This window comes from Arachis hypogaea, chromosome 20 (assembly GCF_003086295.3).
Source record: "Arachis hypogaea cultivar Tifrunner chromosome 20, arahy.Tifrunner.gnm2.J5K5, whole genome shotgun sequence".
Classification (NCBI taxonomy): domain Eukaryota; kingdom Viridiplantae; phylum Streptophyta; class Magnoliopsida; order Fabales; family Fabaceae; genus Arachis; species Arachis hypogaea.
In genome coordinates, this window is record NC_092055.1 from 142307446 (window position 1) to 142376881 (window position 69436).

At 32.7% G+C, this 69436-nt stretch overlaps 9 protein-coding genes across 19 annotated transcripts; 6 read left to right on the plus strand and 3 right to left on the minus strand.

Moving 5' to 3' along the window:
- The first annotated feature begins 3390 nt into the window (after positions 1-3390).
- On the plus strand, positions 3391-15271 carry LOC112782715 (stromal processing peptidase, chloroplastic-like). Of its 7 annotated transcripts, none has more exons than XR_011878282.1 (10): positions 3391-5174; positions 5269-5485; positions 5587-5678; positions 5766-5927; positions 7923-8342; positions 8570-8758; positions 9573-9892; positions 13222-13437; positions 14531-14636; positions 14730-15271. XR_011878282.1 is itself a non-coding variant. In XM_072229418.1 (10 exons), the coding sequence occupies exons 5-7, from the start codon at positions 8093-8095 to the stop codon at positions 9681-9683; spliced, it is 357 nt and encodes a 118-aa protein (XP_072085519.1). In that variant the 5' UTR covers positions 3391-5174; positions 5269-5485; positions 5587-5678; positions 5766-5927; positions 7923-8092; the 3' UTR covers positions 9684-9892; positions 13222-13437; positions 14531-14636; positions 14730-15271. The 7 variants fall into 7 exon arrangements, 4 of the variants coding, with proteins under 4 accessions (XP_072085519.1, XP_072085516.1, XP_072085517.1 ...); XM_072229418.1 differs by having other exon boundaries at positions 7923-8149; XR_011878280.1 differs by having other exon boundaries at positions 4367-5174; positions 5805-5927.
- Positions 15272-15625: 354 nt separating this feature from the next.
- LOC112786581 (probable pectinesterase 55) lies at positions 15626-17597 on the plus strand. The gene is made up of 5 exons (XM_025829951.2): positions 15626-15938; positions 16226-16382; positions 16477-16677; positions 17008-17255; positions 17435-17597. Exons 1-5 carry the CDS (start codon positions 15709-15711, stop codon positions 17595-17597), a joined length of 999 nt encoding a protein of 332 aa, XP_025685736.1. The 5' UTR covers positions 15626-15708.
- A 1725-nt stretch (positions 17598-19322) lies between these two features.
- LOC112782695 (uncharacterized protein At5g39865) lies at positions 19323-21250 on the plus strand. Its single transcript, XM_025825199.2, has 2 exons — positions 19323-19720; positions 19845-21250. Exon 2 carries the CDS (start codon positions 19911-19913, stop codon positions 20688-20690), a length of 780 nt encoding a protein of 259 aa, XP_025680984.1. The 5' UTR covers positions 19323-19720; positions 19845-19910; the 3' UTR covers positions 20691-21250.
- A 1330-nt stretch (positions 21251-22580) lies between these two features.
- LOC112784523 (probable ADP-ribosylation factor GTPase-activating protein AGD11) lies at positions 22581-27051 on the minus strand. 3 transcript variants are annotated; one of them, XM_025827761.3, is made up of 10 exons: positions 26786-27051; positions 26517-26679; positions 25793-25882; positions 24990-25077; positions 24452-24527; positions 23861-24024; positions 23542-23779; positions 23322-23438; positions 23148-23243; positions 22581-23045 (listed from the first exon to the last, which is right to left on the minus strand). In XM_025827761.3, exons 2-10 carry the CDS (start codon positions 26557-26559, stop codon positions 22764-22766), a joined length of 1194 nt encoding a protein of 397 aa, XP_025683546.1. In that variant the 5' UTR covers positions 26560-26679; positions 26786-27051; the 3' UTR covers positions 22581-22763. The 3 variants fall into 3 exon arrangements, with proteins under 3 accessions (XP_025683546.1, XP_025683547.1, XP_025683548.1); XM_025827762.3 differs by having other exon boundaries at positions 26532-26679; positions 26786-27049; XM_025827763.3 differs by having other exon boundaries at positions 26504-26679; positions 26786-27037.
- A 1645-nt stretch (positions 27052-28696) lies between these two features.
- Positions 28697-34459, plus strand: LOC112783607 (uncharacterized). 2 transcript variants are annotated; one of them, XM_025826634.3, is made up of 11 exons: positions 28697-29032; positions 29280-29350; positions 29496-29650; positions 30295-30582; positions 30744-30873; positions 31741-31848; positions 31959-32061; positions 32140-32265; positions 32984-33171; positions 33286-33422; positions 33920-34459. In XM_025826634.3, the coding sequence occupies exons 2-10, from the start codon at positions 29298-29300 to the stop codon at positions 33380-33382; spliced, it is 1248 nt and encodes a 415-aa protein (XP_025682419.1). In that variant the 5' UTR covers positions 28697-29032; positions 29280-29297; the 3' UTR covers positions 33383-33422; positions 33920-34459. The 2 variants fall into 2 exon arrangements, with proteins under 2 accessions (XP_025682419.1, XP_025682420.1); XM_025826635.3 differs by having other exon boundaries at positions 28712-28909.
- A 1345-nt stretch (positions 34460-35804) lies between these two features.
- On the plus strand, positions 35805-38099 carry LOC112786796 (nascent polypeptide-associated complex subunit alpha-like protein 1). The gene is made up of 4 exons (XM_025830169.3): positions 35805-36053; positions 36668-36758; positions 37323-37450; positions 37544-38099. Exons 1-4 carry the CDS (start codon positions 35994-35996, stop codon positions 37874-37876), a joined length of 612 nt encoding a protein of 203 aa, XP_025685954.1. The 5' UTR covers positions 35805-35993; the 3' UTR covers positions 37877-38099.
- A 395-nt stretch (positions 38100-38494) lies between these two features.
- Positions 38495-41810, minus strand: LOC112786795 (F-box protein SKIP5). The gene is made up of 5 exons (XM_025830168.3): positions 41423-41810; positions 40619-40763; positions 40454-40532; positions 39329-39387; positions 38495-39073 (listed from the first exon to the last, which is right to left on the minus strand). The coding sequence occupies exons 1-5, from the start codon at positions 41607-41609 to the stop codon at positions 38725-38727; spliced, it is 819 nt and encodes a 272-aa protein (XP_025685953.1). The 5' UTR covers positions 41610-41810; the 3' UTR covers positions 38495-38724.
- A 5416-nt stretch (positions 41811-47226) lies between these two features.
- LOC112783299 (DNA-directed RNA polymerase V subunit 5C) lies at positions 47227-51044 on the plus strand. Its single transcript, XM_025826191.3, has 4 exons — positions 47227-47499; positions 49449-49631; positions 50451-50564; positions 50699-51044. Exons 1-4 carry the CDS (start codon positions 47251-47253, stop codon positions 50822-50824), a joined length of 672 nt encoding a protein of 223 aa, XP_025681976.2. The 5' UTR covers positions 47227-47250; the 3' UTR covers positions 50825-51044.
- A 368-nt stretch (positions 51045-51412) lies between these two features.
- Positions 51413-59086, minus strand: LOC112783298 (protein LNK2). 2 transcript variants are annotated; one of them, XM_025826188.3, is made up of 8 exons: positions 58584-59086; positions 55324-55666; positions 55022-55151; positions 54471-54777; positions 53465-54175; positions 53208-53365; positions 51875-52248; positions 51413-51776 (listed from the first exon to the last, which is right to left on the minus strand). In XM_025826188.3, the coding sequence occupies exons 1-7, from the start codon at positions 58605-58607 to the stop codon at positions 51900-51902; spliced, it is 2022 nt and encodes a 673-aa protein (XP_025681973.1). In that variant the 5' UTR covers positions 58608-59086; the 3' UTR covers positions 51413-51776; positions 51875-51899. The 2 variants fall into 2 exon arrangements, with proteins under 2 accessions (XP_025681973.1, XP_025681974.1); XM_025826189.3 differs by having other exon boundaries at positions 51413-51796.
- Positions 59087-69436: the final 10350 nt, after the last annotated feature.

Sequence of the window (69436 nt, forward strand, 5' to 3'; positions counted from 1 at the left end):
TAATCATCTTATTAACAACATTATTAATTCCTGTTAAATTCAAAGCAACAATGTCAATGTGACTTAGTTTATAATATTTTAAGAATTATAGTTATGTATTAAATAGTTATATAAACACATTATTTTGATTAGACGATCATATAAAATATTAATTTTTTTTACAGGAATCTGACAATTTTAGACTAGTTTCTGATATCTCCAAACCAGTAAATTAGATTACAAAGTTGAATTTAGAGACGATTAATATAACGACAAGTATGAATTTCATTGATTATGAAGGATGGCTTCATCACAACTCTTCATTTTAGATAGAATATTATCAATAGTTTCAACCCCATTTAAGATATAATATAACTCTTCATTGTTTTATTATTTGATTTGATTATTAGGGAATTAAAGTTAGAAATACTTTCTTGTTGAGAATTGAGATTACTCACTTCTAGAAAATTATTAACTTTAGAAATTAATTTTATAAATATTTATTTATATGTTTTCAGTCTTAATATTATTCTGGCTCCATTTAAACTTTTAGTTACTTTATTTCTTAAATGATTATGCATCTATGTATCTAATTATATTTTTTTATCTTTATATTTTAAATAAATTTAAAAAAATGTGTTATTAATTTATTAATACAAAATATTTAATATGTTTTATATAAATAAAAAGGTATTAAAATATTTAAAAATTAATTTATTTTAAATATTAATAAAATATTAGGATATAATTATAATTTAATGCTAAATTTTGTTTTAAAATCATCTTTGCGACAAAATTACGTTTCTTTCCTCACCTCTCTCATCAACACCATTAAGGTCTTAACTCTTAACCCCAATCCTCCCAATCACTCCCAACCTGTAACTTCTGATTTATTTTAATTAAAAGAACCAAAATCTGTGAAGAGAAAGAGAAAAATCAAAGAGCAAAATTTTTTTGTTTAGTTTTAAATATTGGCACCGTATTGTGTTATTATGTTGATCATTTCACATCTTTTTTGATTTTGTAAGGATAAATTATCTAAAAAAAAAATACAAGTGAAAAAAGGAAGAGGATATTTTTATCCGAAAAATAGGAAAAAAAAAACGATTTTAAAATAAAACCCAACGTTAAAAATAATTTTAAATAAAAAAAATTTTAGGAATAATTTAATTTTCAGTTAAGATTATAGAGATCAAAATTGTAATTCACCCCTTATTTATAACCTTCTTTACATTTTTTAATGTACTTGTATTTTACTTGTCCATGTCAACATCTTTTGAGTCATAAACATACTTAAAATTAGAGGAAAGACATATACCTAAAATTTATAAGTAGCCAACATATTTTAAGTATGTTATATATTATCGAATTTTTTATTTTAATAAATAAAATAAATCTAACATTTACCAAAATAAATAATTTTATGAGTATTTACCGATTTAAATTTCTTTGTCATATCTCGTTAACAGTGTAAACGAGATGACATTGCATATATCTCATTTACAGTGTAAATGAGATATGGCTTGTCTGCGCCTATATATACAAGTCGTTTACAGCTTAGTTCCGGCCCCAGTTTGACTTTGTCAACCTCTTTCTCCCCTTTTTTAACCCTTTCTGACCATACCTTCGACTGAATCGGTGATGGCGCGCCAGGCGGAGAATGACGGAGACATCAACATGCTGAACGAGACGACACATTGTGCAGGGGCAGCCAACTTCAAAGTTAGTTTTGTTATGTTTGTTTAATTTAAGGATGTGGCAATTGTTAGGGTAGTCATGAAGAACTGGAATCTAGTTATATGAATTAGGAGTTAGGTCTGTAGGAAGAATTTAGAACTCTAGTCGCTTGTGCTAATTTAGAACTCTAGTTATATGAATTATTAGTTTGGAACTCTGTTATTCTTGTGCTATGTTGTTAGTATTTATAACGCTGTAGTTAGGATTTGCCTAATATGGAATATGTAATGTAGTGACATGTGTAGGTTAGAAAGTTGAAATATTTTATTATTAAGGCTAATTTTTTTTTTTCATTCTTCAGAGGCCTCGTCTCCTACTGCCTCGACGAGTGAGCCATACTTTACCTCCACTCAATGCCATCGTCCCGTATCTGGCTGAGGTCGGATTCGGCGACACGGTGTCCCTAAGGGATTTTACTTTTGACAACTCTCGAATTTCGGCACTTATGGAGCGATAGCGTCAGAGACGCACACGTTTCATCTCTCGTGGGGTGAGGTCACTATCACCTTGCAGGACGTGGCGTACCACCTAGGCCTACGCACACACGGTAACCCCGTCGGGGGTGCCTCCGTGACTTTGGTAGGTGGTACCAGACGGAGACGTGGGCGTTAGTGGAGCAGCTGCTCGGCGCCAGGCCTCCCGTGACAGCACAGCAGACGGCGTAGAGAAAGGAGTCCTTCACGCTGAAACTTGTGTGGCTGCGAGATCGTGTCCGCCAGATGCCCCCCGATAGACGATCCCGAGACCCTCCGACAGTACGCCAGGTGTTATATCATGTTACTGATCGGAGGGTATCTGATGACCGACAAGTCCAACAATCTGGTGCACCTTCGTTGGCTACCGTTGCTCCAGGACTTTGAGGAGTGTAGGGCGTTCTACTGATCGGTCGTCCTGCAAATAGGTTTCGTGTATGGAACCACCACTACCACCGTGACCCATCTCGGCAGACAGGTCCATTACCTGTTCTACCATGATCCTTCCATGGATGTCGAACATTAGTTGCACATGCTCGTCCCCTTGAAGTTGGAATAGTCGAAACCGGAAGACTCCGTTTCCCATAGGTGCCAGCAACCTATATCCCACCCTTCCTATCTCCCTCGCTTCTGTACCACCGAGCTTGCTCAATATCAATCTCTTCAAATCCGACAACGTCTCCACACGTTGAGTGCAAAACAATATCGAATCGTGACACTCAAATGTCACCCCGTTGTCGCCATTTCTCATACGATAATTGGGATAAACAAACACAACTATGAAAGGATTGTTACTGGCCATTTAGCTTTGTTTTTGTGAGAAAAACAAGACAGAAAAATGATATAAAATGTGTGTAGAGAATACTAAGAATTACACATCTTTTTATAGATGTTGAATATTTATCTTTTTTTTATCTCGTTTACGATGACATTTTCATGGCAAAGAAATTTAAATCGATAAATTTTCATAAAATTATTTATTTTAATAAATATTATATTTATTTTATTTATTAAAATAAAAAATTCATATATTATCACATAAACAAAAGAAACTAAATTTTATATTCTCTATTCAAATTTAAAGTCATAATTGTTTATGAAACAAAATTTAGACAAGAGTAGTTTTTATATTTTCAAAAAATCAATAATTATCCAAATATTTGAAAAGGCAAGCGACAGCCATCCTTCAGGTCCTTGATGGGGGGAGAACATGGCCTGTTAGTTACAGTTTTGGCAAATTCAATTCTGGATGGAAGAGATTTGCAAAAGACAATAGTTTGAATGTAGGGGACATTTGTGTTTTTGAGCTCACCAATCCCAAAGACCTTTATTTTAAGGTATCCATTGGTCGAATTGAAGAAGAGGAACTTCCGCTATCAATAGGTAATTATTCTAGTTGGTATTTCAGTGAAAGAGTCTCTAACAGTTTCTTGTTATAGATGTTGAGCTAGCAGAGTTTGTTAGTCCAAGTCACCAGTCTCTTAACAGTTTCTCTCAACCCAGCTTTCTCTATTTTACAAATCAGATGCACCGATTTGTTTTTGAAAAAATTACAAATTTTATAATGTTAAATCCAGCTATTCGATTCTTTAAATATACTCCTTCTGTCTTTAGATAATTATATTGAAAAGGAAAAAGTACTGATTCATATGTATTGCTTTTCTTTTCTGAATATTAAACAATACTTCTCCAAATATATCTTTTGATATGCTAAATTTTTATCTTGTTAAATTATATATATTAAAAATACAAATTTACCTGTCATAAAAAAAAATCAGTTTTCTAGTTTAGGATAATAATATATATTGGTACCTAGTTTTACTTTATGCAATAGTTTTTAAAGATAATTTTTTTGGCATTTCCAATTGCACAGTTTTAAATAAAAGAAAATTTCACCACCATAATAAGTTTTATATTCCCTGACTACATAATTTTCATCACTCCCCATTGTTTTGGGATGTGGCTGCAAATTGTTGTCAACAAATTTTTCGTATGCAAAATATTATTTTTATCCTAAAATTTTTGGAGACGGAGACTAAAATTTTAATAATATTTTATACTTAAAATATTTTATTTTAATTAATTAATTTTATTTTTATTCTTTATACAAATTAAATTAAAATTTCATTCAATTTGTATCTTTTACTTTATACAAAACATAATACTTATTTCAATCTGTTTCTTAAATGTCTCCGTGTTTCCATTTCTATTTCTCTTTCAAATGCTCCCTAAAGTCACACAATAGCTTTTAAAGATAATTTTGTTTCACGATACGAATGGCAAATTTGCCAAAACTAGGCATGTGTTATGCCAACTTTCATTCATATTGGATTTTTTCCTTTGCTGATTAAAGAAATAGGACCAGAGTTTTCTCTACCTTTATATCAATGTTACAATGAAGAGGCTGAAGGTCATCATAATATGATATCTGCTTGCCCTGACGGTCCAATATATCAAAATGATGCGGCCGGACCCAGCAATATGGTGGAAGGTACGGTGTCCTTCCTTGTTCTGGCTACCATCAAGAGCTTATAGTACAAATTGGTTAAAGAAAGTAGAAGCCAGCATCTTTCCAGCTCATCTTAGCTGGCAAAATTGCTTCCCCATCATAAAGACAAAATAGTACACGCTTTGCAAGAAGAGTTATTTTACCTTTCATCACCTTTTTCATTACCTATTTTTACCTACACCAAACCCTAAACCCTATTTTCACCGCAGCCTCCCACCACTGCCTTCTTTGAAACGCCGTCCACCGTTACCTGTCAAGAAACTGCAGTGCGCCACCTCGCTTAGAACGGAGACAATGTTCCGTCGCTGTTCCACGCCGCACTACTGCCTCTCCTCCATGCCGCACCACTGCCTCTCTTCCACGCCGCACCGCTGCATCTCCATCTCCCCTGAAGCCCGCGAAGTGTCGTCCCTACCTCCGCCCCTGCTCCCCACAGCGACACCGTGCCTCTGTTCCCAACCGCCGCGCGTTCAGTCGTTAGTACCCCCTCCCTAGTTACATCCCAATTCACCTATTACATTTTATCTCAGAAATTAAACCCTAATTCGTGCCTTCTCCATTTCTCCTCAGTTCACTCCACTGCCGCCGCGCCGTCTTCGCTCTACTGCTGCCGCGCCGTCTTCGCTCTACTGCTGCCGCGCCGTCGTCACTCCACTACCGCCGCGTCCGTCGTCTCTCCGTCACACTCGCGTCGCCATCGCACCGTCACACTCGCGTCGCCGTCGCTCCCTCACACTCGCATCGCCGTTGCGCTGTCACACTCGCGTCTCCGTCGCTCTGTCCTTCGGTTACTCTCTCTCTCTCTCTCTCTCTCTTTCTCTTTGCTCAGTTTCATTCTTCAACTCTAAAACCTCCATTGATGATTGACCTAAAACTCATCAATTTCAGAATTCAGTGCCATCTTTCAAACTTCACGGATGAACCACAACTGAGTTCAACTTCTCATTGTTGCATCATGAAGAGGCTCTTCTGCTGATTTGGTATGTGGATTTTTTTCATCGAAGCTTTTTTTGTTGCAAATTGTTCTTTATTTTGTGGTTACTGAAATATATAATGCAACAATTCAGAAGGTCTGTGACTACCATGGACTTTGTTATTTTGTGCAGGCGAGCCAGGAAACAGTTCAGAAGGTCCTTGACATAGTCAAGAAGCAATTGGCACTGCCAGAGGGTTCAAGTGTAACTGGAGAGTCCAAGTTTGCTGCCCTTGCAGCTGATTCTCTTTACACAGTACTTTCACATTTTCTTAAACTTCATCTCTGGATTTATAATAATCGCCATTCTTGATTGTATCTTTCATCTATGCATGTCTTTGTTGAAAATTTTATATGTTATCAGTCCTTTTCATGGTACTCTCTCATTATGGAGGGATGAGAGATTCTTTAAAATGGGTAACCAGTGATGGATTGATTGAGAATAAGAGGGGTTTTTGAGTTCTTTAAAATGAGTGAAGACAGCTTGTTCAAAACAGCATCAACAAAGGAAGAGAGATAAGCTCTACCCCCAAGTTTTGCAGCCATGATTGAGACTCAAGTTCAGGAGATGATGAGATCAGAGCAAAGAAAAGAAAGAAAGAAAAGTTTAGGATTAATATATTTTATAACATAAGCAATAAGCAATACAATCAACAATTCAGCCCCTCGTAAAAAATTATGTGATTCCTTTTGTCTTTTTTAATTTCTGCTTCATTCTATAAGGTTTCAATTTGAGATTGGCAATCTTGAAATAATACAACAACAACAAAGCCTTGTCCCACTAAGTGGGGTCGGCTACATGAATCAAACGACGTCATTGTGCTCTGTCATGTATCATGTCTACAGAGAGACCGTTTACATGTAGGTCTCGTTTGACCACCTCATGGATGGTCTTCTTAGGTCTTCCTTTGCCTTTCGCCCTTTGTTCATCTTCCATCTCATCCACCCTCCTAACTGGATGTTCTATCGATTTTCTTCTCACATGTCCAAACCACCTGAGACGCGATTCAACAATCTTTTCCACAATCACAATTGGTGCAACTCCAACTTTCTCCCTTATATCTTCATTCCTTATTTTATCCAATCGCGTATGACCACTCATCCATATCAACATTTTCATCTCTGCCACACTCAACTTATGTTCGTGCTCCCCTTTAGCCGCCCAACACTCCGTACCATACAGCATAGCCGGTCTTATAGCGGTGCGATAGAATTTACCTTTAAGTTTTAAAGGCACTTTTTTGTCGCATATAAAACCAGATGCACTCCGCCATTTTGACCAACCTGCTTGGATCCTATGATTTACATCCTGTTCAATCTCTCCATTGTCCTGTATGATGCACCCAAGATACTTAAAACTTTTAACTTTTCGTAGGGTGTTTTCTCCAATCTTCACCTCTATATTGGGGTTTTTCCTTCTCAGACTGAACTTACATTCCATATATTCCGTCTTGCTACGGCTTATGCGCAGACCATACACTTCTAAAGCTTCTCTCCATAACTCCAACTTCTTATTTAGGTCTTCCCTTGACTCTCCCATAAGGACGATATCATCGGCAAAAAGCATGCACCATGGCACAGGCTCTTGGATGTGCTCTGTGAGTACTTCCAAGACTAATGTGAAAAGGTATGGACTTAAGGATGATCCCTGGTGTAATCCTATACCAATAGGAAATTCCTCTGTCACACCACCTTGAGTCTTCACATTAGTTGTGGCCCCATCATACATATCTTTAATTGCCCGAATATATGCGATCCTTACTTTCCTCTTTTCTAAGACCTTCCATAAGACATCCCTTGGTACTCTATCGTATGCTTTTTCCAAATCAATAAACACCATATGTAGATCCCTTTTATTACTACGATACCTCTCCATCATCCTTCTTAATAGGTATATCGCTTCTTAATAGGCAATCTTGAAATAATAATAAGGAATTTTTTATTTCAAAGATTTATCATTTTATTGGTCATGAAAAATAATCATAATGTAATATATTAGAACAGTTTAATGTAGATATAATATTAATGATTGACTTATAGAATAAACTAAAAATGTGCTATGTGGCAATTATTTTAATTAGTTAGGAGAAGTACTTTAATTTTTTTATCCATTAAAATTAATATAATGTATAAAAAATATTAAATCAGTTATTCAATTGCTGTTAGTTATGGTGTTAGAAGATCAAGATATTTTATGCAGATCCTTGTCCAGAGATGTTTATGTAAAATGAGTCATTTTTTGTTTTTTCAGGATTGAATTTTTGCAATTGAATATGGCCAATGTGCTTTTGGAGAAAGGGAGGATCAACACAGTGCACGTGCTTTTGGAGAAAGGGATTGATTTGAATGCAGAGGATGAAGAAGGGTATGCTAATATCATGCACAAATACATGAAAAATTCATAGAGAAGCTTTTGTGCTGATGTGGCTGAGGTTTTGGTGGAGAAAGGTGCTGATGTTGAAGCCAGGAGTAAGAAGGGTATCACTGCTTTTGTGCTAATGTGGTTTGTCCATAAGAGTGAACTCGTTTCATTGCCCTTTTTGTACTTCATCTCCTAACTTGATAGTACATCAAACACAATCTTGGTTTGCTGAAGATAGATATTTTGGATCTAAACTTTGCTGTTCAATCAGGCTTTTTTTCACAATTTAGTTCCACTTCTCTATTTCAGGTTCAATCTTTCTTTCCAAGATAAATACCTTTATTTAAAGCATCCTTCTCTTGAGATTGAAGATTTTTGTTCATTCCTGATAATAGAGATTGAAGATTTTTCCCTTAATGATTTGTCGATACCATGCATTCAAAAGATGAGGCATTGGTTTATTTCATGTTAGATTGTTATCTAGTAACTCATATTTTTGGATATGCTTATATAATCATTGATGTGTTCTGGTGCAGGTCAATTCTGTCGGTGCTAAGGTGTTAGAATTTATAGCTCATTTTGGAAAGCCTACTGCACCGCTTCCTGCAGCTATTGTTGGTTGTGTTCCAACAAAAGCAGGCGAAACAGAATTCAAGATTTCTCCAACTGAAATTACAGATGCTATGAAAGCAGGATTGGATCAGCCTATAATGCCAGAGCCTGAGGTATTCAACCCCTCTTCAAATCGACTTCTTGACTTGTTAGTTTATTCTGATTTCACACTTGGTAGTATTTGATTTTCCCCAACTGACTTGTAACTAGTCTACGGTACTGCGTATTTGATATTTGGTTATGCTCAATGTGGTTATGTCACAATAATAGCTTTAACCTAAGAGTGGTGGCTTTATCATAACTTTTTGCATTCCGTATATATTTCTATTTTGACATGACTCACAAGAAAGCTGCATGTGTCCTCGTTAAACAAGCAATTTTATCCTTTGTTATTCTCATCTATCTTGTTGCTTCTTGCGACTCTTGGTAAGTTTGTTAACGTTTTCTTTAACTAATTATTTTGATTCTTTCTTTTGAACTTTGTTGCCAAGGTACAAGGGCTCTAGGACGATGATAGACCATTATTGTTAGCATCTTGGATTTTTTTCATGTTTAACATTTGATTTGGAAGATATCGTGATTATATTTCTCTTTCTGATTATTTTGAATTTAAATTTAAAAGGTTTTATCAATGATCTGATAAAAATGTAGAAATTTCCCATTATTTTATCAATCCTTCTTCAGGTATATATAAAAAGGATAATTTTGACATAATAGATGGTGAAAAGTAGATATGTGTGAACTTCTCAGTATGCTAACTATATTTTGGAAATTAAATTTGAATAATGAATACATCTAACATTTAATAGCAGCTTGCCTGTGTTTTTCCTGCTCATCTCAGTTGTTCATTTCTGTGTTTTTCAATGTTGATATAAGATTGTTGCTTTATTCGTACAAAGTGACACCATGCTTTGGTTAAATAACCAGGATGAAGAACATGAAAACAAAGGAAAAGATGAGAGCTGTGATGTGAAGCTGCTGAAAGCGGTGCATCTGAAAGGGAAGATGCAACTCACTTTTATAATATATTTTGAATGAAAATTAAGAAATATAAACTACGTTAATACCGACTCACTCTTAATCAAAATTAGTTTTTACAAATGCTAATTCAAACACACACTTAGACTTATTTTTGCTGTTTGATTTTTCTCTTTCTCTTCATAGATTTTGATTTTTTTAATTAAAATAAATCAGAGGAGAAGGTTGAGAGAGATTGGGAAGCTGATAAGAGAAGTGAGGAAAGAAAGGTAACCTTGTTCTCAAAGATGATTTTAATATTTTAAAATATTTAAAATAAATTAATTTTTAAATATTTTAATGTCTTTGTTATTTATATAAAGCATTAAATATTTTGTATTAATAAATTAATAACATTTTTTTAAAATTCATTTAAAATATAAAGATAAAAAACATAATTAGATACACAGATACCTAATCATTTAAGAAATAAAGTAACTAAAAGTTTAAATGAAGTTAGAATAATATTAAGACTGAGAACATATGAATAAATATTTATAGAATTAATTTTTAAAGTTAATAATTTTCTAAAAATGAGTAATCTCAATTCTCAACAAGAAAGTATCTCCAACTTTAATTTCCTAATAATTCAATCAAATAATAAAATAATGAAGAGTTATATTCTATCTAAAATGAAGAGTTGTGATGAAGCTATCCTTCATAGTCTATGAAATTTATACTTTTCATCATATTAATCGTCTCTAAATCCAACTTTGTAATCCAATTTACTCGTTCGGAGGTATCAGAACCTGGTCAAAAATTGCCATATTCAGCAAACATAACGTTATCCTGTAAAAAAAATTTAATATTTTATACGATCGTCCAATAAAAAAATGTATTTACATAACTATTTAACACAAAACTGTAATTCTTAAAATATTATCAACTAAGTCTCATTGACATTGTTGCTTTGAATTTAAAATGAATTAATAATGTTGTTAATAAGATTATTAGCATAGGGATAGAATCTTGCTCATGTTGAGAGTAATTCCATGGTTTTTAATTAGCGGGTTGAATAATGTTGGTCATGTTTGTGTTGTAGAAAAGAACTTTAGCATAATATTTCCAAGGTTTTCCCAAAGAAGTAGAATCATTTCCAAAGACATTGCAATTCTTGAACACAAATTCATTTGAATCTATCGAATTTGTTCTCTCTTGTGCTGTTATATATCTTACAAATCTTTTTCCTAATGCCCTTCCAATCACATTTATATTATATCTCTGTTATTACCAACACAACAATAATACATTTTAATTAATCATCAATTCTCATTCAATCTTTTTTTTTTTGTGAAATTTATGATACTTGTAGTTATAATAATTACCATGGTTAAACAATTTTAACATTACTTAAAAACTATTATTAAAATTAAATTCATATATAAATTTTTATATGAATTTCATCTTAAATTTCAAATCAATTTTTATTATATATAATTCTATAAATATTTATGTGACATTTTATAATACTTAAAATAAAATTAAACTAAAACTAAGTATTAGAGATGCTCTTATTACGAAGAAATGTTATTTTAACTTTAATAATAGACACAATAACATGTACCTTTTATATTTTAATGAAATTGAATTACCTCAAACAATGATTGACCAGTACCAAAGATAAAATTAACAGCACCTTGAATAGTACAAAGTTTGTAGTAATGTTTTCCTTGATGGTCCCATAAAGTGTCTTGCAATTCAAAGAATTCAACTATATAAAAATAAAACTTGTCTCTACTTATCATTGCAGCTACTCCAGGAGAACTCTGGAGTTTTTATTTATTGGATTGTTATATGTATTCTGTTTCAAAAAAAAAAAAAAAAGTAAATGCAACAAAATCAATAGATTTTATTTACTTTTTTGTTTTGTTCTGCGAAACAGAATACATACAATAATCCAATAAATAAATACTCTAAAGTTCTGTAGTAGCTCCATTGATAAGTGGAGACACGTCTTATTTTTATAAAATTGAATTCTTTTGGATTACAAGATTTTATGGGACAATCAAGGAAGACATTACTACAAACTTTGTACTATTCAAGGTGCTGTTGATTTTATCTTTGGTGTTGGCCGGTCATTGTCTGAGGTAATTCAATTTCATTGAAATATAAAAGGTACATGTTATTGTATCTATTATTATAGTTAAAATAGCATTTCTTCGTCATAAGAGCATCTCTAATACTTAGTTTTAGTTTAATTTTATTTTAAGTATTATAAAATGTCACATAAATATTTATAGAATTATATATCATAAAAATTGATTTGAAATTTAATGTGAAATTCATATATATATATATATATATATGTGAATTTAATTTTAATAATACTTTTTAAATAATGTTAAAATTGTTTAGCCACGATAACTATTATAACTACAAGTATCAAAAAATCCACAAAAAAATAGATCGAATGGAAATTGCTGATTTTTTAAATGTATTATTGTTGTATTGGCAATGACGGAGATGTAGCATAGATGTGATTGGAAGGGCATTAGAAAAATGGTTTGTAGGATATATAATAGCACAAGGGAGAACAAATTCAACGGATTCAAATAGATTTGTGCTCAAGAATTGCAATGTCTTTTGAAATGGTTCTACTTTCTTGAGATAGACCTTGGAGACCATAACACAAACATGGCCAATATTACTCAATCCGCTGGGTGGGATTGCTCTCAACGTGAGTAAGACTTTATCACTATACTAATTATCTTATTAATTCATGTTTAATTCAATGCAACAATATCAATGACTTACTTGATAATATTTTAAGTAATATAATTATGTATTAAATAGTTATGTAAACAAATGATTTTGATGCTAATGAGTTATAGCTCAAATGGCATAGACTCTCCATACTCAATTAAGAGGGCGCCGGTTTCGAGTCACATATCATTGGTAAAAAAAAAAAACATGATTTTGATTGGATGATCATATAAAATATTAATTTTTTTACAGCGATAATGTGAAGAGAAAGAGAAAAATCAAAGAGCAAAACCAAAATCTGTGAAGAGAATTCTTGTTTAGTTTTGAATATTGGCACCGTGTTGTGTTATCGTGTTGATCACTTCACATCTTTTTTGAATTTTGTAAGCTGGGAAAAAAAAATACAAGTGAAACGAGGAAGAGGATATTTTTATCCGAAAAATAGGAAAAAAACGATTTTAAAATAAAACCCAACGTTAGAAATAATTTTGAATAAAAAAAAATCTTAGGAATAATTTTAATTTTCTGTTAAAATTATAGAGATCAAAATTGTAATTCACCCCTTATTTATAACATTCTTTACATTTTTCAATGTACTTGTATTTTACTTGTCCATGTCAACATCTTTTGAGTCATAAACATACTTAAAATTAGAGGAAGGACATATACCTAAAATATATAAGTAGCCAACATATTTTAAGTATGTTATATATTATCAGTCATATATTATCACATAAACAAAAGAAACTAAATTTATATTCTCTATTCAAAATTAAAGTCATAATTGTTTATAAAAACAATTTAGACGAGTAGATTTTATATTTTCAAAAATCAATAATTATCCAAATATTTGAAGAAGCAAGCGACAGCCATCCTTGAGGTCCATGATGGGGGAGAACATGGTCTGTTACTTACAGTTTTGGCAAATTCAATTCTGGATGGAAGAGATTTGCAAAAGACAATAGTTTGAATGTAGGGGATATTTATGATTTTGAGCTCGCCAATCCCAAAGACCTTTATTTTAAGGTATCCATAGCTCGAATTGAAGAAGAGGAACTTCCGCTATCACAAGGTAATTATTATAGTTGGTATTTCAGTGAAAGAGTCCCAAATTGTTCTGCTTCTGCATTGTAATGGTTGCAAGTGAGTTAGTTACACGTTATTGGTAGTGGTAAGTGGTAACACCGTAACAGTTTCTTGTTATAGATGTTGAGGTAGCAGAGTTTGTTAGTCCAAGTCACCAGTAGTCTCTTAACAGTTTCTCTCAACCCAGCTTTCTCTATTTTATTGTTATGGTCATTTTACAAATCAGATGCACCCATTTGTTTTTGAAAAAATTACAAATTTCATAATGTTAAATCCAGCTATTCGATTCTTTAAATATATTCCTTCTGTCTTTAGATAATTATATTGAAAAGGAAAAAGTATTGATTAATATGTATTGCTTTTCTTTTCTGAATATTAAACAATACTTCTTCAAATATATCTTTTGATATGCTAAACTTTTATCTTGTTAAATTATATATATTAAAAATACAAATTTACCTGTCATAAAAAAAAATCAGTTTTCTAGTTTAGGATAATAATATATATTGGTACCTAGTTTTACTTTATGCAATAGCTTTTAAAGATAATTTTTTTGGCATTTCCAATTGCACAATTTTAAATAAAAGAAAATTTCACCACCATAATAAGTTTCATATTCCCTGACTACATAATTTTCAACATTCTCCATTGTTTTGGGATGTGGCTGCAAATTGTTATCAACAAATTTTTCATATGCAAAATATTATTTTTATCCTAAAATTTTTCGAGACGGAAACTGAACTTTAATATTTTATATCTAAAATGCCTCATTTCAATTAATTAATTCTAACTTTATCCTTTATGCAAATTAAATTAGAGCTTCATTCTTATTTCAGTCTGTGTCTTTTACTTTATACAAAAAATAATACTGAGCCTGTCTCTCAAATGTCAGTGTTTCCATCTCTATCTCTCTTTCAAACGTTACCTAAGTTACACAATAGCTTTTAAAGATAATTTTGTTTCACAATAAGAATGGCAAATTTGCCAAAACTAGGCATGTGTTATCTACTTTCATTCATATTGGATTTTTTCCTTTGCTGATTAAAGAAATAGGACCAGTGTTTTCTCTACCTTTATAGCTATGTTACAGTGAAGAGGCTGAAGGTCATCATAATATGATATCTGCTTGCCCTGACGGTCCAATATATCAAAATGATGCGGCCGGACCCAGCAATATGGGGGAAGGTACGGTATCCTTCCTTGTTCTGGCTACCATCAAGAGCTTATAGTAATGGTAACATGTTTGCTGTTTTCAATTATTATTTTCCAAATAAACAGGTTTGCCACGTTTAAATGAGGCTGTTGTTGGTATCAGTAACAGTGGTCTTGAAACTTGCATTAAAGAAATATATGAAAAGTTTGATGAATTAAGCATATTGGAAGAACTACGTAACGAAGAACGGCAGTGACTAGAGTATTGTGGCAGGAAGAACAAAATGAATGCTTGGTTAAAGAAAGTAGAAGGCCTGAAAGAAGAAGCAGCTCAGATATTGCTGCATCAGGATGCTTTGCAAGACCCTCAAAAGGAAATAGATGATTTGGAAAGCAAATTGACCAATGTACCGTGAAATGCCTCGCTACATGCGAGATTGTCTAAAGGATGACAACGTCATCGGTGTATGTGGAATGGGAGGAGTGGAAAAAACATTAGGAATCAGATAATTCCAGAGGGCACATCACCAGAGTGTCCGCAATTGTCCACCTTGAATTTTAGTGACAATATGATTAGATATATTCCAGAATGTTTTTTCTACCGCCTTGAAGCTCTAACTCTACTTCATTTATCCTACAATAAAGAGTTAACATCCTTGCTGAATTCATTCTTTGGATTGTCCAAAATTGGAGAGATTGTATTGTATGTCTGATCCCCGTTCCTTCTGCCAGCATCTTCAAAATCTTTTAGAGTTATCATATGTTTATGGTTTTAATATTTAAATCAAATCTGATATAATCTAATAAGATTAAATCTGATTTAAATTAATTATCTTATGAGTTAAATTAAGTTATCTTATCTCATCTTTAGAAGAGTTAAATTAAGTTTTCTTATCTTATCTTTTAGTTAGTTTTTTTATGAAGTTATTTAAACACCTTTGGTGAGACAAATTAGACAACTTTGATAAATAAAATTTTCTTTATGCACGTTTTTCTGGTGTGAAAAAGTGAGGTGAGTGACATTTGTTGCATAAAGAAGACTGAAGTATTAAAAAAAACTTCAATTTGATCCCAACTATTAACACAGGTGTTGAATTCGTTGAAGATGTTGCTATTTCTTGTTCGTTGGTGGATTTGTGTGTTTGTGGTGTTAAATTCAGGAGTTGTTAATGGTCAAAATTACCGAACTGTTAGAGATAGAATCCTTCCATTTAGCAAAATTGTTGTCAATTCTTTGGGACATGGCAACTTCTCTACAATTCAATCTGCCATTGATTCTGTCTCTTCCAACAATAAGTATTGGGTTTTAATCAATGTCGAGGCTGGTATTTATAGGTAATAAATTCAATATTCTTTTGCTATGCAAAGAAATAGTAACTTTTTTTAGATAATTATTCACATCAAATGTTTATGTGAAAATAATAATTATAAGTAAAAACTTAGATACAGTTAATTTTACGTAAAGTTGATTGTACCTAAGTTTTCACCTAATTTACTATTATTTTAACATACAATTTTTATGTGAACAGTAATGTTTTCGGAGAGAGTCTTATTTACTATTATTTTGAGTTGTGGCATGTAACTCTTTTATTGAATTTGACTTAAGAAATTTGGTATTACAGGGAGAAAGTGACGATTCCAAGTGATAAACCATATATAATACTGAAGGGAAGTGGAAAGATGAGAACGTGGGTTGAATGGGATGACCATAATACAACTGCTCAGAGCCCCACCTTCCAATCCAATGCTGATAATATCGTTGTCAAATCCATCTCTTTTAGGATAATTAACCATAATTAATTAATCAATTAATTAATTAATTATTATATCATTCTCTGCCTATTTTAATTAATCCATCTATTTTTTTGTGAAACAGAATACATATAACAATCCAATAAATACAAATCCCAGAGTTCCTGCAGTAGCTGCAATGATAAATGGAGACAAATCTTACTTTTATAGAGTTGGATTCTTCGGATTGCAAGATACTTTGTGGGATAATTATGGAAAACATTATTATAAACTTTGCACTATTCAAGGTGCTGTTGATTTTATCGGCCAGTCATTATTTGAGGTAATTGACTTTCATTAAAATATAAAAGGTGCATGCTATCATATTTATTATTATCGTTAAAATAACATTTTTTAGTAGTAAGAGCATTTTAATGCTTAATTTTAGTTTAATTTTATTTTAAGTCTTATAAATGCTACATAAATATTTATAGAATTATATATCATAAAAATTGATTTGAGATTTAATGTGAAATTTATATAATATATATATGAATCTAATTTTAATAATATTTTTTAAATAATGTTAAAATTGTTTAGCCACGGTAACACAAAAATGGATTGAATGGGAATTGATGATTAATTAAATGTATTATTGTGTTGGTAATGGCAGAGGTGTGGCATAAATGTGATTGGAAGGGCATTAGGAGAAGGATTTGTAGGATATATAACAGCACAAGGGAGAGAAAATCCTAAAGATTCAAATGGATTTGTATTCAAAAATTGTAATGTCTTTGGAGATGGTTCTACTTTTTTGGGAAGACCTTGGAGACCTTATGCCAGAGTTCTTTTCTACAATACAAGTATGGCCAACATTATTCAACCCGCTGGTTGGGATCCATGGGATTCCTCTCAACATGAGTAAGACTCTATCATTGTACTAATCATCTTATTAACAACATTATTAATTCATGTTAAATACAAAGCAAAAATATCAATGTGACTTAGTTCATAATATTTTAAGAATTATAGTTATGTATTTAATATTATGTAAATACATGATTTTGATCGGACCATCATATAAAATATATTTTTTGTAGGGATAACATTATGTTTACAGAGTATGACAATTTTGGACCAGGCTCTGATACGTCCAAACGAGTCAATTGGATTACAAAATTGGATTTAGATACCGTTAATATGATGACAAACACCAGTTTCATAGACTCTGAAGGATGGCTTCAAATTAGCTCTTCATTTTAGAGAGAATATTATCAATATTTTCAACTTCATTTTAGATAGAATATAACTCTTTATTATTTTATTATTTGATTGTATTATTAGATAATTAAAGTTAAAAATATTTGTTGAGAATTGAGATTACTTATTTTTAAAAAAATTGTTAACTTTAGAAATTAATTTTATAAATATTTACAATCAATCTATACGTACAAATTTTTTTGTTATACAAGTCGTACAAGTTCTTGATATTCCTTATCCCTAAAACGTACTTTTTATGTCAAGTATGTTTCAGGTGCCTCTTATGTCACCAATCGTTAATAACAAGTATTAGTGCTTGTTTGGACGTCATTATTTTGATAAAAAAAAAAAATCCTTTTTCAATGAAAAAATATCTTTTTTTATTTTTTAGTGTGTTTGGCAAATTTCGAGTAGTAAAAGTAAAAGTACTAGAAAAATCAGAAAAACATCTTTTTTTTTAGAAGCTGTAATTTACATCTTTTTTTAAAAGATTTTTTTTCTTAAAAAAAAGATGTTTTTCATGTAATAAATAAACAAAAAAAGTACTTTTATATTGTTGTATCCAAACATAATTGATAAATAAAAAGATCTTTTTGCATGAAATACTCAAACATAAAATTACTTTTACTTTTCCATAAGATCTTTTAAAAAAAGATAACTCGAAAAAAGATTTTTTTTTAGAAGCTCACCCAAACAAGCCCTTAAATGAATAAATTTTTAATATTTGAAAAACTAGATTGATAAAATTTTTAATGACAATTTAGAGAATAATTAATTTTTTAGGAACGAATTTGTTGACGGTTTTATAATTTTCATGGGTAGTAAGGACTTATGTGCAAATTTTATTGTTGCTGGAAACCGCGTCCTGCATTCAAAAGTGGCAGCCGGTGGTCTGACTTTAGTTGCCTGAGCACCAACCCCATTTGCAATCCAACACATACAACAAATGCCAAGAGCACGTTATGTTGCCACGCTTCTAAAATAACGCATTCAAATAACAACACACACACTGGTCCAAAAAATGAGAGGGAAAACGTTATATATTTTCATTTTCATTCATGTTTGTATTTTCATATCATTTTATCTCTTATCTAAACGACAAACCTACAACACCGCCCCACGGTCTTTTACAACTTTTTATATTTTTTATTTATTTCATTACAATTTATTTTTTATTTATGTTAGCTAAATAATAAACTTTTAAAATAATAAAATTTATTATATTAAAATAATATTTAAAGTAATATAACAAAACTTTTAAAAAATATCAAATACATATTTTGTATATGTTGTAATTAGTTAATGACTGATTTTAAAATATACAATTTGATCGACTTATTAAATATTATAAGACAGTGTAATTCGTTAGTTATATTTTTTGTATAAAATTTATTTTAATTTAATAAATTTAAAAGCTGTCTGAAATATCAAAATATTCAGCTATAGTAAGCTAGATGTTGACAAGAAATAATAAAAAAATATATTTTACGGATTACAATTTTTTAAAATAAAAAATTGATAAAATAATAAAATAAAGAGTTAATCACTTATTTATTCTTAAATTAAGACAATAAAACACATATTTTATAAAAATTATAAAATTAGTGATTAATCTTCACTTTATCTTTTTTTTTTTAACTATATCAAAGCCAACAAAAAGAATTTGTATTTTAGCCTTAGAGGGACTAAAATACCATAAATGAATATCAAGGGAGTAAACTGCAATTTTCCCAAAATTATATTCCCTCTCTAGTGTCTTACTTTCTTTGTGTGTAGAAAATTCTTTCCGTTGTTGATAAGCTTCTCTCTCTTTACATGCCAACTACAAAAAGTAACAGAAAATCCAACTCCTCGTTCCAATCTTTATTCTTCTGCTTCAAAATCTGCAAAACCAAAGGGATAAAAAGAAACAAAGAAACAGAAAAATCATATAACAGCTTAACCATCACCTAACTAACACAACAACCTCACCATTAAATTAGCCTCTATACACAAACAAAAAAGTTTCAAAGCGAAGGAGAAACAACAAAAAGGAACAGGAGAAAGCAAAACCCTAATTTTCACTTACTCCGCCGCGCCGGGGAATCGTCGTCGTCGTTGTTGTCATCGACCTCTCCTTTTGCGTGGTAAGAGATAAGAAACCCTAAAAATGATGTCATTTCTGGTTTTTTTTTTTTTAAATTATTTTTTGGTTTCAATTTGGGGGAATTTTGGAAAGGAGGCTGAAAATTGTTCGTTCTTTGCGATTAGGTTATTGAATTCTCCAATTCTGAGCTTGGAATTTGATTAGACTGCGTTCTTGTTATTCTCTCGAAGATGTCGAGGTTTCCGTATTTCAACCGTTCCAACACGGTTCATACGGCGTACTCAAAACCGCCGCAGATATCCTACGTGCTTGATCGTTCTGGTTCCCTAAGCGATATATCGGATGATTCTGCGAAATCGAAATCCAGTTCCAATTCGAGTTCGATGCGCGGAAGGATGGTTAAGAAGATATGCGGCCTCTTTGAAACGCAATCGAAATCTTCGTCAATTGCAAAATCAGCAACTGAAGAATCAGTCCAATCGTCTAAGGCGAAACAAGGGAATTCGAAATTGATGAAGGTTGACTCGGATTTGGGGACTCCGTTCAGGTTACCGGATGCGGACGACCGAGTGGTGGTGTATTTCACGAGCCTGAGAGGGGTAAGGAGAACATTTGAGGATTGCAGCGCGGTTCGGATGATCCTTAAGGGATTCAGGATATGGATCGACGAAAGGGATGTTTCGATGGACGCGGAATATAGGAAAGAGTTGCAGTGTGCTCTTGGGGAGAAGAATGTGACCCTCCCTCAGGTTTTTGTGAGAGGAAAGTATATTGGAGGAGCTGATGTGATCAGGCACTTGTTTGAGGTTGGCGAGCTAGGGAAGATTCTTGAAGGTTTCCCCAAGACGAAGCCCGGTTTTGTCTGCGAGAGTTGCGCAGATTTGAGATTCGCACCTTGTTGGCATTGCAGTGGGAGCAGGAAGGTGTTTGATGAGGATGAGGGGTTGCTCAAGAGATGCTTGGAGTGTAATGAGAATGGACTCATTAGGTGCCCTAATTGCTGTTCCTGAAGAAAGGAAAACAGGCCAAAACCCTAAGTAACCAAAGTTGTATGAGAATGAGTAGTTTATATTTTGTTTGTTGGATTGATTGCATGCATGCTCTTGATGGTGGTCCCGGTGGGAGGGATGAGATATGAGTTTGGTTGGTTGGTTGTGAAGGGATTCAAAGCACTCTTTGAATTCATTATTGTTAGTTTTTGAGAGTTGTCATTATGGGAGAATGATGAGTCTCTTGCACCTTGAACAGCATTTTGTTTTGTTCTAGGAGTGTGTCTGCTTTCAGGAAAAAAAAAAAAAGAGTAATGTGTATTTAGTGCTTCTCTTCGAGGCAATGTAAATATTTAGTGCAATTATCATCAGGACTTAATTGCAAGTATTGGTCTTTCATAGTTAATAATGAGAATGGGTTATTTTAATCCCTTATCTCTGATCCCAGATTGTGTCTGTATTCTCTCTCTGGTGTGTTTGTCTTTTATTAATAGAACATGTATAAATAGCAGTGAGGCGTGTTGTAATATGAAATACCCTCTTGGTTTGGTATCTTTTAGTGATTCTACAATTCCCAAAAATTACTTTTATTGTTGGATTGGGTTCAGGTTTTATGAGTTCCCAACATTTTCTGCAAAACCCTTTTATAATGTTCAATTTGCTGGTTTTAGCTGAAGGTGATTGTATCCGAATAAGTTGTCATAAAAGGGTGTAGGGAGGATGATTTATGTGCATGTCTCAATTCTACCTGTTGAAAAGAAAAACTTTAGGTGATAAAATTGAGAGGATTGGAAACTGGTATCATTTTCTTTCTGGGTAGAAACAAGAGTGGGGAAGAAAACAATGTTGGGAACTCGTACATTAATAAATAAATAAAAATAAATAAAATTCTAGTATGTTCTTAAAGGTAATCAATCCACAATTTCTTGCTATCTTTTTATTCTTTTCCGATTTTTTCGTTGCCGACAGTGTAAAGTTGAGAGCTCCAAAGTCCCACTCAATTCAATGGCAATTATGTCATGGGCTTCTATCAGAGGATGCCTTAAGATTGTGGCAAAGGCAAACTCATCATCATCATCAAAAGAGGCTAAATTGTCAACATATTCATGGTAGACTATAAAGGCTAATAATGATTTGGTCATACAAGAAAAGAGATACTGATTGTATGTAGCCTTCAGGTTAACCAGAATAAGGATTAATTTACAAAGATTGTTGATACTTAATATAAGTAGTAAAGATTCAAAAAACATATCTCGCATTGATGTATTATTATTCTTTTAATTGTATTTGTAAAACAAGTTACATATAATTTAGGTCAAGCACACATAAACTTTGTAATTGAGTGCTTTTTGTTAGATGATTTTTTTTGTAATAAAATTTAATTTTGATAAACTAAAAGTGTCAAATTTTTATGGAGCTATTCAATTATATACATTCTTTCAGATGAACATTTATGTTTTAAATGTCAAATAATTATTTTTGTAACATGATAGTACATAATGCAAATGTAAACACTAAACAAACATCAAAGAGATTATATTCAATTTGGTCTCTGAACTTGCATGCAAGTTTCAATTTACTTCCTAAAGTTTTAATTGCCTTTATTTAGTCTCCAAACTTTGTGAACATAACTCATATTAGTCCTTGAAACAATTTTTAAGTACAAACGATAACGGAAACCCTAATCTAACAATATATATCACCTGTCTTTTCTTTTTTAACAAAACCCTAATCTATTTAGTTTTTCTCCTTACATATCTTATCATAGGATAGTTGTAGTCTTGTAGTAGAACTTTTTGTTCATCAGAAAGAAACAAAAACGAGCCTAAAAAAAATAGAAAAGATAACCAACTTAATCATCAAATAATCCCAGAGATATAAGCTTAACCGAAAAGGAAAAAAGGTTAAAACTTATCCAAGCTTCCACAAATAAGCTCTTACTGATGATAATTCATATTTGTTCATCTACAGAAGGAAAAGTCAGTCTCAGAAAATTGTACAAAGTAAAGCTGAGACAAGACATTCTACAGAGAGATATACACAGATATATTCCTATCAATGAAGCTGCAAAAAACAAAAACAAAAAAATGCCATCTATTGAGTGAGAGGAAGACATTCAAGCTCAATGTCTAAAACTCCTCGCTCAACTTTCTGTAACCTCAACTGTATCTCTTGTTTGACCTTCCCTTCTTCTAGGGTGATGATACCATCTTTAACAAGAGTGTTTTCGCCGCTTGCTACCCATTTTCCGAGCTGCATTGACTCGTTGATCGAAGATTTCTCGTATGCCTTTGCGGCAGTTACTAGAGGTTGAATGTCTATTTCAGCCTCGCCCATAAAATCATCGGTCGAGAAAGTATCCTTGTCATACACAACCTGCATAGAAGCATGGAGTAAAATGGAATGGTATACAAGTTTCAAATACAGAAAATAGTAAACATGTTTCATATACAGAAAAAATTATACATTTGAGCTTACCACTTTAAGAGGAGGAACATGCTCTGGAATCGAGAGCATTAAGCTTTCATTCCAAACTGGATTCAAGTTGTTCTTTATGACACGAGTCTTCACCGACTGTAAAACAAAATATGTTAATTTTTTCACTTTGACGATGTTATTTTATCCAGAAGAAGTTGAGATGAAGAAGTTTACTTGGTGACCAAGAGAAAGCATGACATAAGGGTCACTAGTCACAACATCCCGGACAGCCAGGTTAGTTCCTTTAACGACATTAACCTTGATCAACCCAACAAATTGAACCATACCTGCCTATAACGGTAAATTGGGAGAAACAGGATTCAGGATTTGATTCTCAGGATGCTTCTTATAGTAAAGCTATAACAGGTTATAAAGAAATCAATTCAAAGGTTACCAATGAAGTACTCTTCTTTGAAATCTTATGCTCAGATTCCTTTCTTCCCCAGCTGTGTCGGAGTGCAGTCCCAATACGAGCTTTAGTTGTTTGCTTTTCGTAATGTCTTTTGTCCATTTGAAACCCACAGGAAGCAGCGTTGCTTGGGGAGCATGTTAAATATCTTTGTGGAGATGGCGGAAAGGAGCATTGCAAATTTTTCTCCGTATCCAAAAACTGTAGAAGCTCGTATTTTCTTCTGAATAATGAATGTAAACTTCTGTTAATCAGAAAGGTGCTTTTAGACAACAGGAATATGAATTGCATGTGTTTGAGTTACCTGATATAATCTGCACGCTCTTCGATGGAAGAATGCGGTTTTGGTTTTTTAATGTTACTTGGGACACAAGCTTCATACCTCTTATTGATTACTGTATTTCCACCCAATTTCACCAATTCATCAACTTGTTCGTCTGTCCAGTCATCTAGTTTCAGCGATAGAACCTATATGAAAATAAAATCATGTGCAAGAATTCCCATTTACGAAAATAAAATTCAAATCATGTTTAGAAACACTATACTATTTCCAAATATCTGTACAGCTTAACTATCAGTGACGAATTACTGATCTTGATTAGAAAAACTACTCAAGAACTTTTAAGCACTCACATTAACTTTCCTTTTTCAAGAAAACATGATCTTATTTATCACAGGTTTTTCATTTCTCACAGGAGGGTAGTCTAAAGGCATGCTGGTAGCAGAGATAGTTTTAGGAAAATAACCATTTTACTTTTCTAAAATAAATTCAAAATTATAAGCAATTTTGAACTTGGGAAAAAAGAAAAAGAGATTCGAACATGCAAATACAGCAGGTTCCAGACACACTAGGCTTCGTTCCTTCAATAAGCAAATAAGCACATAAGAATCGTACCTTCGATATATGGACTCCTAGGCTTCTATGTATGCCAGAACATTGGATGCAAATAAATACTCCAAGACTTGAAGACCTGATATTCAACCAATGCAGTGAATAAAATCAAATGAAGATGATGTTCTGATAAATTTAACACCAACGTGACAACAAATTCTTGATATCATTTGTCATGTCTTAAAAAAACTCTTCCTCAATTCTTCTATTAATACAGAAAAAATAAAATCAAATTCAAATGAAATTAGTAGTAAAAAATTAGTAGAGCAATTACCCAAGATTTTGTTAAAAACATAGATATGTACACAAAATATAAACTTTAAGCTGAATCCAAAAAGTTAATAAAGTATATAAGGGCTATTTCACCCAAGAAGGAAGAACATGTAAACATAAGTTAACTATATGTATTTGTATTTGTTTGGAAGAATACTACAGCGAGTCAGCAACATTTATTCAAGATATATGATAATTTTATTTGAAAGTGATGAGCAACGAACAATAAGTATAGCCCAAATTCCTCAAAAATCAAGATAATACTTACGCCCATTTTGGATCTGATGATCCGCAATCGGCACAGAACCTGTTCCCCGCTTGACGCATCAGATTGTCGAGCCTTTCTTGTGGAGTTACTAATAGGAAATAAGAGAAAATTGTATGTTATAAAGTAAAGAGATATGTGAACTAAGCTTCTTTTGAAGGGGATAATAACACTGATTGATAACATTAGCCAAAGACATTGCAAGACATTTCAACACTGTGCCTAAAGATTATCAAGCATCATTCCGTTAGTTTCCTTGTTTTCTTTAGGCGTTTCTGCCCCGATGTTTATCAAAAAAAAAAAAAAAATCAAGCATCATTGCACAAAACTAAGGTACATGAGGAACTATAATCTCAAACTTCTGAAATCCTCTCATACTTTTAGTTAACACAGTTTGTAAATTTGGCAATGCTCTTTTCTTTGTTCCATCCATGAAGGAATACAAGTTTACATAGTCCATAATGCTATTGCCTGGCACTGTTCTGGTTGACAGGAACTCTCTTGAAATTACAAAAATGTTGAAAATATTCAACAAATTGAATTTTCCATTTCATCTTTAAAATTAAAAGCAGGAAGCATCAACATGTTTTTCTGAGATTTCTCATATATCAAATTATCAGTGGCAAAATCATTAAGTATGGTCTTGGCAAAAACGCCCATCTTAGACATCTAACGCTGTCCCATTGTCAACTGCGTACTCGCAACAAATACATAGCACAAAAGCATATATAGTTATATACTTCACAAACCAAAATAGAGCTATCAATACCAAAATAAGTAAAGAATATAATAGGTATGATAATTACCATGAGGTAGCCATTGGCTTCTTTGACTTTGGGAATTCAAACTTGGTGTTTCAGAGCAGAAGAGATCAAAAAGGCAAGCTCCTGTTGACCCTACAGTAGCGACATTTTATTCAGTAGTAAGCCTCCCATGGTGCCATCACAAATTTGTGAAATTGCAGGAGTTCATCACTTGAGTTTAACTTTAAGTTCCACCATTAGAAAATCACCACATTATAAAAAAATATTAAAAGCTTCTCTGTACCCTTTAATCACATTTTGGGTCTTGCTACAAACTTACAATTAGTGCTGGGGTGAAAAGAAATGTATGGATAAAATTTTATCATTTTTATGTGAAAAACACATATAGAACTCATTCATGAAAAAGTCCACCCTATTCTTATTCACCTTCTTATCCCAAGTTATCATTTTCTTGAAAGCTATGCTTAAGAGAATTACAAATAACACCTTTGTTTAAATCATTTATGCAGGATAGTAGCAGTAACACTAATTACCTAATATTTTAAATTACATACATGATTTTCAAGTTCCCTATAAAAATGGAATTGCATCATCAATTCTCATTCATTAACCAAAAAGGGGGCACATGGAAAAATTGAATAATTAAATGTTCTATCAGATATATGAATGAATTGATTCTAGTCAACATCTATTTTTCATTATATTCCTTTGGGAATGAATTAACTAATAAAAATTGTAAAAAAAAAAAAAAACCTTTTTCTTTCACCTGAGACACCGTTACCTTCAGAATTTCCCTGCCGTACAGCCATCTCCAGCCTCCAAAAATTGAAAACCAAAATCAAGAAATGACTCTACAATCTGAGAATAAAAATTATTTTTTTCCCTCCACTTAAATTTGGTTATTTATCAAAGCCACCCTCCTTAATTCTCTGCAACAAAATCAACAAAAGGGTTTCAAAAATTCAAAGGCCATCGAAAGGAATCATAAAAATTAACAAGTTTTTTTAAGAACAATTGAATTGGAAGAAAACATACAAGGAGATTTTAAAAGCGGTCAACCCTTCATGGTGAAAGCTTGAAACCTAAATTGAAAAGTCGCTTTGAAAGGGAAGAAATTTAAAAAAAAAAAGCAATAATTCGTTTTGAGCTGAAGATGATTGGGTTTATTGTGAAAGTCAACGTATAAGATTTTGGAATGTAGGAAATGAATAAAGCTTTTTCTTTTTTTTTTCTTTTTTTTTCATGAATGATTTTGACTCAGCCTAAAAAACAAAAGGGGTTGAATATAGAAATTTCTAGATTTTTTCCTTTCATATATATTAATATATATATATATATATATATATAATATTATGTGTGTGTTAAAAATAAAATTAAAATAATTTTAAGAAAGGATTACATTGGTTTGCCAATATTACTTTTTTTTTTTTCACTGAAAATATAGAGACTCGAATCCGCAACCTGTTAATTGAGTATGGAGAGACTATGCCATTTGAGCTATTACTTGTTGGCTTGCCAATATTACTCTCAAATACCAAAGTGTCATTGATTCCATCTTTGGTTTTATTACTCTATTTTTTCTACTAAATTTTAGTATCTATATGGGTAAATAATTTTAGTTTTTTCTCATACTAATGCTTCGGATCTTTCTATATGGATACACTACTTTAACCATTTTCTCATACTAAATTTTGGAGACTTATAATGATTTGATAAAATTATATGTTATAAAACCCAATGACACACACTATTTTATTAAATGTTTTCTCTTTAAATTCTTCCTGATGTAATAAATCATGATCTTTCATTAGATATTAGATATACACAATATTTGTTTTTTTGAATATCAGCTCTCTAGCATTTTTCTTTCAACATTCATCTTACATCAAATACTACAAAATTAAATATCCTAAGAATATTTTAACAAAAAGTAGTTTCCGATAATCTCATTTAAATTTTTTATCTAATATAAAAATTTAATTACAAAATTTTAAATCATAAAAGTTTAATTAATAATTCTCTAAAACCATTAAATTGTATTTGTTTTAAGAGATTGTGATTAAAATTAGAGGATAAAATTTCAGTACTAGGAGTGATAGGAGGCAGTAGATTTTGTAAGTTGTAGCCATCAATTAGCCATCAATAGTATATTTAATGGTGTGAAATTTCATCTAATAGTAAAGAATCATTCATTTTTCTTTTGCTGGCTAAGTGTTGGCTAGATTTTAATAAATCTGCTGGTCCCTAGACTCTCCCTTTTAGTATTATGTTTAATAGTCAAAGACTCTAATACTAAAATTTTAGTATCATGTTTCCAAAAAGTGAGATGAGAACGACTTCGACGTTAGAAAGGCGGAGGGGAAGAAATCAAAATAAGTGTCACGACGGGAGAAGGAATTTGGCCGGAGGACGATAACAGAAGAAGACAACATCAGAGGAGGTGTAGTGGGGATGAGGGAGTGGGGAGTGAATCCTCTCCATTAAAGAAAAAACTGGATAGTATTAATTGTGATTTTTCATTCTTCATTGTTCTCTCTTATATTTAATTTTAGTCCCACTTATAAAATTAATGATAAAAGATCACACTTCATTTCTTCAAATCTCAAAAAAATTGAAGAAAATCCATTTACAAAGAAATGTGAAGATGCCCTTGGGATTGATTTTTGTTAATTTTTTAATTAATAAAGATAATTCAATAATTTTATTTGTTTTAATTTTTATATTTATTTTAAATTAAATAAAATATTAAGACATAAACAAATTCTACACATTTTAAGTCAAATATAACACAAATATTTAAATTTTTTTTGGTAACATTTAAATTTAGTATATGTGTCATAGTCTTTATCTTATATCTCCCTTCCAAACCCAACCTAATCATTTTAAAATAAATCTAAAACTTTTTTTGGGGGAAATATTTATATTTTATTTTAAATAAAATTGAGCAAGCCGGATCCAAACGGGTCAATTTTCGGTTTGGAGACCCGGAAACGAGAATCCCTCAATCCTCATTCCTGAGTCACAGACTCAACTCAACTCAACAAGCTCACGCCTCACGCAGCTGAGATTCGAATTTCGATCGTTCTTCTTTCTGCTCCGTTCTCAATTTTCCCTCATTCTTTTTCTCTCTAACCAAACACTCTCAATACCCTGCTTCAGGTAAAAGTAAAGCTTCATCTTCTATTTTGATTTTTCTTTTTCGCTTCGTTGAAGGGGGAACAATAAAAAAAAAGTAACTGAAACCCAAAATTCAAAGACCCTTTCTCACCCAAACCCCCAAAGGTATGCGCTTTCGTGATTCCTTCTTCAATTTATTTCTATTCCGATTTCGCCCTTCTATATTTTTATCTGCTTATATAACCCCCACTGTGATTCGATGATTGGGGAAGTAACCTTCGCTTGCTACTGTTTCTTCTGCTTTGCTGTTAATTTAATGCACTGCGAGGTTTTTAGTTTTTAGGTTACACTTACTCTTGTTTTATTGTTTCATAAAGTGAAGTATGTTTACATGTGCATGTGTATTTTTCAGGTTAAATTTGGCATCAAAATGCCAGATGTTCAGGCCCTTGTCAATGATTTTGTCAATCAACTTAAAAAACGGTATATATTTTTTTTTTCTTTTTTGTTCCTTTTATTAGTCATAAGGTTGTTTGTGTTCAATGGTTGATGAAAGTAGGAACCATCTTCTGATTTGTGAATTTAAGAACTAATTTAGCGGCTTTCTTTTGTGTGTGTGCGGTGTTAGTAAAATTGAAGGGTCTCAGGCCACAGCAAAGCAGACAGCGGAGGTGCTTCGGTCTGTGATTTCGCAGCAGCGCGTGCCACACACGAACCAGGCTGCAGCTTTGATTAATGCAGTAAGGGCAGTTGGGGAGCAGCTTATTGCTGCAAATCCTGTTGGTATGCAGAAATTTAGCCCCTTTTTTTAGAATTTTAGTATAGAAATGATAGGTTTTTTTATTATACAGCCAACCTCATATAGTGAGATAAGACTTAGTTGTTTGTTATGTACCTTGGAGGATTTAAGGGTGTGTTTGAGAAAGTTGAAAAGTTAAACTTATTTCAATAATCACTTTTTATATAATTGGTCGTTTGAGAGTTAATTTATATTTGGATAACTTTGCTAAGAAGTAACCCCAAAATTACTATATAGTATATGGAGTGACTGTTTGGTATGATCATAAGCTTCAAAAGGTTGATATAACTATAGGCTAGTTTTCAGCTTTATGATAAGCTTTCAATTATAATCGGGAAAAAAAATGATATCCAAGCATGCTCGTCTAAAGTGAGGATGCATGTATAAGGAGTTAACTGCCCTTGGATCAACAACTTCCATTGTGCAGTGAGCTCTACTTAATGATCCAAGGGTAGCTAACATTTTACTTTCCTATTTTAGAAGAATCAAATTTATGTCTAGAGATCTATTTGCCTAGCTCCACCTTCTGTCAAAAGATATTTTACAGTCACATGCATTAGTGGTTAATTTGGAATTATGGAGGTCAATTTCATTTGCATATCATAACATGTCATGCATGTGATTGCAGAGCTAGCAGTGGGAAATATTGTGAGGCGTATTTTACACATTATAAGGGAGGAGGATCTTTCCCTTGCAACAGCTGCTATGGCTGGCTTGGGGCTGTCAGTTGCTAGTGATGATGAAGATGACATGGAGCGAAGTGACCAGCCCATTTTATCTGCTGCTGCTGTTGCAGCTGCTGCAAGAAGCACCTTGCGTCCACCATCCTTGCAAACTCTTCTAGAGGATATGCCTGATTCAGCTGCTGTTCCACACACGTCTTCCTCAGGGGGTGATTCTGAAGGGAAAAGCAGATGTGAGGATGCATGTTATTACTGGATTTCTTCTCTGTGTGTTCACTTTGTTTGCTCTACTTATCCCATGTTACTGTGGGTGTATTTGATGATAAAATCATTGTTATTTTATTGGTGTATTGCATGTGATTTTTGAGTTTTGCCTTGTTTTTCTCTATTTCAGCGGTTGACAAAGGTTCAAGAGGTCGGAAGTTGAAGCATGATGTCATTGAAGCAGTTAATGAACTTATTCAGGACATATCCACTTGCTATGAACAAATAGCTGAGCAAGCAATAGAGCACATTCATCAAAAGTTTGTTTCTTCATAAACTATCTTATGATATACTCTTACACTCTTGTTATTTTAAGGTGTTTGTTGCCTTGTTTAATGACATGTTATACTTGCTCCCCAAAGCTCAGATTGATCTGTGACTGTGAAAATCTTGTGTGTAAAACTTTACATATTTGTGCTTTCAACTCATTTGAATGTCTACAATCTACCTAGAATCATGCATTTTTATTTTTGGTCAATTCTAGGACTTCCTGCATTTTCGCAAATAGGCATTGATAAATGGGTCCAACATTGTCTACAGTATTTTTTATAGTATGGAAGACTGCATTTGGTAGGTAGACCAATGCAGATGGAATATTTTTATTAATTGTGTATCTATTTGTGTGGTCAAGCCATGCTTTAGTTACAGCTTTCCTTGTTCCATCGTATCCCCCCCCCCCTCTTTTTAGCTTTCTACGTAACTGTTTATCTTTATGTTGAAGCATGATGGCATTACTAATTACTGGAATAGCTATAATTCTCTTTGTCTGACATAATTGGTCAGAGCTAATCAGTATATAATGTTCACTTCCCTAATGTTTATATTTGATGCATGTCATGTAATTATCATGACAAATGTTTTTATGTTTGTTGAAGTAACTCTGATCTGGTTCATTGCGTTGTTCTTATTGGGAAAATGGATTATTGCTTCCATCCATGTTACTCAGATTAAAGGCTTGATAATATTTTTGACTAGCATTAGGGTCCATATGCTCTCCGCATATTTACAGTTGATTTATCAGCTTGTGCCTTGTTATTGGTGTCTGTTTCTTTTTATTTCTTTCTATTTACATAGAAGAAAATTATATTTTATTTAACCATTTACACTACTCTTTGCGTGATTTCCAGTGAGGTAATATTGACCCTGGGCAGTTCAAAAACTGTGCTGGAATTTCTCTGTGCTGCAAAGGAAAAAAAGAGATCATTTAAGGTCTTTGTTGCCGAGGGTGCACCAAGGTTGGTATTAGAGGCTACATACCATTTGCAAGGGTTGATGCTGGTTTTTCAGCATTTGATTTGATTATATTCTGCATTGATCATTTTCTGTTTATGATACATTCAATTAGATATCAAGGGCACCTCCTTGCAAAAGATTTGGCTGCTAGAGGCTTACAAACCACAGTAATTACTGATTCAGCAGTTTTTGCCATGATTTCCCGAGTTAACATGGTATGCACTGATCCTGGCAATATATTTTTAAGAAATGAGACTCTTATGCTGAAGTCAAATTGGTTTCGTCATATATAGGTTATAGTTGGAGCTCATGCTGTCATGGCTAATGGTGGAGTGATCGCCCCGGTTGGTTTGAATATGGTTGCACTTGCAGCTCAAAGGCATGCTGTTCCATTTGTCGTACTTGCTGGGAGTCACAAGGTTTATTGTTAAAAATTTTCTCATCTTTTTCTTCTCAGGTTATAATGTTAAACATGTTCCTTATCTGCCTCATTTGTAACATCCTAGGAGACAAGAGTTATGGCATTTGATGTCTGCATGTAATCTATTTCATTGTTATGCTAAATCATAAAATGAGAACTATATATATATAATGGTAAAAAATATGAATGTCTGGGACACGAGTTGAATCTCTTCTTCTTGTTGCATGTATATTCCTAATTAACATGGGTTGAAATATTAGAATCACAAGTTTAAGCTGAAAACCACGTCCTGCTCAATAGTTGGACTAAAGTTGTATGGTTCCTTAATTTCAATTTTAGCCATATGTGAAGGTGTTGTGTGTATGCTGATCAATTGAGTTTGAAGATGTGTAAATTGGATTACCAGAATCAAAATAAACAATATGAATTTTTTGCTTCTAATTTAATTTAGTGAATTTTCAAAATCAATCACCAAACAATATTGGATAGATCCAAACCAAATTATAGAGATTGGAAATTTGGAGTTTAACAATATTCTGTACAATAAGAATGAAACAGCTGGATCTTAGTTATTGATTCACTTGAGTGCTAACCATTTATTGCTAGTATGACAACTTTAGTGCCGTATCCTTGCGTAGGAATTAAATTGGGTTGCTTTATAGTTTTAGTTACCGACCGTCTTGCTATTGTTGAACGTTGCTTTATCTTGTTAACAGCTGTGCCCTTTGTATCCGCACAATCCTGAAGTCCTACTGAATGAGCTGAGATCCCCATCTGAGCTGCTTGACTTTGGGGAATTCTCAGATTGCATGGATTCTGCTAGTGGCGCTGGCTCTCTTCACATTGTTAATCCAACGTTTGATTATGTGCCACCTAAACTTGTTAGTTTGTTTATTACTGACACGTAAGTTGAACTGAAGTAGATGAAATTCTCAAATAGCTTATCGTTATCTCCTGAAAATTAATGTGCTAATTGCCATCTCTTTCCGTATTTGATAATCTGCAAATTACTTCTCAGTGGAGGGCATAACCCGTCCTATATGTACCGACTCATAGCGGATTACTACTCGGCTGATGATCTGGTGGTGAAAGGAAGGCCTACTACAGGAAGTTGAGCAATTGAGTTTCGGCTACCCTAATTTTTGTTCTATAATGGTAAGCCATATGAAATTAATATTATATACTTCTGTTTGTCATTGTCTCTATATTGTATTGGTTAGTCACATTTTCTTCAACAGAAAGAACATGTAAAGAGGTTGAGTATTTTTTGCTTAGTCAAAGATCAATGAAGCTTGATCCCTAAAGGGATGCTACATGCTACTATAGTTATGTCTGAATCTGAGTTTCTTTCCCATAATTCTTTCCCTCAGCTTGGTGTCTTCATCAACATGTTTCTGTTTTAAGAGGTCTCTTATAGGATGACGAATAGTTATACTATTGATAGAATTCATATGGCCAAGTCTGTTTTTTTAAACCATAAATTCTGACTTTTCTAAAGTAATTGACTTTTGATAATCAATCTGTAAGTTACAACATATTATGCCGATTAATTCATGTAGTTTTACTCCTTGTGGCGAAAAGGGGCTTTCTTGTTGCATTTCTCTATTCTATCAACCCTGTGGAGCAATGACATTGCTCTGGTGAATTTTCAGGTTTCTGATGTTCTCTGATGAAGCATAGGCTAGAGCTACAGGTTCACGATCATTTTGCGCGCAAGAAAGTGGGCTACATGTAACACTGGGGAACTAGGGGATGATCAATTATATAGAGAAAAAGGGATATGGGAAAATTATCAGGTGAAACAAGATTGCATTTTTGTGGTTGCTGACCACGATGGGGTACACATTTTGTGCATATAACCCTTTTAGTCTTTATTAAGATCTAGCCTTTCTGATTTTTGGTCCATTCATGTGAGCATTCAAGGGTCCCCAACTTTCTGTTTTGATGTATATTTTTTTGTTACTCCCAGGAAAAAAAGGTATCAGAGATCTTTATTCTTTACACACAAATTTCTAGTTTAGTTTGTTTAGTTGATTTGTTCCAACATGTAGTTGCCATAGAAACCTTTTATTCCTGGTATGTTATTTGGAGGCACAAGAATCATGAATTTTTGCAGGTGAATCATGAATGGCTTGTTTTGAGATGGCATTTAAATTCTTGAAATTGATGAGAATGTTTTCTTTGGTTTCAAATTTGTTTATGACTAGTGCTAATAATCAGCTTTCAGAGACAACAATGATTCAATACAGAGTGAATAATTTTGGTTATGGTGTTTACTATTTGGGACTAAATTGGAACACTGAAAATTTGGTTGGAGGACCAAGTTTCAACTTTCATATAAAATTGATAAAAGATGTTCTATTCTATATACTCTTAATTTAAGACTATTTATATTCAAATACAGAGAATATTTCATATATTTTTTACATTTTTTTAATGGGATTGGTACAACAACTATTTGTTCCAAATTTTCAATTTTCGATTTCTAACTTTTTATTCCCCCCCCCCCCCAACTGCCGAGTGCATTTACATAGGATATGCTTTTTAATAATCTGACTGAGATAAAAATAATTTATTATAATATTATTTACACTAAATTTTACTAAAATAGAATATTTAATTCTTATTTATGTATATTTTAGACAAATAGAATATATTGATTTTTTAAAACATGTCAAATAGACATAGTTCTTGATTGACATGAAAGTTGTAAGAACAATTTATAAGAATTAACTTTTAATCAAATAGTGAATTTACATATATTACTCAATGGTGTAATAATTAGTTAAAGTTATGAGTGTTATTTAATCGTATATAATTAATTGTTGTAGTATATACACTACAATGCAATATACTTTTTTTTTTAATCTGGACTACTATATACTTATATACGCCTAAAAAAATTAAATATCTTCCTTACTTTGCGTGAAGCATCATACATATATTTTCTCATTTATAAAACTAAAATAATTCTAAAAGAATACAAATATATCTTCCTCTTCTTTTTTCTTTTTATCGCTATTAATTTATAGGTAGAAACTCAGGTGCAGTCGACTTCACGTGAAGTTGATAACTGAAATCCGTTAAATGATTTGACTAAATCTTCGTCTAACGACTCTCAAGTATTAACTTCACATGAAATCGACTTCATCTGAGTTTTTACTTAATTTATATTAATCTGAAATTTAAAAGGAAAATAAAAACAATTTATACAATTATAAATCACAATTCAATATTATACAAATATAATAAATGAAAAAAAAAGTTACATTCGGTCTTTTTTTTTTTATATATAAGCTATTACACTCCTTAGAGTTTTACACAAATATACATAAACTACTAAGTACATGGCAGTTTATATGAAGATATATAAAACTCTACGGAGTGTAACGACTTATATAAAAAATTAAAAAAGATCCAAATATAATTTTTTTATTTATTATATTTATGTAATATTAAACTATAATTTATTTAATTGTGTAAATTATCCTGAAAATAACTTTAAAATTAAAAATAGGTAGCATGACATATCCTGATATCCGTGCCTGTTTAAAAAGAAATCTGAAATGGGTCGGAACAGCGAAAACGGGTTATTTTCCGGGTCAACCCGATTCGTGGAGGTATAAAACTCTGAGTTCTAGGGTTTTAGCGGTGTGTGGCTTTCGTGTTGTGTTGGATCTAATCACATAAACCCATTCATTTCGTTTCATTTGATTTGACATAGCCATGACTGCTCAGACCCAAGAAGAGCTTCTTGCCGAGCATCTCGAACAGCAGAAGCTCCATGTAATTCACTTTCTCTTCAAAACAATCTTCTAATCCATTTTTGTTATATATATATTTTTTGGATCTTATTATATGTAACTTCTAGGTTTATTATAATTGTATTTGAGTAAGCTTTTGGCTTCGGTTTGATTGTGTGCAAACTTTGTTGATTGTGTTTGATTAGGAAAGGTTTAGGTTTTATTATAATTGTATCTGGTTGCTGAGTTGTGCCCTAGGGTTTAGCGGAAGATTCTTGGTTCCAAGTTGAGCAATTCTAATGGACTAAATTGAAAGGTTTTTTAGGTATTAACAATATTCCTCAAGTTTGCAAGAGAAGGGATAGTGTAATCTTGACATCAAACACTGGCATAAAAATTGTACTTAATAAATTATTAGTGAACACTAATATCTAGGAAACAATTTAATCGCTGGTCTAGTGGAACTATTGGAAAAAGGGAAAAAAAATTACAAGTACACTTAGCAGATGATTGTTACAGTTTGCAGGTAAAAGTAAGTACTTTGTAATTTCTATTGATTGTTGTGCTTTAGTAGAAATGTAGCAGCTTAAGTGCCTTTTCACTCCATATTTGATTTCCTTCTATTTGCCCTATTTTAACTTTTAATATCTTTTGTAGCATGATGAGCCTGTAGTTGAGGATGAGGATGATGATGAAGAGGATGACGATGATGATGATGAGGATGATGACAAAGATGACGACGGTGAAGGTAAGTTATCAACTTATAACTTATAACCCATTTCCATTCCTGCATTTCTTCAATTATTTGGTTGGAATTAGTATAAATAAAAAAAAATGTATGTGTTCAATGGATTATTTTGGCTAGCCTTGATTGTAGAAGTGGCCTTTATTATTATTAGTTTGAAATTGGGAAAAAAATTTGTTTCACACTGTGCTGTGTCTTCTGTTAGGGGGCTTCTTTTACAAGGTGATAAACATGGTCCACAAAGTTGTTGAGTTTTCCTTAAAAAATCTCACTATCTGGAATTTGATTTTATTTTTGTTTAACAAAATGCTTTCTATATTTGATTCTTAACCTTTGTTTGATTGTTAAGTTTTTAAAAATTGCTATGTTGCGTTTACTGAATTGATGGTTGTAATAAATTACTTGGGTATCATAAAATGGCTGGATGAAATTCATAGACTTGTTACTTTGTATTTGAATTTTGAAAATGCATTTAGATATTTATACCACTTTTATATATGACTGAAATAATGCCGGCTATAAATTATGGTTTCAATTCACAAAAAAGGGACTGTGTTTCTATTGCAGGACATGAAGGTGAGGCCGGTAGGTCCAAGCAGACGAGGAGTGAGAAGAAGAGTCGCAAGGCGATGCTCAAACTTGGAATGAAACCTGTGTCAGGTGTCAGCCGCGTCACAGTAAAAAAGAGCAAAAATGTTAGTAGTTGATATATTTTTTTAGTTTGATCAATTTTCCATTTCTTTCATCTCCTTTATACTCCCCGATTGACCATTTTTTACTTCTGTCAGATCCTATTCGTTATCTCAAAACCAGATGTATTTAAAAGCCCAACATCCGACACATACATCATATTCGGGGAAGCTAAGATCGAAGACTTGAGTTCACAGCTACAAACTCAGGCAGCAGAGCAGTTCAAGGCTCCCAATTTGGCTAATGCAGGACCGAAACCTGAATCTTCCAGCATCGCCCAAGATGATGAGGATGTGGATGAGACTGGTGTAGATCCCAAGGACATAGAGTTAGTGATGACTCAAGCTGGTGTTTCAAGACCAAAAGCAGTTAAAGCTCTCAAAGCTGCCAATGGTGATATTGTTGCGGCCATTATGGAGCTCACTACTTGATGGGCAGATTTGGTAGAATATTAGTATTTTGGACTCGAGCTTTCTTTCTGTGTTGATGGAAATTTTTGCTCTCGTTTTTTAAAATAGTGGTTTGTACCAATACTGTTGTTTTCTTAAGATTTTCTGTGTATTGTCTGGTATGGAAGGAAGAGAATGAAGGCACATTTGCAGCATTGGTATGTTTGATGCCAAGAATTTCAATCATGATTAGCAATTATCTTTTTGTTGGTTTGCACAGTTTGCTTGTATGATCTTTCGTGAATCATGATTATCATGAACTCAAAATACAAACCCATTTTAAAAATGGGAAAAGCTTTTTAAATATAATAAAAGATTAAAGTGGTCTGAATATGATGTAAAACAGGCTAATCAACTATCTTCTATTGCTTGTTTTCATGCACGTATGAATCTATCATTCACATTTTGAATATAAGTAGAATTTGCGACATAATTTATTAAGCCATGATTTTTCAATATATACCCCCAGAAGTTTGAGAATACCAGTTCTTCAAACATGACATACAACCCAAGCTGGACAATTATCAGAGTAATCATAAGCAATTTAGTACTCCGTCAAATTATATATTATAAAAAGAAAAAAACAGAAGAGATGCTATATGATTTCAAGTTTAAACGACTAAATTAAATTTAGGAAATTCATTACAAACTTCAAACTACACTAAATAACGTTACATGTCTTGCATATTTAAATAGTACACAATAAGTACAGAGTCACAGGTAAAAGAATCCTGCATGCCATTATCTTATCAAAAACAAAATTACAAATAACTCTAAGAAAGCAAATCAATAAATGACATCACAAAGGGTTGCTGGCATGACCAATTTGATCACATCTGCTCCACATCAAACCAGAAAAGAAGTGAAGTTCTGGCATATATCACTCTTACTCGTTGCAAGGACAGATCGCCACTTGTCAATACGGCTTTGGCACCCCCTTCAATGCGAGTTTGAGAAACGAATACACCATCGCCGTTACTCTTTTCCTGCAAGGGAAGAACCTCGGTGCTATTGGCTGTACTCACAATGGGACAGGAGAGATAGTCCAGAGGATTGGTTTCACATTGAAGTATGCAGCCATCTATGGTTAGCCTTCCCTTTCTGTGTAGCAAGCAACAGCCAAGCTCTGCCTTCACAGTTAAGTTTGCCAATTTACAGGTGGAAAGGAACTCCAACGCACTGCTCAGATGAAAAAAGGAAACGTGCATGCCAAATGTAGCTGAAGATGGAATATATGGTGGTACTTCAATGCTCAAGGAGCCATTTCCAAGATGCCGGAGATCAAAACAGCAGGCGATATAACAGACAGCGTCTAACGATAGACAAAAACCATAACTGAACCCTTGAAATCCAGCATGATGGAAGTGACTCCTAGATACCACTTCTAAAGTTCACTACATGAGATAAAAATATGTATGTGAAGAAATTGCAAACCTGTCTGCGCCTCGAGAACATATGAGTGTCGTGTCATCTGGAAGCTCACCTGCACCAACCTGAACAAAGGTCGTTGATTTTGGATGGCAAAGAATTGAGAAATTTTCTATTATTAACACTTACTGCTTCCCGAAGAATTAGATTCACAGAGGCACAAACTCCAGTTAGCAAGTCTTGCCCATTATTCAGACGAAGGCAACTCCTAATCTAGTGTTAACTTATGAAGTTATGAACCTAAATGTTTCCAGTGATACTAGTAAAAACTAAACAAGCTGAAACTTTTTATTTAGATGATAGAAATTCATTGATTAATGGCTGAAATACAAAGAGGAGCTCACTTAATTACACCAGGAAAAGAGTACAGAACTGGAAGGGCTGCAAACTGTATAATGCGTAATTTCAAGGAAAGTCAAGGTTGGATGGTTTACCCTCTAAGAGGTACTGTTTAACCATATGCAATCATTTCAATGATATTCCCGTGCAGGTGTCTGTTACAGAAGATTATGCATATGGTTGAGCAAATTAGGTCATTAGGACAAGTTCTTTAAGCTGAACCAGTGTACCCAAAATGAGGACATTAGTGGCAGTGATAGTCATAAAGATAAGGGATACTTACGCTAGCTGATCCTAATGGTGGGAATCCTGCACTGAGAACAACACTTGGTTGATTATCACAAATGCGTACTTAAGATTCTAAACCCTCGATGATCTCGAATACCTATGACATTTTTCTAGGACTATATTGGCTCCATTTTGAAATACATGGAGGATTTTTGAGGATTACAGAACAGAGGTGCCTGCAGGGCATATTCTTGAATGGGCCAAGATAAGGACTGAATTCAGATGACAGACTGCTAGTACCTTTGCAGAATCAACGAATATTTCCCAATTGAAAGATGAGAACAATGGATAGATTTATGGAAATAATAAAATGAAGGTGATGAAACCGGAGAACAGGTGAAGGCCTTACATGCACTCTTAGTCTTTAGAAAATAAATAAATGAATAAAGACTCCGTCGGTTCTTATCTTTTCACTTAAGAATATCATATTGTTAATTTCAGCAGGGGATTAACCAAGTGATACTTCATTTCCTCCTTATCATATAAGAGAATTGGACAACTCACCAAGCAAATTGGTTTCTTTATTTGAATGTTTGAGACGCAATGAACTCCACCAGCTGCTATTAAAATGGTGTCACCTGGTCTGTAAGAAGAAAAAAACAGTGAGCATTAATACACATCCTGAGGGGAAATCTAGAGTGATGCACACATATCATTAATTTTACATACCTTGAAGCAGCGACAGCAGTTTCAATGCTGGGGAAAACACCAGGTTCGGATAACTCTTTGACCGATCGATCTACTCTAAGCCATAGGCGAGGGTGACATGCCAAGTAATTCCATCTGTGGCAAACGAGGGCGGTATTAAAGCGATCTGCAAACTCAATAGAAGCTTTGTGACAAAACATGCTCCAAATTATGTTAATTGTTTCCATTTTAGAGAGGATTGAAGTGTTAGTACAAGGATAGGTGTAACAATCATGACCACAAGGGTGCTAATTATTTGTTTAGTTTTTAAATTTCTTCAAAGGTTTTAATCAAACTTGACACCCCCATATATTATATGAATAATGCTACACATCCAAGTTTTTTTGTTAATCAAGTCCAACCAAGTTGTTCTAATATAACAAAAATCAATTACCACTAACATTATTTCAAGTCTTATTGTTTAACTTGGTTGGACTTGGTTCATAAAAAGATTTAAATGTTTAGCATTCCTCTGTATACATAATCTTCAAGCTACAAATTTTTACATCATATCTACCTCTCCAAAGTACGTAACTAACTAAACAAAATACAAATAAAACCTTGATTTAAGCCTCAATTTCGAAGCCGTTTCACGCAATTTGTAACAAATAACAGTTCACCCAATTTCAAAACCTAGTTCAAGTTTGCGAATTCCGAATTGCATACCAAATGGGAAGTGAAGCATCATAAATCCCCAGATCAAAGACACCAAACAGCAAAATTGAAGCAATTAAAACCTGAGTGTTTTTGAATTGAGGGTAAAGATTAGGACTTTAAGGGGCATACCAGGAATTGGGGGAAGGAAGCTGAATATGTGCATAAGACAACCATCATCGAGATTATTGATGGGAGAGCACGAAGAAGAAGAAGAAGAAGAGGAGGAGGCTCTCTTTCTGGAACACCTCTTCCAGTTGCCCTCTTCCATGAGAGAGGTGTCGCTCTGATTCTGAACCATGTGCGGGTCTAACTCCATGCCCTCACCACCACCACCGCCACGACCACCACCACCACCTGCTTCCTACCCTCTTTTTAAGGCCTTGTATGTTTGTTTGGTTGTTTTATTTCCTTCGGTTACAAAAAACGAGTAAAAATTACGATAAAAATAAGGATGAAAAAAGAATCGATAGATGAGTTCGTGCCTTTGACTAAATTGTTAATATAATATTATATGTACGATCAAATTCAATTACTATACTATATATTTATATATAGCATATATGTTACATTTAACTTCATTTTAATATATATTTTATAAAAGTCTCTAATTTAGTTATTGATTTAACATAATTAAAAAATATATGTACATAAAAAATTAATAATTAAATTAGTTATTATATACTTATAAAAAAAATATTTTTTAAAATTAAAAAATTAATAAAATAAATAAATCAAAGAATTTTTTATTTTTAATTATAAAAATTATAATATTAATGTTTAGTCAAAATAGTTACTAAAATTAATTATTGATATAAAATATACACTAAAATATAAATTAATGTATAAGTACAACTAATGCATGATATAGCCAACGAATTATAGTTTAAATGGCATAATCTCTCTATATTCATCTAATAAATTATGAGTTTGAGTCTCTCTTCTAACATAAATACACTATATTTTATCGATTTTTCATATCCTTTTGCATACACATGTCTAGATAATTGTTTCTCTCCATATACTATTGACTTTCATCACACAATAGATCATGTATTAATCAAATATCCAAATAAAACTGAGACCACAGCAATAATTAATGAAACTATAATTTTAACCTGTGATTTTGCCTTACAAATGTGTTATATGCGCCTTCTTTTAATTTTAATCTCATATTTGTGTCTAAAGCAATTAATTTTTTACTGTCAATTTTTATTTAACAATATACATTGTGAGAGACAGGACAATCTTTCTTTAAAGATGATTGGTCATGCTAGACAAAGAGGTGACTTGTATATTTTCGATATAGATATAACTTATGTCAACTTATAAGCAAAGAATAGAGAACTAGTCAACGCCAACAATTCAGTTAATGTTGCTACTGTTATAGACACTATAAATCATGAAATTTAGCATTATAGATTAGGACATGTCTCGTGATAGTTATAGAAAATAAAAAAGAGTTATCCTTTTATTGTATGTACATTAAAAATGAGTTTTGAGAATTATGCCATTATGCAAAATAAAAAAGATTGTCTTTTTATTTAAGTCAAATAAAATCTATCAATTTATTTGATTTAGTGCATATGAATATTTGGGAACCTATTTCTACTCCATCTTTTGTTGGTCATAAATATTTTTCTCCTTTAGCAGATATATACTATATGTTATCAATTTTCCATATCGTTTTACACACATGACTGGATAATTGATACTAGTACCACTGCATATGTTACTTTTTTTTTTCTTCATACTTTTCACTCTCATCACATAATAGATCATGTATTAATTAAATGTCCAAATAAAACTAAGACCACAGTAATAATTAGTGGAACTATAATTTTAACCTGTGATTTTTGCCTTACAAATGTATTATATATACTTTCTTTTAATTTTAATCTCATATCTGTGTCTAAAGCAACTAATTTTTTATGGTTAAATTTAACAATGCACATTGTGAGATACAGGGCAATCTTTCTTTAAAGATAATTGATCATGCTAGACAGAGAGGTGGCTTGTATATCTTCGATATAATATAACTTATGTCAACTTAAAAGCAAAGAATAGAGAACTAGTCAATACCAATAATTCAGTTAGTGTTGCTATAAAATTTGGTACTGTAAATTAGGACATGTTTCAATTGATAGTTACAGAAAATAAAAAAGAGTTATCATTTTATTGTATGTCCATTACAAAATAAGCCTTGTGAACTATGCCATTATACAAAACAAAGAAGATTGTCTTTTCATCTGAGTCGAACAAAATCTGTCAATTTATTTTATTAAGTGCATATGAATATTTAGGGACCTATTTCTATTCCATCTTTTGTTGGCTATAAGTATTTTTTAACAATAGTAAAAGACAAAAGCAGGTTCACTTGAATATTTTTTATGAAAAATAAAAGTAAAATTCCTTTTATCCAACAATTTGTGCAACTAATTGAAACCAAATTTTAAATAAAAATAAAAAATATCAAAACTGATAATGGGATTGAATTTATCATGAGTTCTTTTTATGAAAAATAGGAAATAATTCATTAGATTTCATGTATTAAGATACCTCAACAAAAATAAAGTTATAGAATAAAAATAGAGAAATGTTAGGAGGCCAGTAATTTTTGTGATTTGTAGCTATCAAATAGTCATCAATGATAGTTTTAATGGTGTGAGATTGGTGTGAGATTTCATCCAATGGCTCACTTTTCTTTGCTGGTTACATGCTGGCCAGAATTTAACAAAGTTACTGGTCCCCTAAACTTTTCTATAAAAATATCAAGATATTTTGAATATTGCTAAAGCACTCATTTTTAAGGCTCATCTTCCTAAAAATTTTTAGAAATATGCTGAAGCACATGCTCTATATATTCTCAATAGAGTGTCTAATTCATCTATTAATAATAAAAATTCTGATCAAATTATTTTTACTAAAATGTCAAACATTTAACACTTCATAATTTTTGGATGTCTTACATTTGCTTCAACTCTAATTACAAATGAAAAAAAAAAATGGATAAAAAAAGAAAAAAATATATTTTCTTTGGCTTTAAGACAAGAACAAAAGGATATATTTTGATGAACATTAATAACAATTTTTCATATTTATAAATATAATTTTTTATGAAAATTTCTTTTCATATAAGAATCATCAAGTTTCTCATCAATTTGAATATGTTTTCAATTCTAATCAAGTCACTATGACTACATTACATAATCATGATCATATAAATATCGTTGATAGCAGCACATTATCTTTTCATACTTTAGATTTATTTTTCATTCAACATATATGGTCAAACACTCCTTCAAACACAATTGATATTCAATCACATACTACCCTATCATATTATGAATGTATGCAAACCACTGTCTCTGATAACATGGTCCAATCATCAATCACAAAACGATATCCAATTTTCAATTACTTGAATTACAATTCTCTGGTACAATCACATAAAGTCTTTTCCATTAAAATTTTCACAAATCCATAATCAAAGAGCTATGAGCAGACTATTCTAAGTGATTATTGGCAGAAAGCAATTAAAGTTGAGCTTGAAGCATTAAAGAAAAGCAATACCTAAAAACTTACCACTCTACCAAAAGGGAAACATGTAATCGACGTAAATGGGTATTTAAAATCAAGTATAACTCTAATGAGACTATAGAGAGACACAAAGCAAGGCTTGTAGCCAAGGACTTCACTCAAATACAAGGGTATGACTATTTTGATACCTTTAGTTCTGTGATGAAAACGACTTTCTTTTGTATTCTCTTAGCAATTATAGCTAGTAAGAACCGGTTTATTTATTAATTAGATGTAATCATTGCCTTTTTTCATGGTGATCTACCTGAAGAAGTCTATATGAAGTGGTCCCTTGGTTTAAATGCGCAGCCAAAAATAATTTGCAAGCTGGAACAATCCTTATATGGTCATAAGCAAGTAAATCGTCAGTTAAACTCTAAGTTATGCTTTGTCTTAATTGCTTCTGGTTACTCACCAGCAAAGGCAGATCATTCTCTTTTCACCAAATCTTCTCCAACAAGTTTCACTTCTATTCTTGTTTATGTCGATGATTTGATTCTAGCGGGGATGACGCAGAAGAGATCAAACAAGTGAAGATGAAATTTGACACTTTGTTCAAAATCAAGAATTTAGGCGAACTAAAATTCTTCTTGGACATGAAAGTTGCAAGCAGTAAAAGAGGAATAGCTTTATATCAAAGGAAGTATATTCTTGATCTGCTAAAAGAGTATAGTTTATTAGATTCAAAACCAGCCAGCACATCTATGAATTATTCAATTCATCTCTCAAAGTCATCAGGAACATTATTGAATGATATTAAGCCATATAGAAGACTCATTGGAAGGCTGATATACCTCACTAATACCAGGCCTGACATAAACTTTGTTGTTAGCAAGTTAACTCAATTTCTTGATTATTTTATGGATGAGCATTTCAAAGCAGTCTTACATATGTTGAAATACACTTGAAAGAAGCTCCTGAAAAAATGATTATTTTTTAAGTTTGTTTGTGATTTGTTCCTTCATGATTTATCTGTGTCGAGATATTGCTTCTTCTTTGAAAGATTTTTGGTGTCATGAAAAAGTAAAAATCAATAAATAGTTGCTCGATCATCTTTAAAGACAAAGAGTATCAAGCAATGATTCTTACAACTTGTAAAGGAATTTGACTTATGTATATCTTGAAAAAATTTAAAATCAAGTTACCAGGTCCTATGACACTATTTTATGACAACCAATCTGCTAGATATATTATGACTAACCCAATATTTTATAAAAAGATGAAATACATTGAGATTGATTGCCACAAAATTAGAAAAAAAAAATTAAAATAGTTCCCTGAATCTCATGCCAATTCTATTAAGGGAATAATTTGTTGATGTTTTTATAAAGGCACTTTTACTAAATTTTTTTGGAAAAATATATAGTAAGTTAGGAATATTTAATTTGTACACTTCTAATTTATGAAAGGCTATTAATTAATGTATGAGTACTACTAATGCATGAGGGAATGAATCCTCTCAATTTTCTTTAACAATTGATGGAGTAAAGTGTGATCTCCTACTATTAATTTTATAAGTGAGACAAAAAATAAATAAAAAAAAATAATAAAAAATTAAAAATTATACTTTACATTTTCAATTTTTTCTAATAATGGAGACAATCCATTCCTAATACATGATATATAAAGGTGGCAAGTGATAGATAGTGGCATGAATTATATAAAGATGGTCGGTGATAGTGGATACTATGTAACACTAATAGATGATACTTAAAATTGTTAATGAGAAAAAAAAAATAATAAGGAGGTAGTTAGTATAAGACATAAATATTAGCTAGTAGCCTAGTACATATTTTGTAACAGAATTAGTTATGCTTTTTTTCTCTTTTTCTGTTTTTGGTTATATATGATTGCACATTCAACTTTTATAATGTGTAATTTTTTACTAAGATTTTATTAGATAGATAATAATTTTTGTGAATAATGTGAATAATAGACTCTAAAATTGGTTCAATAAAATAAAAATATATTATACTCCTAAATTATCCACCTAAATCTTAATATTAAGATAATCATTTGCACACCTAATGAATTAAATATCCGATATATTCATTGTTCATATCATTTAGTATTTTCATTATCTATCTATACTTTTCATTTTTACTATTATAATATTTATATTTTTCTCCTTCTTAACTTGCATAACAGAACTTTTATTTCTACCCAAAAAATGTGCGGTTCAAATACTAAAAATAATTAAATTATGTATATTTTTATATATTAATACATAGGGGCTAATTTCAGCGAAATAACACTTTTGTAATTTTGTGAAATCTGTTTAGTATATAAATCAGTTGAAACGGCATATCCATGAAAACGAGAAGTGCATGACACACACTACACTCACCTCAGCTCACTACTCACTGCTCTCACTCTCCGTCATGGCAACCAACGCCAACACCACCGCCGGTGAATGCATTACGGCCTTCTCCGACAACGGAACCGTGGAGAGCTCCCGTTACTTCCACGCCCGCCGGACAGTCCTGGAGATGCTCCGCGACCGCGGCTACGACGTGCCGGACTCCGAGTTGACTCGCTCCCTTGCCGAGTTCCGCTCGCTCTACGGCCAAATTCCCGACGCCGAAACCCTCCGTATCTCCGTCTCACTTCGCTCTGATCCCTCCAAAATGGTACGTACCTAAACCCCTACGTATACGCATACGAATATACGTACGACTTCTCGTGACGTTTCACTTGCTTAGTTCTGATCTGAATTTGAAGTTCTTTCTTACATTCTCTGTCTTTTGTATTGTGTTTATTTTTGTTTTTCCAAGTTTATTATGAAACTGCGCTCAAAATGGTACGTTACAAAGGGTTTTTCATTTGAGGTGGGAGAAGAAAAGAAACTAGCCAAAAGTACGAGCAACCAATGTAATATTTATACAATGTGGACAATGGAGGTTTAGGGAATATTAGAGATATAATTATTAGTGTTACTTTTTTTTATCAATTGAAACTTTTGAGATGAGTGGTATTATGACATGGTATTAGAACTCCGGATTCAAAAGGTTAAGACTTCGATCTTTGGTGAACCTGAAAATCAGTTTAAACTTTTAGGAAGATATTTATTATTCCTGGGACTCGGATGGTTATTCTAGATAATATTGGGGATGTTCATTTTGTAACTCATATAATCCATTGTACAAATAAACCATTGTCTCCCTAGCGGGACTCAAGAAACTAAGCTATTTGATTTCAGAAACGTTTTTTTTTTTTTATTTCATTTTCAATATATTTTTTTCCTTCAATAATTGATTAGGTTTTAATGTTTTGCTACAAATTTTGCAATTTATAAGAAAAGTTTCTTGGTAATATTTATTTACATAAACTTACCAAAAGCCTAAAAATCATTTCTAAATATTCGAATAGTTTAGATATTAATTTTTTATGAAAGGCCTATTAAATTAATATGTATTTTTTATGGATAGAATTTTTAGTATTTAATCTTTTATAATAAAAAATAGTAGCCAGAAGAATCAAACTTTGGCTCTTCGTTAGGTTTATTTATTAAATTTTGTCCTATTTTGTTAAGCATCGAATTAGCAAATAAAAAATAAATTTTATTTAGTATTTTCTATAATGTTTCCACTTTTAATAAATAATACATTCATCTGTTAAGATTTAGTTGATGTGCTTGTTATTGGTGATTTATCGGAAATGTTTGGTAACCAAAGAAAATCAGCCAAAAACAGTCATAACTTATCTTATTTAGCATTCATTAATTGTTGCGATAATTAATTAATGCTAAATAAGGCAAGTTCTGGCTATTTTTTTTATCTACTTAGCATTACCCTTGTTTTATATATTGATTAATGTTTATGTTTGATTTTTTTTTGCGATTTTTTTTCTTGATTGCTTACGAATAAAAAAGTATCAATGAGTAAATCCAATGGAGGGTTCATATGCATATAATTGAAGTTACCATATTTGCTGTCAAAATTTAGAGGTTTTAACATTTTATCAACACTAGGATAATGTTATTTACACACCTGAAAAATCTTATGAACATATATATATATATTTATTATTGGATTTATTGCTTTTTTATATAGATATCTAATTGGACACCAAGTTAGGTGTGAAAAATAACATTTTTGATATCTAGAACAGAAATTAGAAAACTGTTGTATATATCCAAAGGAAGATATTTTTTTGTTCATTTATAAGAACAACCCTTAATTATTATATTTTAAATTGTGCTAAATAATTTGTATATTCGAAGATCTTGATAGGAGATCGATGAAGCAAAAATCATAAACTAAATTAGGGTCCTCAACCTCAACAAATATTAAGTGAAAAATGTCATTGACAACTTAGATTATATATCTAATAAGTTAATGGTAATTGCTCACGTGAAGTTATTTTCGTACATACAAAATTATTAAATAATAATTTAATCAAACAAGGCAAGCTATCTAATAGTTTTGAAGAAGTTAATGTGCATTTTACCTTTTTTTTTCTTTTATGTTTTAACATTTTCTATGACCAAGGAAGAGCAAGCCCCACACCACTCTCACACACACAAAGAAGGGAAAAACAAAAAAAGATGCTTAAGAGTGAGGATGGTTTTGCTGTGCAGGTACTGGTTGTCTTTATGGGACCCGTTGATATTATTAAAAAACAAACTCTAAAGAGTATACATGACCAGATTCCAGGTAAAGGAAAATTGAATGGACTGCTAGTTATTGTGCAAAGCAAAATGACCTCGTATGCAAAAAAGGAACTGATGGAAAGTTATCCATCTAAAGTTGAGATTTTTGAGGTAATTTACCCTCATGAATGCTTAGTTCTTTCTTTTTATCCATTTAGTTTTTTCTAGTGTTCTTCTGCATAATATTTTCAATATCCATGAGACCTGAACGTGAGGTTGCTCAAGCATGCATGAGGGCCTAGCCATTTTAGCATACACTTGTTTGATATGATGATTTTTTTTTTTTCTCTATACTAATGCATATTTAGTTCTTGCTTTTTGGTGATGTTTTTACCTTCTTGATAGATATGTTAGTAAGCTTCATTATGTATACTAACAGTTACAGGTACTTCGTGCCTTTGGTGGTTGAGGAAATAAAAAAAGTCACAAGAGATTGTCTTAAAAGATTGTATATAGAAGGGTATTTTTGGTTTCAGCAAATGTGGACATTTTAATGTCATCAACAGAGTTTCATAAAAGCGATGATAGGAAAGATTTCACAGATAGGAAAAGTTGAGACTAACTTTGCATAAGAACATAAAAATGCATTTGCATGAATTATCAGCTTCCAATTTCCTGAATTTGGCTTGTGGGGCATCAATATTTCTTGAATTTCCCTTCTCTGAGAAATGGGCTTATTAGTATCAGATGCTCAAAATTTTCTTGAAGATGTTTTTGTGTATTAATTTTTCTTGAAAACTAAAATATCCGTTTTAAAATCCTTGGAACTGATTTTGGTAATTTCTCATACATTAGTTATAAAACTATATATCAATTTAAAATAGTCTTAATGTTGATATGGCAAGCTTTCATTCTCATTTTTGCATTTACATAAACATCGACAAATGATAATACCTTTTTTTTTTCGTGTGTGCGCACGCATGCGCTTAGATAACTGACTTGCTGGTCAATATGGCAAAGCATTTGCTGCAGCCAAAGTATGAGGTATTGACAGCTGATGAGAAGCAAGCACTGCTCATGAAACACAACTTGGAAGAGAAGCAGGTAATGTATCATTCTTACTATGCTCATGGAATTTAATAATAATGTCACTTTGCTTGAACAATAATTAAAGGCAAACATACTATTGGATCAGAATTATGAATTAGTTATTCACTATTTTTGGCCTTCTTTTTCAGCTGCCACTCATGCTAAAAACTGAAGCCATTGCTCGCTATTATGGATGGGAGAAAGGACAAGTTGTGAAGATCACTCACACTGGTGGCCTCATTCATTCTCTTGTCACTTATCGCTGTGTGGTGTGATGCAAAATTAAAATCACAAATGCAATGCAAAAATTTTCGTAACCAAGCAAACATCCTTATTTACTAATAGACTGATGTATTGTACTGCACAGTTTGCACTTAATTGGACATGTTGCTATGCATTCTTATTTAGATGTGTAAATTCATAACAATGGTGATCATTCGACATTTTGGCATGATCTATGGATGGATTTTGAATTAAAAAGTTGTTTATTTTGAATATTCTGTGTTTTTTTTTTAAATACTTATATTAAGAAAATAATAAAATAAAGTTTTGCAAATATATAAAACTAAGTTCATTGTTAAATAGTATTGCATGTCACCTAAATATACAGGCACGCAAAATTTGTTATAGAGCATTTTTTAAAATATCGTCATCATTTGTATAATAAGAATAGAACGAGAATAGTGTGTTTGATGAGTTATGGACGACGGCAGAATTTTGGTGGAAGAAAAAATTCTGGTACAGACAGAAGATCAGACAAGGAGAAGATAAAGGCAAAAATGGAAGCGATACCAATTTTTTTGTGATGACTGAAAAATTCAAACCAGAATGAAGAAGAAAATTATGGATTCTAGACACAATGGTTGAAAACCTGAAACCAAGAACATACATAAAACCAAATAAAAAATCACAAGTCACACTCGGCATGATGATAAGGGGAAAGTATTGCAAGTATAGACACCCCAAACCAACTTTAAAGTCTGGTCTAAAGTAAGTCACGCCAAGACTGTAAGAATTCTATGTCTAAGTGTGGCTTGGCTACACACATTTTTGATGCAGTCATGATCTAATAACGTCTTAGTAGACGTCGACCTTGAGAGTATGGTCAGATACTGAGATACATGGCGCAATGTTTTCAGTACATAAGAAACATAAATATTATCGGCGACAAGCATGCACGAAACAGGTGCTCAGGATTCTGCTAGGGTGGGATTATGATCTGGATAGCTGACAACAGAAGAAAACATCTGCATTACAGTATATCCATATATATATTTAAAATGGAGTCTAGCAACGAAGCATGGAAGTAATAAGGAAGGAATTACCCTCAGATATCGGGAATGGCTTTTTTCACTGAGAGGCTTCGAGCTCCTGCGTGTTTGATGCATTCTCGGAAGTGTCCAAGCAAGGACTGTTTTTTATTTGATCCATAGACTGAGCCTCAAATAATGACCAAGAATTCTTGAACTCCGGGTGAGGCATTTGTTGATTACTTTTCAAGCCCTCGTCTGGCAAGCTAGTCACAGGAAAATTCACCATGTTAGCTGCTTTGCTTTCAAAATGAACCTTCGAAGACATCGGCGAGTCCAGTTTATCCGAATAGTTTGCAGCTAAGTCCGGAGGACTATGAAAGAGAAGATGAGCCACAGTTCGATCAATAGGATTCGTCTGTGTTTCAACATCAGGGACCCTGGGATATCTGTAAGATCATTGTGGTTCATGCACACATCACATGTTAGCATCTTACAAGGGAAAGCAAGTGACATCCATAACTAGATATATAGATTAATATGTATTTTTCCACAAGATGAACATGCTTATAGTTTTCATTGAGCATACACTTTTTCTCATACGCATAACTAGTAACATAAGCTCTTAGCTCTATCAAGTTACAAGCAGGTGTTAAGTTAATTAACAAAATTCCTGTCTGTTCAGTGAGCTATAGATCACCTATTTACTCTTGGCAACCTGATCTGGTGTCAGTTAATCATTTTTTGAAGCTTTGGCTTAAGTGGAAGTAGTGGGTCTCACTACCCATAGTCCACTTGTTATGATTTGTTAATCAATTCTCGAATTTCCAAGGGTTTAGCGTCTTTCTTTTGTACAGAAGGATATATGATTTTGCAAATGGTTATGGATATTCAAATTATAATAATCGAATAATCATGCGTAACTGAATTACAGTTCAGCGGCATATGCTCATATTGCTGTAACCAATTCCATTTCAGAATTTAGCACAAGTTTCACGTGTGAAGAGTGTCTTATGCTAAGGAATTGTTTACAAGTTAGGATTTTGGGGGGAGGGAAGAGGAAGGAGGGGTTTGTAGTGTAAAAATAAATCTAAAACGACAAGTCTTTCCTTTCCTTTCCGTTTCCTCCAAAACCCCAACACCCAAATAATCCCTTATTAATATTATTATGATGATGATGATGATGATGATGATGACTGACATTTACTCATAAAATAATGCCAGAAGACAAATTTAACTATGACAAATTTCTACTTCTGTGGGAATTTGTTTCCAGTGATGAAAAATCACACACACACAAACTTGTACACAAGCACCAAATATTTCACAAATGCATAGAGCAACTGCAATAAGTTTTTAACAAGTCATGGCTATTAAAGTAGCTGAGAATCGCAAAAGCTTTCCTGACCTGCTTTGGGTGTTTTTTTCTTCTCTTGCAATGACTTCAAGTTCTTCTCTGCTACTTTTGTTAGTGCTGCTAGTATCACTGGCATAATGCCTTTGAATTGCACTCTGTGCCAAACGGAACAAGCTGTCTCTGATGCAGAGTCTTATTTGGATGTCTAACTGTAGAAAAAGTTTGCCTCGGGATTGTGGCAATGTCTGAATTAGTACACAAATAATCATATTATAATGAATATACTATTAGCCAATAGCTTAACAAACCTTAGATATTATATCCTGAAGCTTGTACAGTATGGCATCTTCAACAAAATCATTATCAACTGCTGCAGAGACTGTATTAGAATCATCTTGTTCAATCGGGGGATCAAGAGAAGGCAGAGTTAAATCTTCATTTTCTAAATCGGTTCCATCACTGAGAGTACTTTGGTTTTCCATGGGAGACTTTTGAGTGATGGATTTATTAGTGCTAGGAACTTGATGACCCAACTGTTGTCTTTGTTTCTGAATAGCAAGCATTGCCTGCATTTGCTGTCGCCTCCTCAACTTTTCAATTTTCTCCTGAGGGGTCATGGTTTGAGGCTTGACCGAGTCCACAGACTTCTTCACAGGATTCATTATACCAGGAGACACTTCATACCCAGAAAGAACAGGCTGACATCTAGGATCTCCTGGTTGGGTCTGTGATAGCATTGGCATACCAGCATATGTATTAGTAAGGTTCCCGTACACAGGTGATGCAACATATGGATTCATCATGTTCTGGTATAGTGTTTGAGGTCCTTGAAGATGCTTCTGTTGACCAAGAATTGAAGAGGGAGAAGGTTGCATGACAGAAGGTGCCAACTGATTCTCAAATTGTCTTGCCATCCTTCCTGAAGACGACCAGTTACCATAAGGGCCATGCAATGCTTTCCCCTCTTGTTTCACCTGTGAACTTTTCCGAGCTTTCAACGAATTTTTCTGCTTCAGGGGCTGCACATGTATAAATTGGACAAAGATCAAATACTTTGTCGCGTAGGAGGAAACAGTAAAATATAGTTGTTGCAAATGATTATGTTGAGATTATTCAGCTGTGTATGAAAAGAAATTGAAGATCTTATCAAACGAGATACACGTTAGGAAAACGATGCCACCAATGGCCGAAGACGGAAGCGGCACATTATCACAGGTGGCTTGGAGGCATGGTAGTGAATAATCACTTACATTATCATATGAGAGACAAAATAAACAGGAGATTATTTTAATTCAACTACAGTACTACACATACCTGCTGATCCTTTCCAGTTGGCTTACATCCACCTCCAGCAGATCCCACATCAACTGTAGTTGCACAAGAATTTTGTAAATCCTTAGATGCAGCACCACCAACCTTCCCGTAACTGAGAGAAAATGTTTGATCATTGCATTGAGCATGTTCTTCTTTAATTTCCAAAGGCTCAGATCTGTTCCTTAAAGATCCAGCTGGACTTGGTGCATCTACTGGTATGGGTGCTGGACTGTTATTCACATCTTTAGAGGACCAAAGCTCATCAGAATTATCAAGAGTTACATTGCCAAATATAGGGTCATCATTGCTGCAAAATCATCACTTGTGAGAATATTCAGTCAGATAGATGCCAATCTAAGATAACAAAGATCACACATTCTGAAAGCCAAGGGGACTAAAATGCACATATCTATGCAGATAGATGCACATTTTCAAATAAGCACTGTCAACCAGTCACTCTTGAACTTCCTTCCCATGTTACCGATCACATGCATGACAATACATCATAAATGCACGTATCCCATATAAAATAGTTCAAATATCTACTTTACCTGAAAATTCGATCAAGGTCATCAAAACTGCCTATGTTAGCCCAGCCATAATCCACAAAGTCACCTTGCTCTTTACCTTCATTAGCATTTTGGAAAACTTCTGCATCCTTATCAAGCTGTGTAGTCTCTTCTGCCAAACAAGTACACAATTAGGAATGGCAATATGCAGGATTACACATCATGCATGTTTATCATTTTCATAAATGATTCTGGAACACAAACGCAAAATACATCAGCAAACACATCTAAACATGGATGTGCTTACTATATACACATAATTCCAGAAGAATTAGCAATTTTACCACCTCTCGAGCAACTGAATTTGCCTAGTTCACTTAAATTTTTAGATACTTCAGTACCCAGAGAGCCCTGATCAATTTTATCTACAGTGGATAAAGACAGGTCGGGCCATGAGTCTTTTCCATAGCCTGAGCCAGATAGTCCTCCACCAGTATCATGGTTGGAACTGCTTCCTATCTTTCTTTCATGAAAATTTGTTTTATCCTCAGGTTTCTTCTGCTCATTCAACTTTGTCCCAGCTTCTTGATTCCATTCTTTCTTGTTGCTAAGATCTTCACTTCCCTCTGGATAGGGCACAATATGATCATCATTCTCACCAGCTTCACCCCATATTATGTTAGCAAGCTGAAAACAATCCAGTATAAAACATTCATAAACACGAGTAAATTTTACAGCAACTTGGTATCGATTTTGTAATGTAAAAGATCACTGTTTGAAGCATGCAATTGAATATAATAGAGCAATAAAGAATTACAAAAGGAGAGGAGGATAAGGATTCCTCCAAAGGAACGCTAACCTCTATTATAATAATAACAATTAAACCCTTATCTAAACAAAAAAGTAAATCATATAATAATGGTAAATATAAAAACTAATAATATTGTTATATATTTGTTTATTTATAACATTATGAAAGCCAAGGAAAACCTAAAGGTTGTGACAACATAAAACACTTTGGAAGGATACATCTGTATGGCAATATATAGACATATAGTGTTGATAAAATCAATCCTAAGTAAACTTCTATGACATTGTTACTGTCTTCCTCTTCTTTTATATTCCTACAGATTCAACATTTATAATCCTACCCAGTCTGAAATATGACTTACATTTCGATAAAGAAAAGTTTGATAGCACAACGATAGCCATTGCATTTTCAAGAACTTACAAATTAGAAATGACAGATATCTATTCAGTATCACTGACTTGAAGAGACTGTTGGGATATGCTAGCACCTATTAGGATAGGTTCATTATCTGTATTAATACTTTAATTTAGAGACATTAGTATGAGACATGAATTACCAATCACTAGACAATAATTGCCAACTATCCTAGAATGTACATCCGCTAAACAAAAATCATTATGAAAGAAATAATATACAGTTTTCCATAACATAACGACATAGTTATTTCAAGAAATACACATAGCATTTGATTTTTGCGAGTATTTGTTTAAATATATTGAATAATGACAATCATTCTTATATCAAAGTATTTGTAAATTCACTTGTCAAAATCAAGAATATATGCGATTTGTGGAGAAAAGACCAGTAGAGCATCTAGTAACTAGTAAGGAAGGTAGATTAGGGGCAGAGAGACCTAAGAAAACTTTGCATGAGGTGGTCAAGACTCGAGAGAGATATGATCATAATGGGCTTACTTCAGATATGACACATGACATGGCACAACGGCGTTATTTGAAAGTAAATCTGCAATTTCAAGACCAGCTAAGGGAATCTGAACAGCCAAACGTACAGCCACTTGCCACAAGTTAAATGATAAACATGTCCAATCACATTGAAACCAGATGTAGATATGAGCTACTTGATAGTTGATATTGCTTCTCTGTTGTCTGTGTGATAAAATAATCAATTCCACTCTTTATATGACTTGGGGCAAAAGTGTACTTGCAATCAATAAGGAAAATGAAAAGGTGTTACAAGAAGCTGGTAAGCAAGATCAGAGGGAAATTGATCCAGAAATAGTGGAGCACGGCAAAGCAAAGTGCATAGAGCTAAAATAACTAATCTAGATATAAGAGTATATGAGAGAGATTTGCAGTGGAAATCTCTCAGACTGGTATGACTCTCAATCAGTATTTCCATTTTCTCGAAATTCTATCTTCTTTCTCCATTCTTTACACTTGCCTCCAAATTTTTCGCCAATGTAGGTGGGGTTCTGGCCTCTGAATTTGATGGATCAAGGATAGTTTAGTAACGGTATTTGCCCTTTTCTTCTACACTGCTTCTATCAGTGTTACTGTTTTATTTCCATCACTGATTACTTCAGACTTCATACAGTGATTTTGGGTGTATACTTGATTTGGTGAATTACATCTATCATAATTCTCTTCCTGTAATTTCTGTGTTGAGGGTGCTACGTTTCATGCTTACATTGTCACCATCTTGATTATATATATGAAATCACAGAAGACAATGAATCAGAAAGCAGTCACTGGCAAAATCGTTGGAGAAGAAATCAGCACATCATCACACAGATAGTATTGACTTTTCTTATCTTTTTTAGGAAACAGGCCTGGTAATTCTGTTAACCTTCCATCTCTTTAGCACTCCGATATTGACCATCTTCATCACTCCTTACAGCTTCCATATTGTGGTCAAGTCCCAGAAATTTACCATAAGGCCCTTTACTCAATTCACGTTGCAAGAAACAATTTTGAACGGTATTGTCCTTTAATGGTCACAGCTTAGTTTTAGTACTTTGATATCCTCTTCTTCCATCTCTTCTTCCCCTTTGCAAGAAACATATGCCATTAACAATAGGACAAACCTTGAATCAGTCCTAACCTCTGTTCAAAGTTTCTTCGCATGCAACATCAGTTTCTTAAGTTTTGCTTCAAATCCTATTTCTGCATGTCCTGGAATTCCAGCCCCTCAAAGAATTTTCACTCATCTTGCTACAAAGTTAACTTATTCCCATCTCTTACATTTTACATCGGAGAAATTCTGTACTCAAACAAGTCAGAACTACCAGGAACTGATGGGAAAATGCAGCATATCCAAGTGAACATGTTTTTTTCACCTTGAGGAGAGTAACCAGATTCAAATTAAGGATATCCCGTCTCTCATTGTTTTCCCCTTTAAATTTTTTGTACTTTGCCATGCTTCAATAAGCATGCAGAATTCTAAGAACATTCAAACAAATCATGTAAGCCTTACTTTCCCTTCTAGCTCATAGATGAATCTCCAAAGACACAACAACAACAACTAACAACAAAAGGAACAAACACAAAAAGACAAAAAATAAAAAAACTCCGAAGTAATACAACAGCACCTTCACCTCAATCCTTTTACTCCATGCTTAAATCACACAGAAAATAATCAAATTCATTGCAACAACAGCAAGAATCTAAGCAGTTCTTACAACACCAATACATCTCCATTAATTTAAAAAATAAAAAATAAAACAAAAAAAAAGGAACAAAAACTGGATAATTGACTATGTTCAGAATTTCAGCTAAAAAATTCAAAAGTAAAAGTTAAATAACAAAGAAAGTAGGTTGAGAAAATTTGACTAACCTCTTCGTCGTTCCAATCAAACATCTCTTATAAAGCAATCCACGAAATCGAAACCAGAATCAAAGACTAGGCCGTGAATTAGCTCACTCATCGCCGGAATCACCACAAGATTTTACAGTGAAACGCACACCATAAACTCCAACGACAGAATCGAAACGGCGTCGCTTCAAGCTTCTCCCATAAACACAACAGTGCATGCAAGGTTTCAGAGAGAGAGAGAGAGAGAGAGAGAGAACTGCAGAAACAGATTTCAGTTGCAAGTTGCAGGAAGAGTAACGGAGTTTCCAGAGAGAGAGAGAGAGAGAGAGAGAGAGAGGGAGGTGTAAGGTGTTTGTGTATGAGATGGGGTCGAGTGCACGTGACGTCACGTGAGTAGGTGACTGAATGGCTTACAATTGGAGCGTGGGTCCCGCGTGAGAAACACGTGTGAATGGGAGCGTATCTAAAGTAGTGGCTAAGAATGGCCCTATCAAATGCTTTCAGCTCATTGGTTATGTTTTCCCTTCTTTGCTTTTAAATATTTTTCACTCTTTCATTCTGCGTTTCGCGTTTCGAAGACTTGTCGTTTCGTCCGCTACCCGTGAGCTGTGTGGGCCCCACCCATGGGGCGTTTTCCGTGGCTGTGGTCGTTTTGCCGGTCGCTTTCGATATGGGCCTGTGTGGGCCCAATAAGGTCATATTTATCCAAGTCAGAAAATTCAGCCTCGGGAGTTTCACATTCATCTTTTTTTGGGAGTTGAAAGTTGAAACTTGCGGTAAAATTCAGATATTCTTTTAACTAAACAAAATAAGAGTTTAAATTTAGGTGGAGTTGATACGAAACTGAACTTTGAATTGTTAAATGATTTGATAAGTTGGAATAAATTATAATATGATAGTTTTTAATTATTAATTTTATATGAAAATAATAAAAAAATATTTGATTTGGTCTGTGAAGGTATATTTGAGTCTTAATTTAATTATTAAAATTTTAATTGTTTCAATTTAGTCCTTAAATATTTCAAATTTTAATCACGTTAATCTCTACGGTTAGGGATGTCAATGGGGCAGGACGGAGGCGGGGGATGCCTCCCTGTTTCCCATTCCCGCCCTAGGTTTGCTCCCCGTTCCCGTCCTCATTTTTCACGGGGACCTCATTCCCCATCTCTCTGATAGTTCTAAACGTCAAGATGATGACTTCTTATAGAATAATGCAGTAGGAGACACAACGGCGAGTCAAAGCACAGAGCAGTGGATGAGGTGGGGGACGTGACAGCAAAAAGAAAAATAGACACGACGACAGTTATGGAAAGGAACGTCATGAATTTAGAGAACGACGCGGCGAGTGTGATGGAACGGTGAGGGATGATAATGCTGTGAGACAGGAGAGTGCCAGGGGTAGCTACAGAGAGGTTGGATGGAGTATGGACAACGTTAAGGATCTATGAATTGAAGAAGGATTATGCAAATGAGGATTAGGAATTATGGCATGTGAAATGACTAAAAAACATATATGAGAAATAAACTATTAATGACAATTAAGTAAATTTATGAATTTCGGGGATTAGCGGGGATGGGAGGGGATCCCCGCTCGCGTCCCCGCGCCTGTCTCGAGGGAATTTTGCCCCCCGTCTCCATCTCCGTAGGAAAAATTCTCCACAATCAGATCCCATTCGGGCCAGTCCCCGCAGGAATTTTCGCGTCTCGGAGAGTTTTGCCATTCCTATCTGCGGTAGTTTTCGTCACAGAATCAATTGAAAAGTTTAGGGATTAATTTGAGGTAATTGAAACTTTAAGGATTAAATTGAGACTTGAGTGTAACTTTAATGACCAAATTAAATATTTTCTTAAAAATAATTGTACGTAAGTCTTCACTACTTTAATTTTAATGTATTATAAAGTGTTTTATAAAATTATCTAATTATATTACTTTTTTAGATAATCTTTTATACAATTAATGTAAAATATATTATTTTTTGATGTAATATTATATAATTAAATAAATACATAAAATTATTTTACCTGAAAATATATAAAAATTAAATTCATCAAATAAAAGAAATATATAACTACCAAATGGTCTTGACCTAACTTTGATTATATATAGTGTGTAAATCGCTTGAGATATTACAATTTATACTTATATGTAATATTTAGGATTAAATACGATTTTGATCCCTAATATAGAGGCCAAAAATTTATTTTGTCTCAAGTTTTTTTTTGCTACAAAATGATCTCGAAAATTTAACTTAATTTTAAAACCGTCCTTCAGACCAAAATGTCCCTTCTCCTTCTTCCCCAAAATCAAGCAGAAACAGAAGAAGAAGCAGAAACAGAAGCAACAATAACAATGAATCAACAATGTAATCAAGCAGAAGTAGGAGCAGGACAATAACAACAACAATGAATCAACAATGGAATCAATCAGAAATAGGAGCAGGAGCAGAAACAGAAGCAGGAGCATAACAACAACAACAATGAAACAATATAATCAATCAGAAGCAGAAGCAACCAAAAGCAACAATAATAAAAAATCAACAACATAATGGAAGCAATAGTAGAATGAAAGCAGAAGCAGAAGAAGAATAGAAGCAGAAGCTGGCGAGCCACCCGAAACCGCCATCACAGCGCCGCAACCCTTTTCCTCTTCTCTCTTTGCGCTACCCTAGCACCACCGTCACAGCGTGACCTCTTCTCCTCCATCGACTCACCACCGAAACCTTCCCATGTTCTTGCCTCGAACCAGAATCCACCGCCATCGAGCACCTCCGCCGAGCCCAAAAGAGCAGCGGCGAGATCCAGCTACCGAACGATGACGAGCAGCAGCAGTCCTGTTCTTGCCTCGAACCAGAATCCACCGCCATCGAGCACCTCCACCGAGTGCAGAGGAGCAGCGGCGAGATTTAGCTACCGAACAACGACGAGTAGCGACGGCGAATTGGAGTGGCGGGATCCTTCCCCCCGCGAATTCCTTCCCCCTTCCCCCCTTTTTCGTTTCCCCCTTATTCAACGTTTTTTTTAGTTAGGGGTATTTTTGAAATAAAAATTAAAAATTTGATAAAGATAATGATTTTAAAACAAACTGAAACCTTCAGGACCATTTTGTAGCGAAAAAAATGCCGAAAACGAAATAAATTTTCGGCCTCTACGTTAGATACCAAAATTGTACTTAATCCTAATATTTAAAAAATAAAGGAGTTTTACATACACATCCTTTATCCCATCAATTATTTTTAAATTTAGGGAAAAAGACAAATAGGTCCTTGACTTTTCAAACTTTTGACAAATACATCCCTGACAAAATTTAAATACAAAAAAGTCTCTGACTTTAACAAACGGAGGACAACTTAGTCCTTCCGTCTATTTGCCTCTCATACACCAAACGGAACTGGCTAACGTGGCTGAAACGGTGTTGAGGTGTCCGTTACGGTGCCACGCTAGAAGGGGAATAAAGTCGAAGGACAAATAAGTCCTTGACGAGAATTAAAAATTAAAAATCAAATCAATATTATCAATAAATATGTAAAGTATCTATATCCCCAGTTCCGTTTGGTGTATGAGAGGCAAATAGACGGAAGGACTAAATTGTCCTCCGTTTGTTAAAGTCAGGGACTTTTTTGTATTTAAATTTTGTTAGGGATGTATTTGTCAAAAGTTTAAAAAGTCAGGGACCTATTTATCTTTTTCTTTTAAATTTATTATTTTAAAAATCATTTAAACTTCTTGTTAAATGCTATATAAAACTATTTACGATATTAGTAAATAATCAAAATTAAACTCAATACACACTTGTAGAGATTTATATAAAAAAAATTGCAATGCAAAAATAATACATAAATCGTTATGTATTTATTTTGGTATTGTTTAGCATAAATGCTCCTAAGATTATGAAGTTTAAAGATTTTCAACCGATATCAATAACTATTCATCTAAATAAAACTTGTAAAATTAGGTTAAAACTCACATGTAATTAGGGGTGTGACAAACGGGTTATTTCGTCTCGCACCATCTCGTTCTGCCAAAAACTTACCATGTAATTATCTTTATGTGAAATTGATAACTAAAAGCTGTTAAATGATTTGATAAGTTTAACTAGATTGTCATCTAATAATTTTAAATTATTAACTTCACATATTGACAACTGCATGTAAATTTTTTCTGTAAAATTAATCGATCAAAATTGGAGATGTATGTCTTGACTTTTAAAAGTAAACTATTTTAAACAAAAATATTAACTTAAAATCAATTTAAATATCATATAATTATAGTAAGCATATTTTAAAGATTTGTAATATATATGATTTTGTAACAATTAATTTGGATTAGTCGAGTGGTTATCTCAGACGTGTACTTAAGTAAGTAATATCGGAAATTCAAATCCCACCTTGTATGTGCAACAATCCGTAAATGAAACTCAGATTCGCAACAAATTTTTTATCATTTACCTGTCGAGTTAAAAGATACCGTAAACCATAAAAAATATATATATGATTTTGTAACTGTCATTTTTAATATTTTATACATGAGGAATAATGTTATATGTATCACCTTTGTTTACAGTTACACCTTTTTATTTTACAATTTTTACTTTTGATATTAAAAATAATTAATAAAAACTAAAAGAATATGAAAAACTATTTTTTATACCATAAAAAAGTATACAAGAAAACATATGGGAAAAATAGTACAAATATCATTTTTTTAATAATATATATAGTAATTAAATAAATGATTCGGTCAATTTCTCAATTTTGATTAAATTCGAACCGGAAACATGCATGTGAATGTCTCAGAAAATAACTTAAAAATTGTTGTCGTTAGGAGTCGAACTACAATATTTTAAGTTATAAATTTCACTTATAATAATGATATTCAAAGGCGTTACATAACAGCATTCTTCGGTCTTCACTCAATAGAACACTTGTTCGTCACGTTTGACACCTTCTTTCTCCATTGTTTTCATGTATTATTGAAAACTTCTCGGTTTATTGTTTATATTATTATTATTAGTAATTATTGTTTGTTCTTCAATTAATTACTCAATATTCATGCTGTGTTATTTATGTTTTTTTTAATTATTTAGAATGATAGAGTTTAATTTTAACTTTAGTCAATAATTTTAGAATATGTATTTAATAACAAATTTTCTTAATGTATTGACGATTGGAACAGGACATGTTTAATGTGTCTTCAATTTTTTACCTTCAACTTATGAGAATGGACCTTGAAGTAAAAATATCAACGGCGACTTATAGGTAAGGTTCATAAATTATAACTCGATCTGAGTTGGTGGAAAGGGTGAAATTTATTCACGTATGATCGAAGTCTATTCTCATAAGTTGAAGGTGAAAAAATGAAGACACATTAAATATGTCCTGTTCCAATCGCCAATACATTAAGAAGAAATTTTGTTAAATATATATTCTAAAATTATTGGCTAAAATTAAAATTAAGCTCCGTCATTCTGAATAATTGTATTAATATGTCTAAGAATTTATCTTTTTAATTTTAAAAATACTATTTACATATTAAAATTATTTATATATAAGTATATATAATTTAATTTATTTTTAGTGTATATTTTATATCTCAATGTATATTAATTGATTTTAGTGTATACTTAATATAATTATTTTAATTCAATACGTGTAATAATAACAAGTTTATGGATCAAGATGATACATGTTATGGTTTCTGATACAGCTGCTTAGTATATACGGGAGTAACATTATTAAAATGGAAGAAGTGACAATCATATGAATCCTTTTTATAATATACAATGTGACAAAATTAAAATATATACAAATTAAATCCATTTTTATTAGTTACTTAAAAGTTGAAACTTAATATGCTTTTAGATTTCAACTGTAGTATACAAAACTGTGTTTGTTGTTTAGGCTAAAATAAATTTCTACTTATCCGTCATTATTCACAAGGACATACACCTAGAGAACTAACTATGATGTTTGAACCATGAAAGTGACATAGATTTGAACATGTTTTTATGTGGTGGTGAGCAAACCGCACATGCATCAGTTTGCAAGTTTGTGGCAAAAATTCTTCGGTTTCATGTATTATTATTATTATTATTAGGTAAATGTTACGGTGTTTAAAAGATGGTGTTTATTTATCAAAAAAATATTATTATTATTATTATTTTATAAAGATTAAACGAAACAGATCTGTTTAACTAATTTTTATGATTAATTAATTAAAGAGTTGATAAAATAAAAAATATTTTAAAATTATAAATTTTATATATAATATATTATTTTATTGTATTTAAATAAATATTTAATCAAATTAATTTTTATGATTTTATTTTCGTTAGTTCATTTTCAAAATTTTAATTTTATCCCATAGCCATTATAAAAGAAGAAAGAGAAGGACAACGAGAAATAACACGAAAAAAATCAAACTACACCTTCTTTTAATTTCTTTTCGAGTTTTTCTTTGTCAAAAATAATTAGCTACATGATAGAAAAGTTGTTTGTAATTTTATCTTTCAATGTTTGAGAAATATCAAGAAAAAAAAAAGTATAGATAACTAACTAAGTGGAGTGGACTTAAGTTAATTTTTTAAATTTTAAAAAATGCACCAATCATTATTTTTGTAGTGCGTACATTTATCATTTTCTTCCTCCTCTTCTTCTACTTCTTTCCTCTCTTCTTCTTCTTCATTAAATCTGCACTGTAGCACTGTACTACCCATCATCGTTAGTCGTGTACTCGTGTGCCACGCCGCCCATCTTCGTGCATTGGTCTGTGGCCGTCGCAGTGGCACACACCAGTCCGTTGTGTGCTGTGTCCACCGTGTCACCTATTGCCTGCGCAACAGTCCGTCGCGCATCGTGCCCACTGCGCCACCATCATCTGGGCACCAATCGCCACACACGTCATCTTCTTTTTCTTTTCCGTTGCACACTGCCCTACCGCACCGCCCATCATCCTGCACCAGTCGTCACTCACTTCTTCTTACTTCTCCTCCTCCTAGGTGTTGGATAATGGGATAAGTACTTTTTTCGTCCCTAAGGTTTGAGATCAAAATCAAAATCGTCTCTGACCTTTTTTTGTTATTAAAATCATCTTCAACGTTACAAAATGTTATAAAATCGTCCTTTTCTACTTCAATTTTATTTTTTTTACCAAATTATTCTTATTAAATATAAAAAATTATAAAATTATAAAATAAAATAAAAAATAAAAAAAAAGAAAGAAAACAAAGGGGAAGGGGAAGGGGAATCACGCAGAGGGTGGGGGACAGGGAAAAAGAAAGGGGAGGTCATGCCGTCGTTTGGGCTGCCTTGGAGGTGCACCCGCTGCCGCCCCTGCGTCCAACCCGCAGCCACCGACCGTCGCAAGCTTGCATGGAGGTACCGCCGCTGCCGTCCAGCTCCCGACCCTCCGTTGTTCGCTGTTCGAGTTCTACCTGCCTCTTCTCGAAGCCGCCACTTGCCCCTGCAAGCCCTCGCCGCTTTGTCCTCCGTCTCGATTCCAAGGGAAGACCGCCACCAGGAGTGGTGGTGGATTAGTCACGCACTTCTCCCTTCCGTGCCGCGAAATCACCGACGGCAGCTCTGCTCCTCACATCGTCATCAATGGCGGTTGTCCGCGGGTTCGGCACCTCCCAAGGAAGAAACCGAGCCCTGTCCCGTCGCCGCCGCTGAAGTGAGGTCCCGTCGCCATCGAGCCCTGTTGTTGCTTCTGCTTTTCTGCTTTTGCTTTATGCCTTCTGCTTCTACTTTTGCTTCTATTTTTGCTTTTGTTGTTGCTTCACCATTGTTGATTCACCCTTCACAATTGTTGTTGTTAATTTATTATTGGTGATACTGCTTCTGATTATAGTAAATTAGTAATTGCTTCTGATTATAGTAATTGCATGGTGGCAGTGATGATGGTGGTGAGGAAAGGGAGAGTGAGGAGGTGCAAAGGGGAAGAGGTGATGGCTATATTGCTGTTAATTTAATTTTTTGCTTCTACTTTTGCTATGTTCTGTCTGCCTGATAAAATGAAGAAGAGTGAGAAGCTGGAAGGGGAGGAGGGGTGGGTGTCCTCCGGCAATGGTAATTGCCGCGGCGAAGGTGAGAAGAAGAGGGTGATGGTGAAGAGTAGAAAGAAGGGGATTGGGGGAGGGGTGGGGGGAGAGACCGAAAAGATGCTGGGGAGTGGGTGGGGTGGGGTTTTTCTCTTTTTTTTTTTTAATATTATTTTTATTAATAATGAAGGATAATTTGGTCAAAAAATATAATTGAAGTAGAAAAGAACGATTTTATAATGTTTTGTAATGTTTGGGATGATTTTAATAAGAAAAAAAGGTCGGGGACAATTTTGATTTTGACCTCAAACCTTAGGGACGAAAAAAGTACTTATTCCCTGGATAATTTATATAACTAGTTTTGGATTTTTTTTATCTTTTGGATCTTAGATGTGTTTTTTTTATATGTTTTCGACGTTTTTTTTATGTTTTGGATGGTTCTTTTTTTTAGACTTTTGGATGTTTCTTTTATTAATTTTCAGATTTTTTTCAATATTTTTGGATATGTCGTTTTGTTAGGTTTTAAATTTTTTAAATTGATTTTAGATCTTCTTTTTATTAGATTTTGGATGTTTTTTTTGTTATGTTTTAAATATTTCTTTTTATTAGGTTTTAGATATTCGTTTTATAATAATTTTAGATATTTATTTTTAATTGATTTTAGATGTTTCTGATGATAATTTAAAATTACATATATTAAAAAAAAATTTAAAATATGGCACAATTCATTTTTTTTGTTTTTTTTAATGTACTTATTTTTCTATTAGTTGGTTACAGTTGATTATATTCTCAGTTAGTTACCTAATAAATTTGTTAAGAAAATACAGGAGCAAAAAAAACTCCCCAATTGATGGTTGGTCAAAGAAAAGAGGAAAGTGTAATAATTATTATTAGATCACCACTACATATTTTTTACACGTAGGTGCAAATATGATTATTATTAATTAATTATATATTGAAATTACTTTTTAATTAATAAAATAAAGAGGAGGTATATTACTGATTGTTAAGAAAATATTAGTATTAAGATAATATATATTCAAATCTTGTTTTTTATTTTTTAAAAGAATATATATTTATATCCTAACCCAAATAACATTTACAAAATTTAAAGTGAGATCTTTCTATTCTAAGTGAGCTACACTCAAAATTTATTAGTCTTAGTTAGAATTATAAGTAAGCTGTGACACGCGGGTCAACCTACTCAGATAAAGAAGGGTTCGGATTTAGTGATTCGAATCCGATCCGACTTGGAAAACAAGTCACAGTTCTCTCCCACTATATCGATTAGAAAAAGTATGAGGAGTCAATGAAATATTTATACAATGTGTATAATAGAGGTTTAGGGAGTATTAGAGATATAATCATTAGTGTTACTTTTTTCTATTAGCTGAAGTTTTTGGAATGAGTAGTATCATAACATGGTATTAGAACGCTAGATCCAAAAGGTCAAGAGTTCGATTCTTGGTGAACTCCAAAATCAGTTTAAGCTTTTGGGGAGATGTTTATTATCGCTAGTACTCGGATGGTTGTTTTAGATAGTATGAGAAATGTTCATTTTGTAACTCAATAGCCCATTGTATACATTGTACAAATAGTCCATTGTCTTCCTAGCGAGATCCGGTCGGTTATTATCTAGAGAGTAATAACCAACTAAACGTAAACTAATTTTTTATATTGTAAGAAAATAAATTATCTACAATTTTTTTAGATAAGATCATCATTACAGATGATTAAATTGTCATTTTTTTCTATAGAAGTATAAATATTCTATCAGTTTAAATATTTCTTAATTCATTTTATATTTATTATTTAAATTCTTGTTAACTTAAAGCATTAGAATTCTTTAAATGTACTTTTTTTTGGATGTGTCTTTTTTTTTAGTCAATGGATTAGACAATTCACAGTCCTAAGTTACACAATAACATAAGTTCTATATTCTTCACTGAGAATTCGAACCTGAGTGCAACTCCCAACGAGATAGGTGATGTTGCCATTGATCCAAGGCCTCCGTTGCTGGACGTGTTTTTATATATACTTTTCTTTTCTTTTTTTTTTTGGCCAAGACCCGGACCGCCAAGCCGGCCCAGATCCAAAGAGAGCAAAGCTCCAAATCCAACCCGACCCGTATTCTAAAACACACGGATTTGTAGTTTTTGTTTCCTTTGGGCCTAAGTTTTTTTTTTTTTTTTTAAAAAGAGCTTTTTTTATTTGCTCAAAATCACTCTGATGTATCATGATTTAATTGAGTGTTGCTTTGAACTAACTTAAATGTAGATATTTTAAAAAAGAAAGTAACGACCTGCAAGTATAGGTATATGTCATCGTCATATAATGATCATTGATATACACCCGACACAAAATATTTTTCATTATATTTTCAATATGATAGATATGAGACATCTATAACAATATTTCACTATCTGATTTTTTAGAAAGGCACCCTCAAGATATATATTTTTGGGCAGGCAAGTTTTGTACCTTTCATATTATATGAATTATGCTCTTGCTTTAATAATATATTAGGTTATATTTGTCATTTTGGTGATGGTATGATTCATAAAAATGCCGAGGGTATATGAAAAGTTAACTACTAAATTGATTATAAAATATTTGGTATAAATATATATATGTTATTTTTCTAATTATAGCTAAAAATCTATTAAAATTATATTCTTAAAATATTTTTTAAAAATACATATATAATATTTGATAATTTTGTCACAATCTTTATATTTTTTAGAGCTTTTTATGTTATGTTGATCTTTTATATGCATCTAAATCTTTGGAAGACATTTTTAGAAATGAATATTTTCATACATAGTAGATATAAAAAAAA

What these genes read in the sequence shown, in the direction of transcription:
- LOC112782715 (XM_072229418.1), top strand. Translation starts at nt 8,093, where the DNA reads ATGTGGCTGAGGTTTTGGTGGAGAAAGGTGCTGATGTTGAAGCCAGGA. An exon ending in TGAAGCCAGGAGTAAGAAGG is followed by an intron (nt 8,150 to 8,569) that starts GTATCACTGCTT and finishes GTTCTGGTGCAG; the next exon opens with GTCAATTCTGTCGGTGCTAA. An exon ending in CTATAATGCCAGAGCCTGAG is followed by an intron (nt 8,759 to 9,572) that starts GTATTCAACCCC and finishes TTAAATAACCAG; the next exon opens with GATGAAGAACATGAAAACAA.
- LOC112786581 (XM_025829951.2), top strand. Translation starts at nt 15,709, where the DNA reads ATGTTGCTATTTCTTGTTCGTTGGTGGATTTGTGTGTTTGTGGTGTTA. An exon ending in TTGTCAAATCCATCTCTTTT is followed by an intron (nt 16,383 to 16,476) that starts AGGATAATTAAC and finishes TTTTTTGTGAAA; the next exon opens with CAGAATACATATAACAATCC. An exon ending in TGGGATTCCTCTCAACATGA is followed by an intron (nt 17,256 to 17,434) that starts GTAAGACTCTAT and finishes TATTTTTTGTAG; the next exon opens with GGATAACATTATGTTTACAG.
- LOC112782695 (XM_025825199.2), top strand. Translation starts at nt 19,911, where the DNA reads ATGTCGAGGTTTCCGTATTTCAACCGTTCCAACACGGTTCATACGGCG.
- LOC112784523 (XM_025827761.3), bottom strand. Translation starts at nt 26,559, where the DNA reads ATGGCTGTACGGCAGGGAAATTCTGAAGGTAACGGTGTCTCAG. An exon ending in GAGCGTGCAGATTATATCAG is followed by an intron (nt 23,780 to 23,860) that starts GTAACTCAAACA and finishes TTCATTATTCAG; the next exon opens with AAGAAAATACGAGCTTCTAC. An exon ending in CAAAGAAGAGTACTTCATTG is followed by an intron (nt 23,439 to 23,541) that starts GTAACCTTTGAA and finishes TTACCGTTATAG; the next exon opens with GCAGGTATGGTTCAATTTGT.
- LOC112783607 (XM_025826634.3), top strand. Translation starts at nt 29,298, where the DNA reads ATGCCAGATGTTCAGGCCCTTGTCAATGATTTTGTCAATCAACTTAAA. An exon ending in GTCAATCAACTTAAAAAACG is followed by an intron (nt 29,351 to 29,495) that starts GTATATATTTTT and finishes GTGCGGTGTTAG; the next exon opens with TAAAATTGAAGGGTCTCAGG. An exon ending in TGATTTCCCGAGTTAACATG is followed by an intron (nt 32,062 to 32,139) that starts GTATGCACTGAT and finishes CGTCATATATAG; the next exon opens with GTTATAGTTGGAGCTCATGC.
- LOC112786796 (XM_025830169.3), top strand. Translation starts at nt 35,994, where the DNA reads ATGACTGCTCAGACCCAAGAAGAGCTTCTTGCCGAGCATCTCGAACAG. An exon ending in TCGAACAGCAGAAGCTCCAT is followed by an intron (nt 36,054 to 36,667) that starts GTAATTCACTTT and finishes TATCTTTTGTAG; the next exon opens with CATGATGAGCCTGTAGTTGA. An exon ending in CAAAGATGACGACGGTGAAG is followed by an intron (nt 36,759 to 37,322) that starts GTAAGTTATCAA and finishes TTTCTATTGCAG; the next exon opens with GACATGAAGGTGAGGCCGGT.
- LOC112786795 (XM_025830168.3), bottom strand. Translation starts at nt 41,609, where the DNA reads ATGGAGTTAGACCCGCACATGGTTCAGAATCAGAGCGACACCTCTCTC. An exon ending in TAAAGAAACCAATTTGCTTG is followed by an intron (nt 39,388 to 40,453) that starts GTGAGTTGTCCA and finishes ACCTTTGTTCAG; the next exon opens with GTTGGTGCAGGTGAGCTTCC. An exon ending in TGTTCTCGAGGCGCAGACAG is followed by an intron (nt 39,074 to 39,328) that starts GTTTGCAATTTC and finishes TCATCTGAGCAG; the next exon opens with TGCGTTGGAGTTCCTTTCCA.
- LOC112783299 (XM_025826191.3), top strand. Translation starts at nt 47,251, where the DNA reads ATGGCAACCAACGCCAACACCACCGCCGGTGAATGCATTACGGCCTTC. An exon ending in GCTCTGATCCCTCCAAAATG is followed by an intron (nt 47,500 to 49,448) that starts GTACGTACCTAA and finishes TTTGCTGTGCAG; the next exon opens with GTACTGGTTGTCTTTATGGG. An exon ending in CTAAAGTTGAGATTTTTGAG is followed by an intron (nt 49,632 to 50,450) that starts GTAATTTACCCT and finishes GCATGCGCTTAG; the next exon opens with ATAACTGACTTGCTGGTCAA.
- LOC112783298 (XM_025826188.3), bottom strand. Translation starts at nt 58,607, where the DNA reads ATGTTTGATTGGAACGACGAAGAG. An exon ending in TTCAGGATATAATATCTAAG is followed by an intron (nt 53,366 to 53,464) that starts GTTTGTTAAGCT and finishes CTTTTTCTACAG; the next exon opens with TTAGACATCCAAATAAGACT. An exon ending in GAAAAAAACACCCAAAGCAG is followed by an intron (nt 52,249 to 53,207) that starts GTCAGGAAAGCT and finishes ATGATCTTACAG; the next exon opens with ATATCCCAGGGTCCCTGATG.